A 72,089-nucleotide genomic window follows, 5' to 3' on the forward strand; every position below is an offset into this window, starting at 1 on the left:
GCCTACCATTTGCTGCTGTTCTTTGGAGTAGGGGTTAGGTAGCTGGCGCATCAGGATCAAGCCCCTTTGCAGGCTCCCAGTTGCTGTCTGCAGGAATTGGAGGTTGCTTGGATGGGGGACTTTCATACATTCAACCACAGAACGGTGCTGAGTGTGAGGAGAGAATGATGTGCTGCATTTCCCGCACCATAGCCCACAGGCTCATGAGTGTCTCCATCTTTCCACCATTCCTCATGTATTAGGACTTTGAGGGCCTGCCCACCTTGTGTTGCAATTATTTCCTTTTACTGCTCCCAGATGAACCCTTCTGGAGAAGACAGGAAGCCCGGGGTCTGGTGCAGAGCTCGTCCACCACTGCTACTTCCTCCCCCTATAAAAGCTGTCATAGAGACTTTTCTCGGGGAGAAATGCAGTATCACCAGTCAGGAGCCAGTGGCTCATGCCTGTGATCCTATCTACTCAAAAGGCTGAGACCAGAAGATCACAGTTCAAAGCCAGCCCAGGCAAGAAAGTCTGTGAGACTCTTACTGCCAGTGAAGTGGAGCTGTGTCTCAAGAGATCTACCATCCTTGGATCTGAAAGCCAAGGGGCAGTGCCAAGGCCTTGAGTTCAAGCCCAGTACTAGCACCAAAAAGCAAAAACAAAAAACCCAGCCCTACCTTTCTCTACTTGCATGTCACCTCCTGCAGAATCTTCTCCAGACTCCAGTCAGAAGCCCCCTCATCCTTTGCACATGCCTCCTCCTAACGTGGAAGACACTCAGATCAAACATCATGCAGTATGGTGCTAAAAGACTGGACTTGTGCAGGAGAGAAGGGTTCCCAGGAAGGGAGACAGTAAAGTCTGGAATAGTCTAGAACAGGCCTGCACTTAGGAACCAAGCTCTCAAGTTAGGGTAGAGGTCAGGCCAGGGCTGAGGACTGACGGGAAGACCCTATGGACTGGGGAAAGTTGGGACTTTATCCTCAAACTACAGTTTTAAGCCAGAGAATGACATGGTTAGACTTGCATTTCCTTTTATCCTTTCTTTGTTTACTTATAAAAGCTGTTATGGTTGGGGGGGGGGGCAGTATTGGGGCTCGAACTCAAGAGACCAAGTGCTGTTCCTGAGCCTTTTCACTAAAGGCTGGCCCACTACCACTTGAGTCACAACTCTCCTTATGGCTTTTCAGTAGTTAATTGAAAAGTCTCATTGACTTTCCTGCCTAGACTTTGAACCACAATCTTCATCCTGAGTAGCTAGGATCACAGCATGGGCCACTGGCACCCAGCTTGTAGGTTTGATTTTTGGATACAAACTGAGAGATTTGCACTTTTAAGAGAAATATTTAGGGAAGTGTCTTGAGTGATAAAGTATCAGACTAGAAACAGTCCACACCAAAATAGGAAAGGAGGGAAGGAGGGAAGGAAGGAAGGAAGGAAGGAAGGGAAGGAGGGAGGGAGGGAGGGAGGGAGTGAGTGAAGGAGGGAGGGAGGGAGGGAAGGGAAAGAGAGTGAGAGCAAGAGTGAGAGCAAGGGGGGTACTGATCCATCGTTTCTGGTGTAGTGTTGAGGCAGGATTGAAAGTAGGAAGCAACTGGATGACATCACCCTTGTATCCACCCAGCTCAGAATTAACCAAGGCAACAGATAACAGCTGCCATTCCCTAGGTTTCTTGCTTTTGAAAAGTTAAAAAAGAAACAAAGTGGACAGTGAAAAGGAGTCAGGGAGCTACCAGAAACCAAGACCACTGCAGGGAAAAGGAAGGATGGAGAGGAGAGGGTGGGTGAACCCCCAGCATCTGCAAGTGACAGCCTCAGGTAAGAAAGGTCAGGAGATGTGCACAACTGCCTACAGTGCCTAGCTCAGGAACACTGGCCCCAGGCTCATTTACTGATTATTGGCATGGGAGAAACAAGATAGCATTTGGAATTGAAAAGGAAAGGAACTTGCTTAAGTCCCTGCAGTTTTCATTTGAAAAAGCATAAATAACTAAGCAAACAACAAAAGCACCCAGGCTCTTGTCTTCCTGCTTTTAAGGTGGTTTAAATCTTTTCATTTAAAAAGCCAATCATCAGTGCTCTCACCTGTAATATAGCTACTCAGGATGCTGAGAACTGAGGATTGAGATTCGAAGCCAGCCCAAGCAGGAAAGTCGGTGAGACGCTTACAAACCACCCCCCAAAAAGCTGGTAGTGGAGCTGTGGCTCAAGTGGCAGAGCACCAGCCTTGAGAACAAAAGTTCAGGGAAGTGCCCAGGCCCAGAGTTCAAGCATGACTGGCAAAAAAAAAAAAAAAAAGATTTAACAAGATGAATAAAGGAAAGGGAAAGAAAAAGTCAGCATGGAGCTCTTAGTAATTATGCACATACAGACTGTGAGCACAGCAGGTGACTTTTAATCTCAGTCCAGTTCCCCTCCTGGCCCTCTTAATACTACTAGCCACTTCCTCTTGGGACCTGCCAGTATAAGCTCAGGAAACACTAAGCTTTAATTTTGTAATCAGTAAAGCATGTTAAGAAAGGAAATCCACAAAGAAAAAAAATCACATTATGAATTTCAAAGCCAAGGAAAAGGATCATAAATTAGATGGCAAAATTGCTGGGGACAGACTTTGTTAGGGACTCTCTTCAGTGACTGGCTATTATTCACCCTTGAAGATCACCCACCCAGTGTCCCATGTTTCACTCTTGTCTATTCCCAAAGCTTTGGCACAACCTTCAGCTGTGGCAGCCAGGGCTTTTTGTCTGACCTCTTCTGACAAGCAGGAAGGCCCAATGAAAAGGCTAGCACCTTGAGTGGGGTTTTACATTGGTCAGATGGTAGGATTTATTTGAAAAGCCTTTGTAAACTGATTGGCTATGGATCACCAGCCGTTTTTCATTCATTGTTCTAATTGGTGACTTAACTGACTTGCTCCACTGCATCTTAGAATATTCAAGCAGATTCACATTTTAAAACTGTTATGCCTTCAACAGAATGATGGTCCTTCTATGCTCTCCCAACAAGGCTGGGATAGGTTTTGTCCTGTGCCAACCCTTCCAGTTGGTTTCTAGTGTCTCCCACTATGGATGTTCTGCATTTCATTCATGTTAAATCCCATCCACGCAACAGAAAGTCACTCACACAAATGGGTCTACAAAAAATACTGTGTGGCTAAAATGAAACCCACCACTGTTCACTGCCCCTGAATGTAACATTTACAATTCAGATCTATATTCTTAGCTACTCCAGAGGCTGAGATCTGAGGAGCTTGGTTCAAAGCTAGACTGTGAAGAGTAGTCTGCTTATTAACCAGCAAAATAAGCTAAATTGGAGGTCTGAGTCAAATAGTAGAATGCTAGCTGAGTGGAAAAAGCTGAACAGAAGTATGAAAGTAGCAGATGAGCAAGACCACACACATACACAAACAAAAAAGAAGGAAAAATAAAAACTAGAATGTAAAAATGAAAAAGTGGAATGTAAGATGTTAGTGAAGGCATAGTCTTTTCTTCTCAAAGCTTAATGCCTGGGAGATGGGAGTAGTGGGACACATGCACTTCCAGCAATCAAGAGGCTGAGGCAGGACGGTCACAAATTCAAGGCCAGTCTGGGATACACAGAATTTTGAACCTTGGATTGAAACAAAGAAAGAAAAAAAAAAGCAAATCTTCCCCACCCCCTTTTTTCTATTATTTTATGGGCTCAGGATTGAACCCAGGACGTAATGCACTGAGTCCTGAATCAGCTGATCTCAGGCAGACACAGCTGCTCCAACCACAATCAGGGAGCTGTGTTAGCACTGACCCTCTGGCTTCCAGAGTTAAACATTCACCTGCAGCTGAAATGCTGGGAAGGGGAACCACAAGAATGCTGTCTCCATATACCCGGCTGCAGAAAGGAGGCACTGGCAGAGTGGCTGTGGCTCTATGCACCACAGCTTTGGTCCAGCACCAGGAGGATGACTGGACTCCGCTGTACTGTAGTTCCACACAGCCCTAATCCCACACTCCTGGTACCTCTGGCAACTCTTGGCGCAGAAAACAAAACTTTCATTTTCTTCAGAGACAACTGTTTTACCAGACGGCTTTCAGATTGAATGTTACTTTTTTTCTTTCTCGTAAACCAGTAGGATGTGAAGTACACTTTAAATTTTATTTTACTTAGGGACATACTTCAATGGTAGAGTTCTAACATGTTTAGGATCCTACATTGCTAAATAAGTCTGAAATTATCACAGTAAGGAAAGGAAAAATTTAGGAAGAAAAACCAAAGTCACTTTGCAGCTGGGCCCTAGTGGCTCATGCCTTTATTCCTACCTGTTGAGGAGGATAAGGTTTGGGGTTTGCAGACAGCCTGGACAGAAAGTCTGCAAGAGTCTGTCTTCAATTCACAAGCAAAATGTTGGGCTGGAGGTGTGGCTCAAGTGGTAGCACCAACCATGAGAGAAGTCAAGCAAGAGAAAAGAGTTCAAGCCCCAGTCGGAGCTTTGCTCAGGGTGTGTGACCTGAAGATAGAGTATGTTTGAGGCTCTGAGTTCAATGTGTAGTAACACACAAAAGTCACATCTCATCACTCAGAACATGTTAGCTGGTACTGCCCTATACTTCACATTGCCATTTACATAACAAGGACTTAATAACTATCATTTGAACTTCCTGACACACATTTAAAGTAACTGGTAACTTCAAAGACAGACAAACTTTCTTGAATTTTAAAATCTGGAATTTTTTTTAGGAAAGAAGAGGAAGTGTTTCATTGTACTTCTATCACAAAATGTTTTACCAACTTACTACTTACCCAACTGATAGTTTGTCATTTAAATCATGTCACTGATATATCAAGAAAAATACAAAAACTAATTCTCCAACCTTTCAATTGCCATTTTAAGATTCTGATAAAGACTGATTATATTTCTTCTTAAAAATGGAAGTATGGGGCAGAACAACTGATCGCCAGGAACAGAGAAACCTACCAGCCGGGAGTCTCCATGAGGATCCCACCCCCACCCCTCACTCTCCACCGGAGCAGAGAGGCTCCATCCCGCCAAAGCCGCCCGGCACCGGCAGTGCTCCTGCGGACCACCCTAGCAGAAGCTGCCTGAGGCACTAGACCCGCCCCATCGCGATCGCAATCGCAAAGACCTGGCAGGGGCCACCCGGGTCCCAGAGGCACAGGGGGCTGCCTCTGGGGGCCACCCGGGTCCCAGAGGCACAGGGGGCTGCCTGCAGATCACCCACGCAGAAGCCGCCTGAGGCACCAGCGTCAGACCCGCCCGATCTATACAACCCGCGAAGAAGCCACCTGAGCGTGGACACTGTGGACCCGACAGCTTCGATAGAGGCAGAGACAGAAAAGAATCACACAGAGCCACCACCGCCCACCCCAGCCCACAACCACCCCAACTGAACTCGGATTGCAACAACTGACGACCTACACCACACAGAAACAACCAGCTCCAGGGTGAGGACCGCACAAGGGACAGTGTATCCCTCAAGGGAGACCAGAGCTGGAGGGAATCCCCAGACCCTGACCTAGACTCCCTACCCCAACACCCAGACCACAGGACCCGCTAAAACTGGGAACTGTTCGAGAGCTCCACCAGCCCGTGGAGCACACTTCGCTGGCCAGGCCAGAGCAAGAGTGCCCCTGGAAGGGAGCTTAAATGCCCAAGCCAGGAACAGCGCCCCTGGGTCAAGACTACCAACAGTAGAAGAAATTTGAACGGTGTCCTCCAGGCTGCATAACCTAGGTGGTATACACATCAGCACAGGCCTAACGAGCACGCTCCAGGCTGGGGCCGGAACCAGGCCCAGGGATTCAGTGCCTGATCAACACAACCAACTCCTCCCAACTGAAGTAAAAAGCTGAGCATATGCCTCAACAGAGGGGAGAAAATCAGGAAACAGCACTCCCCGGGAAGCACGCCTGTGACAACAAAAGACCTGGAGGCTCAGGACAAGAGAAGCCCAAACCCCACCAAAACTCCACCCATCCTGGGCTGGGAATTGGGCAACACAGGCTGCCAGCACCTGATAGTAAGCAGGAGCTCAGGCTGATAAGGCGGCTCAGCAGTAGAGTGATAGTCTTGGATGTATGAGGTCCTGGATCTGATTCCTCAGCATCACAAAAGCAAAAAGGGTCAGAAGTGGTGCTGTGGCTCAAATGGTAGGGTGCCAGCCTTGAGCTGAAGAGCTGAGGGACAGCACCCAAACCTAGAGTTCAAGCCCACAACCGGCACAAAACAAACAAACAAAAACACATCAGGAGCCCATAGCAGACTCCAGTATTTGGGAGAGTGCATCCAGAGCATCTGATCTTCCCAAGAGCACCCGTAGGAGCAAACACAAGCAGTCTAGGATGCTCAACCCTTCCAAAGGCGGGAATTGCCAGCAATCTACAGCAGAGAGCTGAGAAGCCTAAGTAGGTCAGAATAGCAGCTGGAAATAGGCTCCCAACAGAACCCAGATCAGGCACAGACTCTCTCTACCAATACAGAATCAGCAACCAACCAAAGACAGACACACCAAAACAAAATTGCAGAGCAGTCTCCTGAACCCCCATGCGAAAATCACAGAGAAAAATCACAAGGTTTACCACCACCCAGGACAGCAAGCTCACCTCAAAAGCCAGCAGCCACGCAGGGGAGAGCCCCAATGGGAGCAAAGCAGGAATGGAAGACAAAAGCTACATCCAAGGGTTGCTGGAGGCAATGACTCAAGAAATAAAGTGAGAAATTGATCAGAAACTGAAAGAGCACAAGGATGACTATCAAAAGAGATACAGGATATCAAACAAGAGTTGGATGCAAAAATAGAAGCTGCACAAACCTCAGTAAGAAGTGAGATAAACGCCAAATTAGAGGTAATACATACTGAGATCAGTACTCTGAGAACCAACATTGAATCCATAAAGGGGTCCATTTCCTCCATGCAAACCACAATAGAAGCCATGGTCAACAGAGTGAATGAAATGGAAAGTAGAGTGTCAGATACAGAAGACAGAATACACCAACTGGACCAAAAAGTGACAGATAGGGAAAAATCACTCAAATTAAACCAAAGGGAAATTCAAATGCAAGCAGATAATGCCAAGAAATTTAACCTTCGTATAATCGGAGTGGACAAAGGTGAGGAATTCCAGAGCAAGGGAATGCAACACCTATTCAACAAGATAATCACTGAAAATTTTCCCCACCTCAAAAAAGAACATCTTACCTACATCACAGAAGCCTATAGAACACCCAACAAGCAAGATCCCAGGAGAAACACTTCTAGACACATTATAGTAAAAATGATAGATCTGAATAATAAAGAAACAATCCTGTCTGCAGCAAAAATGAAGAAGGAGCTATACTACAACGGGAAAAAAATTAGAATCACTGCAGATCTCTCCACACAAACAATGAATGCAAGAAAAGCCTGGGAAAGCACCATACGAGCCCTGAAATCCAATAACTGCCAACCCAGACTGATATATCCGGCAAAGCTAGCATTTACATTCGATGGAAAACTGAAAACTTTTAATAGCAAAGAAAAACTAAATGAATACATAAACATTAAGCCAGCATTACAAAGAATTCTAAGAGGGGGGATGCAACCTGAAGAAAGCAACCAGGAACTGGGACCTGCCCCAAACAGGCGTTACTCAAAGTCTAACTGAGCAAGCACAGGAGGAAAGGAAAGAAGAAAAACTTAGGAAAACGGAATGGCAGGGACAACAATGCATCTCTCTATACTTTCTCTTAATATAAATGGGCTGAATTCCCCAATTAAAAGAAAACGAACTGAGGACTGGATCAGAAAACAAGACCCATCCATCTGTTGCCGTCAGGAGACCCACCTCTCAGCCAAACATACAAACAAACTCAGAGTGAAGGGGTGGAAAAGGATCTACCAATCAAATGCCACCAGTAAGAAAGCAGGTGTAGCTATTCTGATATCTGACAAAATAAACTTTTCATTAAAATCAGTACAGAAAGACAAGGACGGACACTACATATTAATAAAGGGAACAATCCAAGAGGAGGATATAACCATCATCAACTTATATGCCCCAAATATTGGTGCACCCAGATATGTTAAACAAATGCTCTCAAACTTACAGAATAAAATAGATCCCAATACGATAATACTAGGAGACTTTAACACACCACTCTCACCAAAGGACAGGTCTACCAACCAGAGGATTGGCAAAGAAGCTACCAAATTAAGTGAGGCCATACTTCAAGTGGAATTAACTGACATCTACCGAGTATTTCACCCTAAAACAACACAGTACACATTTTTCTCAGCAGCTCATGGAACTTTCTCCAAAATAGACCATATCATAGTTCATGCAGGGAACTTAAGCAAATACAAAGGGATCAACATAATCCCCTGTATCCTATCTGACCACAGTGGAATCAAGCTAGCTCTCAATAACAAAGCATACTGCAGAAATTTCTCTAATACATGGAAATTGAACAGCACACTCCTTAACAATTCCTGGGTAACGGAAGAGATCAGAGAAGAAATAAAGCATTTCCTACAACTCAATGAAAATGAAAACACCTCGCAAAGAAACTTGTGGGACACAGCAAAAGCAGTCCTGAGGGGCAAATTTATTGCCCTCAGTGCCCACATCAAGAGAATGGAGACAGACCAAGTAAATAATCTCATGTTTCAATTAAAACAGCTAGAAAAACAAGAAAAAATGGGACCTAAAGTTACTAGATGAAGCCAGATAACCAAATTAAGAGCAGAAATTAACCAATTAGAAAATCAGAAAACCATAACCAAAATAAACCAAACAAAAAGCTGGTTCTTTGAAAAAATAAACAAAATTGATGGCCCTTTGGCAAGATTAATTAAAAAAAGAAGAGAGGAAACCCATATTAATAGGATTAGGGATGCCGTGGGAAACCTCACAAACTTACCCAAGATATCCAAACAATTCTAACAGACTACTTTCAAAAGCTATACTCTCTAAAGGAAGGAAATCTGGCAGAAATGGATGCATTTTTAGAGAAATACAAGTTGCCCAAACTGAGCAAAGAAGTTAACCAATTAAATAAGCCAATATCCTATACCGAGATACAGGAAGCTATCAAAAGTCTTCCAACAAAAAAAAGCCCAGGACTAGATGGATTCACAGCAGAATTCTATAAGACCTTTAAAGAAGAACTAATACCCATACTCCTCAAGCTCTTCAGAGAAACACAGAAGGAGGGAGCTATCCCAACCTCATTCTACGAAGCCAATATCACACTCATCCCCAAACCAGGCAAAGACCTAACCCAAAAGGAGAATTACAGGCCAATTTCCTTGATGAACACAGATGCAAAGATCCTTAACAAGATTCTAGCTAACAGAATCCAGAAACACACACAAAAAATCATACACTATGACCAGGTAGGCTTCATCCCAGAGATGCAGGGATGGTTTAACATACGTAAGTCAATAAATGTAATCCAACACATCAACAGAGCCAAGGTCAAGAATCACATGATTATCGCCACAGATGCAGAAAAGGCCTTTGATAAAATTCAACATTCATTCATGCTAAAAGCTCTGGAGAAAATAGGAATAGAAGGAACATTTCTTAAAACAATAAAAGCCATTTATGACAGACCAATAGCCAATATTATACTTAATGGGGAAAAGCTACAACCAATTCTCCTAAAATCAGGAACAAGGCAAGGATGCCCACTGTCTCCACTCCTCTTCAATATAGTTCTAGAACCCTTAGCCAGGGCATTAAGGCAAGAAAAAGACATTAAAGAGATCCGCATAGGGAAAGAAGAAGTTAAACTATCCCTTTTTGCAGACGACATGATACTATACCTCCACGATCCCAAAAACTCCATCCCCAAACTCTTAGAAATCATAAATCACTTCAGCAAAATAGCAGGATACAAAATAAACCCACAAAAATCAGTTGCCTTCCTGTACACTGACAATGTACAAGAAGAGAAGGAAATAAAGGGAGCAACCCCATTCACAATAACCTCCCAAAAAATAAAATATTTAGGAATTAACCTAACCAAAGATGTAAAAGAACTATTTAATGAGAACTATAAAAAGTTAAAGAAAGAAATTGCAGAAGACACTAGGAAATGGAAAGACCTCCCATGCTCCTGGATAGGACGACTTAATATAGTAAAGATGGTAATACTTCCAAAACTAATATACAAATTCAATGCAATTCCTATTAAAATCCCAATGACGTACATCACTGAAATACAGAAAACAGTCCAAAAATTCATATGGAACAACAAAAGACCTAGAATAGCCAAAACAATTCTAGGGGATAAAGACAATATGGGAGGGCTATCCATGCTGAACTTCAAACTCTACTACAGAGCCATAATAACAAAGACAGCATGGTACTGGCACAAAAACAGACCCGAAGACCAATGGAACAGAATAGAAGATCCAGAAATAAATCCACGGGCCTACAGCCAGCTGATATTTGACAAAGGAGCCAAAGACATACAATGGAAGAAACACAGCCTCTTTAACCGCTGGTGCTGGGGAAACTGGGCAGCCACATGCAGAAAACTAAAAGGGGACCCCAGCCTATCACCATGCACCAACATCAACTCAAAATGGATTAAAGACCTTAACATTAAACCTGAATCTCTGAAACTACTGCAGGACAGAGTAGGAGAGACACTTGAACTAATAGGCACAGGAAGGAACTTCCTGAACAGAGTCCCAGGGTCACAACAAGTTGGAGAGAGACTCGACAAATGGGACTACCTTAAAATAAAAAGCTTCTGCACAGCTAAATCTGTCACAACTAAGCTAGAAAGACAACCAACTAATTGGGAAAAAATATTTACCAGCAATATATCAGACAAGGGGTTAACATCCAGTATATACAGGGAACTCAAGAAACTAATCCCTCCCAAACCTAACAAACCAATTACTAAATGGGCAAGGGAACTAAAGAGGGACTTCTCAAATGAAGAAATAAAAATGGCAAAGAAACACATGAGGAAATATTCATCATCCCTGGTGGTGAAGGAAATGCAAATAAAGACAACCCTGAGATACCACCTTACCCCAGTCAGAATGTCCCACATCCACAAATCAGCCAACGACAAATGCTGGAGGGGATGTGGAGAAAGAGGAACCCTATTACACTGCTGGTGGGAATGTACACTTATACAACCACTTTGGAAAGCAGTCTGGAGGGTCCTTAGAAAGCTAAAGATTGACCTCCTCTACGACCCAGTCATACCACTTCTAGGCATCTACCCTGAACAACAACAAGAACCAATATACAAGGACACGTGCACCTCCATGTTTATTGCAGCACTGTTCACAATAGCTAGGATATGGAAACAACCCAGATGCCCCACCACAGATGAATGGATCCAAAAATTGTGGTATCTATACACAATGGAATATTATGCAGCCATTAGAAATGACAAAATAATGGCATTTGCAGGGAAATGGATGGAGCTAGAAGGAATCGTGTTGAGCGAGGTAAGCCAAGAACAAAGAGACAAACGGAACATGGTCTCCCTGATAAGTGGATGCTACATCCAAAATGTTAGGTGATAGGACAAAACTAACAGGACTTAAGAAACAAAGAACTCCCACTCATCTGGTTGAACCACTACTAAATATCCCCATGCTGCTGATCACATATATGGTATATAACATGTGAACACCATTATATGTTACAGACTGTGGTAGACAATTTGCTCCAGGAAAGTTAGAATGAACTTGTGACTTTAAATGAGCATCATTATTCCACAATACTGTGAATTTCCGGAAATTATGTAATCACTTAATCACAATCAAAAAAAAAAAAAAAAAAGAACCTGGGGAAGGGAGGGAGGGAGTGGATGGTAGGGGGAAAACAATGGAGGGGGTAACAATGTTCAAGAGGAAGTGTACTCATTACCTCACTCATGTAACTGTAACCCTCTGTATAGTATCTTTACAATAAAAAAAAAAAAAGTACTAAGGAAAAGCCTTTATACTCTGGGTGAAGAAACATGAAGAGGCAGAAATGCCATTTAAAAAAAAAATGGAAGTATGGGGGAAAGTTCAGCCTCTAGTAGGGCATCTCTTGAGAGCCAGGGCTTTGGGACTCAAATATACATCACTCGAGGAACAGACATGTTTCAACCAAGTACTAAGATGTTGGTTTCACCTAATCAACTACAAAAGGCAAAAAAAAAAAAGAGAGAGAGAATGTAATTTTTTTAAAAAACTGCTCATTTCTATTTGGAATATGTAGTATATGTATGAGTCAAACGGAAAAGGTCAGATAATGTGATGTTAGGAAAATGAACCCTTAGATATGTACTCTAATGTTTTTTTTCTTCCATGCATTTGTTTCTAATGCATTTATAAGATTATCTCTTTGTTGCTTTGTATGTCCCTCCCCCACAGTATAACCCCTGCTTTCACTATATTTGATGTCAGTATAACTTGTGGAGGAGATGGGAAAAAACAAGTCGTTTAAGGATACAGGTGGACCTGTTGCAACAATGAGAAGTACAAGTTGTCAAGTGGAAAACGAGCTTTACAACGTTGGTGCGGGGGAGGGGGGGATTGGGTGGGGGGGGTAGGAGGGGAGGCTGGGAAGGGATGTGAAGGGTAAACAAAGGAGGAGGCTGCAATGCTTGATAAGAAATGTAAGCATTATCCTGCCCATGTAATTGTAACCCCTCTGTACAGTATATTCACAAAAAAAATTAAATTTAAAAAAAAACTGCTCATTTCTGAGGATTATGGTTTGAAGTCAGCTGGGCAGAAAAACCCGTGAGACTCAAGAATGTACAGCCCTAAGTGCACGCCTCAGTGCAGGCATTAAAAAAATTGATCATTTTGTTGGGCACCAGTGGCTCATACCTATAAACCTAGCTACTCAGATGGCTGAAATCTGATGATCACAGTTCAAAGCCATCCTGGGCAGAAAAGTCTGTGAGACTCTTATTTCCAATAAGCTGCTTAGAAAAGGCCAGCAGTGGTGCGATAGATAGCAGCTCCAGTGATAGGAGTGCTAGCCTTGAGCACAAAAAGGCTCAGAGATAGCTCCCAGGCCCTGAGTTCAAGCCCTAGGACTGGCCAAAAGACAAAGCAACAACAAAAAACTGACCATTTAGCTAGTAGTCTTTAAAAGTCACAACAAGGCAGGCCAAGAAAGGTGGCATATCCCTGTTACCAGTTATGTAGAAGGGAAACCCCAGGCAAGATACCAAGACCCTATCTGAAAAACAAAGCAAAAAGGGGTGAGGGCATGGCTCAAGAGGTTGAGCCCCTGCCTGAAAACCGCAGGTTTGAACCCAATCTCCCATGCAAATAGTGTTCTTTGGGAACTGGGGAGCCTAGTGTAACCCCACATATTACCTTTTATTGTTACTTGGATGGCGAGATGTGAGTTATCAAGCTTTTGCTTATCACAGCAGCCTCATATCCACCCACCTTCACCACAATGCTAAGGATGGGAACTAATTATTAACAAGACCTCATGCTCAGCGCAGCCCCAAGGAGCTTGAGATCACTCATATAAGGTAAACCCATGGAGCTCATCTGGTCAATGAACCAGCAGCTGTGATTTTGCTAGTTATGGCCAAATTCTCTGGGCCAATTAGGGTAAAAACCAGCACAAAGTAAGTGCTCTTTACATTCAGAGAAACTGTCAAGCCTGGCATCGTGCCTCACACCTGTAACCTTAGCTATGCAGGCGACTGAGATCTGAGGATCACTATTCAAAGTTCTGTGAGAACCTCATCTCCAAAAAAAAAAAAAGGCCAGAAGTGGAGGTATGGCTCAATGGAAGAGCACCAGCCTTGAATGAAAAAGCCAATTGAGATCCTGCGTTCAAAGTCGTTAATATGTTTGTGTGCATGTGCCCAACCCCTCCCCACACACACACACACACACACACACACACTCAGACCCTTGCCACAGTTTCCAAGTGCTCAGAGGTAAACACAGTGGTCAGGCACAAATGTATTTCAGTGATGTCCTCGAACTCTCTCCTTCATCTCCACTGGCTGAGATGCTCTGAAAGCCTGAAGTGGCTTGCCTGATTGTACACATCTGAGCAAGCCAGGCCAGCTCAGGCTGTTATTTCCAGTAAAGGGCTGGGAGAGTGATCATAGTTAGCCAAGTCTATCATTAACTTCTTTCTTCATATCTTCTGGGCAAGTGTCTGGGCTTGATTATTAAAGCAAGTCATGTTGCAAGTGTGGTGGCAGGGGAGGGGCTGCATCTGCACTGACTGATTATTAAGTTCATTATACTTCACGCCATCTGGTAGGCAAGGCAAAACATAGATACTAAGGTTTTTCACACACACAGCCATCTAATACTCAGATTCAATACAATTGAATACACATGGACTCCTTTAGAAAATTGTTAGTATTCTCTCCTTTCCCCTTCCTCTTGCCTTATTTTCTTGTGTGGGTGCCAGCCAATCCTGGGGCTTGAATCCTGGGGCACTGCCTCTGGGCTTTTTTGCTCAATACTAGCACTTTACCACTGGAGCCACCGCGCCACTTCTGGCTTTTTGCTGGTTAGCTGGAGATAAGAGTCTCATGAACTTTTCTGCCTGGGCTAGCTTCAAACAATGATCCTCAGATCTCAGCTCCTGAGTAACTAGGATTATAGGCATGAGCCACCCGTGTCCAGCCATTTTGTTTCTGATATATACATCCATGATACAAATCACTAAATTTAGACAAGAATCAAAAGGAATACTCAGTATGACTAACTCTGAAACTTCAGTAATTTATTATCCTTTCCTGAATAATTAATGTGTTTGGCTAATTAAGATAATTAAATTTTAATAGACTTCACTATAACATAACATGATCTGATTTACAATGATCTTCCATAGTCCAACCTTATTGATTTCTTCAAATCATTTTCCCACTGTGACCTGGGAGACTGTTTCAGAATGTACTGAGTAGTTTCCTATCACAGACATCCACTTAGCAAAAAGGAAAGCAGGTCTGCATGCATACCTCTCTTCCCAAAGTTGCCACTAAAACCGTGTGAGAGGAAACAAAACTTCAAGTAAATAAACTCAGGGATAAGAGAAAAGATCAAAAAGCCCACTGATTTGCCATAAATGATTAGCCAATCACGAACAAGGAAGAGATGGCAGAAAGCTGCTATGTTGACTTTTTGTGCTGGCTGGTACTGAAACTGAGCTTGGTTTAAAACCCTTTGGGCTGAGGGTATGTAGTTTAGTGGTAGGGTCCTGAGTGCAATCCAAAGCCAAAATAATCTTAGTAAAAGTTTAGTTCTGGCAGCACACTGGTGGCTCAAATTTGTAATCTTAGCTACTCAGGAGGCTGAGATCTTCAAAGCCAGCCCAGGAAGAAAAGCTTGTGTGATTCTTACTCCAATAAGCCACCAAAAAGCCAGAAGTGGAGGTGTGGCCCAAGTGGTGGAGAGCTAGCTTTGAGGTAAAAACCCAAGCCACAGTGTGAAGTCCTAAGTCCAAGCTCTTCCCACAGTGCCCCCCTACCCCCAAAATCAATGACAACAAAACATCAGTTCCACAGCTGGGTGACATATATAATCCCAGCACTTGGGAAGCAGCTGAGGCAAGGACGGCTAATTCAATGTCAATCCAGATTAACAGCAAGACCCGGTCTTGAAAAAAGCTTACTTCCTTGGGGGACAGCGAAGGAAGGGGTGACTGTCCCACCAAAGCAATGCACTCATTACCTCATCTAGGACATGCTAACTCCTCTGTACAACACCTTAAAAACAATGAAAGTGTATAATAAAAACTTACTTCCGGCTTTGAGCCTTCTGAGTGACTCGTGAATCTGTACCTCCAAAGTTGGGACTCCTTAACCCAGTATGGATGGGGCAGGATCTGCTCTCATCTGAAGGCTGCAACAGCTGGAATGAGGAAAAATGGGCCTTACACTTACCTTCTTTGGAGGGAACGTTCTGGGATTTGAACTTAAGGCCTCACTCTTGTTAGGTATGTGCTCTTGCCTTGGTATTATTGCATTTCCATTACTTACATTCTCTCCCTAGTGGTAATCTTTATTTTTATAGAAAGGAAAATTTGTACACATAGGTTAGATGGCAGAACTCTGGTCTCCTGCCGGCTCCTCCTGCGTCTGTGTCTGCACCTGCACCCACACAGGGACCTGGTCCTGGTGTCGTCTGGCCCTGTTCTGGGTCTTTCAGGCACCCTTGCTTGTCTTAAAGCAAGGGGAATGGAGAAAAATCACACCAAAGTCACACAGAAAAACCTCAAGCATATCAACTGAATTGTGCTTAGCAGCTTGCTAATAAAAATGAAGGCATACACTATTTTCCTTTAAAAAAAAAACTGGAAAAAGAAGTATTTTCTAAAAATAAAATGTTTTATTTGGAAGAGAACCTCTTACAAAGTTTTTAATCTATTATTTGACCCTGTCAATTACAGTGGTATTTTAAACACATTGCATATAATTCACTGAATGTCATCTGTAGCATTCTGCTTCAAGTTAGAAGGTATCAGGTTAAAAATATTTACAGGTTGATTCTGGTCCATTCTCCCACCTTTCCTTTTACTAAATCCATTTTCCTGTATTCTGGGTAAATGAAAAGAATCTTAAAACTTAAGGTTTATGTGGAGAGTTTAGTACATATCAATAATTCTACGCATTACATGTTTGCTTTTGATCCTTTAAGGAAAAGGGGATGATGAAGAATTCTGTATGGAAAGGCAGTACACTTAGCACCTTTCCTCCCAATTTTATCTTTATTGGTTTGCCTAAGACCAAATTTTTCTGGCCCTCTGAATTTTAAAAAAAAGTATTAAAAAAAATCACACACATCAGTCTGCATGGAATATCGCACCTACAACTCTAAGCTTGAAGCAAATGTACATGGAACCACCAAACATCAAGAGGAAAAAGCTCTAGGGGTGTGGAGTGTGATATGGGTTATGGTGGGGGTTTCCAGAGGGCTGGCTGTGACTCGGTGGTTGAACACTTGCTTAGCATGCTTGAGGCTCTGGTTTCAATCCCCAACACCACTAAAAAAAAAAAAAAAAAACCACACACACACACACACACACACACACGTGCGCACACGCGCACAAACACTACAGTAGTTTCAGAATGTAGTTTTGGAAAATCCTAAGCTGAATTTCAGCTGTTCTTTGAAATATGTCTACATTAAATATAACAATTATAGATTTTAATACTAACTTCATAATGAGAAAAAAATAATACTGAGTGATTTCAAATTGGACAATAATCAGCAACCACTCAAAATGTCTCAGGAACAGGGAGGCTAAAGTAGAAATTTAAACACTGATCTAACATTTGGTTTCTAATAAGCAGCTCAAGAAAGGTACAGAGGTCCACAAATATAAAGTGGCTAGAATAGCCAAGATGTTTTGAGCTTTTTCTGCTTAAAACTTCCTAAATACATAGCTAGCAAGCACATACATTAGGCAGTTACCGATGCTAGAAAAATAGTTTAGTACTTTTAAAAATCTCAAACTTTAAACCAGTATTTCTATCCATAAATGTTCAAGTAACAATATCTGACAACACATTACACATGATGAATCATGATGAAATTTAAAGGGATACTTCAGTTAGTTCTTAGTTTACCTTTGAAGGGGACATTTAAAATATAGATGAATTCAGCAGAATGGCTTAAAAAGTTAAGGCTCTCTAAAGAGTTCTAAAGACTAAAACTTAAGGCACAGATTACAATCTTCATGACTCTACTAAGACAAAAACCAAACCAAAAAGGAAAAAGAAGACACCTGACTTTTCCCACAGCCATACTACCCCTTCCTCACCAGAGCACATAACCTCTCAAACTCAAGCGCTGGTAAGGAACAGAACAAAAGTCCACCAACACCACGGGTATGCATCCATGCAGGTGTCACTGTCTCGCTGAGCACCACTGGGATAGGCCAGCAGAATACTGTATGATGTCTTGGGTCATGACTGCTCCTCCCATGCATAGCCCATGGGATCAGACAGGACTCTCCTCCTCTGTGGGGTCTCCTGTGCTTTTCTGCTGGGGAGACTGTACTGCTTTAGTGACTTCTTTTGGCTTCTCATCAACATTTACATTGGTCTCCTCCTCTTTGCTTTCCTTTTTCTGCTTGTCCTGTGCTTTCTGTTCTTTTGCCATAAGTCGGTAATTAATGCCCATGCCAATGAAGAGATAAACCCCGGCAATAATTAAGATGACACCGCATGCCCAGTACGTGTACTTGTATTCTCCATATATGTCATTGAGACGACCTAGAGAGAGAAAGAGTACAGCTTTTGCCTGTGGAAGTGAACACAAGAACCCTTTCCCAAATAACAATGAAGGAACCCCAAAGAACAATGGCTACTGGAATTAGTATCAAAATGAATTGTTAAAACTATCTTCTGAGTATACATTTTCACCAATTTTGGGTAGCTTTGAGCTCTATTTTCAGCAACTTAAGAAAACAAAACAAACCAAATTAAAAAAAAAAATGGCCAGGTGCTGATAGCTTACTACTGTAATCCTAACTAATCAGGAGGCTGAGAGCTAAGGATTTCTGTTGGAAGTCCAAGCTGGAGATTCTTACCTCCAATTAAACACCAAAAGAGCCAGAAGTAGAGCTGGTAGAGGCTAGCTTTGAGCCAAAGAAACTCAGAGACAGAGCCCAGGCCCTGAGTTCAAGCACCAGGACTGGCACAAGGAAAGGGGAAAAAAAGCAGCTCTGGGGAAATTTGAATTAGGAGTCTTGGAGATCACCTACAATCAACTCTCAATACTTAACATTAAAATTTATAGCTCAAGAGAAGCTTAGATGGAAGTCTTGTCCAAAGCCACCGAAGTGCTCCAGATATTAATACTCTTTCCACCAGCATTTCACAGTGTTCCTATGAGTGCTTGCCCTGTGCTTAGATTTTAACAGTCAGTTTCCCACCATTCTAAGCACTTAATCTCTCTCAGAGCACACAGCTTGTATTGGGGTCTGTAAGAACTGAAGGACAGACATTCACAAAGCTGGTAAGTGAACTAGCTTGCTTTAACCCTAAGTCTGGCTCCAGGCCCATAGATAATGCTGGCGCTGAAGTCAAGTGAAACTTCACATCCTTCTCTTAGTCTTCATGAAGCTGTCAATAATGAAGCGTATTTAACCAGGGTACTTTGTTTTGTGTTTTGCCACGAAAGCTTTGTTACACAGGGCTTATTAGATCTCATCTTCCCGGTATCTCTAGGAATGACCTGGGAAACACTACTCTGCACTCCATTACCAGTGTGCAAGGAGCCACATGGCCCCTAACTTGGCATCACTCATCAAAGGGCTCAATGAACCTCTGCTGTCCACTGGCTCTGAGGAGAAGGTAAGCAAGGTATGCTACAGGCCAACATAAAGTTCTGAACACATGTGGATGAGGCTGGGAAGTGCAGTGAGCAAGCCTACTGTGCTGGGCATGGTGGGAGGACAGGTGTTATCTCACTAGAAGGGCTGGTAAGAGCAAGGGCAAAGGTACAGTGGTGGAGGAAGCATGCTGTGGGATGGGGAGGAAGGGCTGGGTTGCTGGAGCAGTGGCAAGAAATGAAGCTGGAGAGGCAGGTGGGGGACAGGTTCTGTAGAGCCCAGAAAGTCACATAAGGAATTTGATTTCTGCTCTGAGAACAATGAGCCAGCCGCTGGAGAGGTATAAGCCACTGGAAAACAGAAGGAGCCAATACAGGCAGAGCAGTTAGGAAGCTACTGTTCAGAGTAGCCTGTACAGCAGTTACAAGTTTGAATAAGGGTGGTAGTGCAATGGAGAAAATGGACACACTGGACATTTAGATGAAATCTCACAGGATGAGACTCATTAAGAGAGGGCTGGGAAGGCAGCAGTATCAGTTGCAGACCTTCTCTCTGTAATATACACTCACTTTCCAAATAGAATTGCTTTTTAGTATGTTATGTGGGGCTGTAAATTAATCTACCTTTTACTTAGAGAGGGTCTCACTGTAAGTGTCACTTGAACTCATAATCTTCCTGCCTCAGCCTACTGGCAGTACACGTGTGCACCACCATCCCCAGTCTTTTGATGTAAAAAAGTAGTATTTAATAACCTTACAGAATACGTTTCATATACTATATTCATTTACAAACTGCAGTCTTAGCCAAATTATTTCAACCTTTGAGGCCTGTAGGTCTTCACTTGTGAAACTGGGGTTAACTCAGTCCTACCCCAGAGGCTCATGAGATAAGATGCAAGATACACTGTGAGCTTACATTGCCACCAGTATTAAACACCTGTAAAGGTGGCATCATCTTCTCACCTCAGCCTCCTCACTCAGCTTGCTATTGTTCCAACTAACCCTGCTCTGTAAGCTGGGCAGTCACCTTGTGCCATGCACTGTGCAGCAGCAAATTACAGAAATGAGAAACTTGCAAGCAAGCTAGGTCCTGAAGGCTCAGGCCCATATAACCCTACTTGGAAGTCTGAGATCTGAGGATCAGGGGTCAAACCCAGCTTGGCAGTCCATGAGATTTGTATCTCTAATCACCAAAAAGCTAGAAGTGGAGCTGTGACTCAAGTGGTAGAGCACTAGCACTGAACAAAAAAACCCATGCACATTATCCAGGCTCTGAGTTGAAGCCCCAGGACTGCTCTGTGTGTGTGTGCACACACACACACACACACACACACACACACACACACACACACACACACAAACACAGAAAAGAAACAAACAAAAACAGCAATGAAAGACTTGCCCTTCCCACCAACCAGCAATATGTCACTGTGCTATTGTGTCCTCTTGTTTTAGAATAGTGATAGGAGTGAGGAATCATACTGTACCTAAAAGCGGTGGCCCCAGGAGCACAGGGCAGCATTCCACGATGGTCACCAAGCCCACAGCGCTGGAGAACCTCTGGGGTCCAACGAGGTCCATCAGTGTTTCAAACAATACAGAGCTGAGCCACCCAAAGGCAAAGCCAAAGAATCCCGCATAGATACAGAACCCAAGATAGCTGTTGGATAAAGGTGCTAACAAGTGACATACTCCATTGGCAACAACAGAAGCAGCGAAGAAATACTGGACTCGAGGTCTTATCCACTTTGTATTGGCCACAAGTCCCATGGAAGGCCTGGCAACCATGTCAACAAAAGCCAGGATGGAAAGAAGGAAAGCTGACTTCTCACTGGAATAATGCTGACTCTTCCCATAATTACTAAGAAATACCAATGGTGTAAAAAGTCCAAAAAACATGACCACATTTCCAGAAAGATAGAGCAAAAAGCCTCTGTGAGTGAACAGGGACAAGTCTAGGAATTTATTAATTGTTTGGAAGAAGGATCGTTTCTCCTGTTTGGGGTTTCCTCCTATAAGATCTGTATGTGCATCACCTGCACCTATTTTTGCACCAGATTTTCCAGCTTCCTGAAGAGATTCTTTGGACCTAACTTTCTCTACCTCCGCTGGTTTGGGCCCTATGGGTCGCATCAAGGATCCAGCTACACAGCAGTTTAGGAGGAGACTCCCAAGAATTAGGAAGCTTCCTCTCCAGCCAAAGATACCAAAGAAAGCCTGATTGAGAGGAGCCAAGGTAGAGAGGAACACAGGGCTGCCTGCCATGGCCAGTCCATTGGCCAATGGCCGTTTCTTGTAGAAATACTTGCCAATCATAGTCAAAGCCGGATTCAAGTTGAAGGCAAGCCCAAGTCCTAGGGAAAGAGGCAAAAAACAAATTTCTTAACAAAAACTAAAACAAGGGATAATACAAAGGAGATAAAATACTCACTCTTAGTTATTAACATTCTAGATATGTGGGTTCTAACCCAGCCTATGTAAGGTTCAAAGGTCAGTATGACTGCTAAGTGTAATCTCTGACTCATGAACCCACCAGTGATGGCTGTTAACCCTTCAGAGAGGTAAAAAGCACTGTGGAGAGCTTTGCGAACCATTTAACACTCAGTGAACTCCCAAGACATATTTTTGTTGTTTTTATTTCAGGGTAACTGTCAAATAATGCAATTACCAGGGCCGTTTTAACAATGCAACACTGTTAAGTAGATACTTACCAGTTAAGTAGACATTTATCAAGTATATGTAAAGACACAGATTTGCAACAAACTGACCCATTTCACCAAACTATTATTTGTCAGGCTCAAACTGAAATTTTTCTGAGGTCAAAGAACTAAACAACAAATGTTAAATTTGGGGCAAGTCAAGACCTCAAACTGTCAAGATGTCAAGTCCTCTCCCAAATGAATGCATTAATTCAATCCACGTCTACTAAATATGCCAGTTACTTCTGTGAAGTAAAATGACTTTCAAATATGGGTGTTTCCAAAGTTTTAATGATAGAGGGAAAGACAGGACCAATTACATCAGATATTTAAACAGCTTTATAAAAGCTGTTATTCAACAGTGTGGCCCTGCTTCAGAGACAGGTAAAAATGTCCAGGGAGTCCAAGAACAGATGTGAGGTATTCACAATTATCAAGATATACACAATTATTTAATATAAGATACAGTGGCATTCTAGATTAAAGGAGAAAATAGTTAATTTAATTACTCTATAAATAGTGTTAGAAAGAAATATGCAAAATGTTTCTTAGATGTTCTTCCTGACCACTGCTCAAAAATGCATTTAACCAGGCAAGGTTACATGCCTTTAATTCTAGGACTCAGGAAGTTGAGGTAGAAGAATGGCCAGATAAAGGCCAGCCTGTGCTACACAGCAATAAAAAGTTCAAACAATCAAAACTGCATCTTATTCCAACAAATAATAATAAATTACAATGTAAAACTGTTCTTTACATGTACATAGCCACAAACATGACAAACATTTAACTATTTACCTTCCCAGTAGTCAAAGAGCAAATTAAAAAAATACACGCAGATGTTACTTGTCATCTGTTCATTTGGCAATAATTAAAAAGTAAAAATTCAACCTGTTGTTGGCAATGATACCCTCCCATATATTACAGGAGGACAAATGAATACAACTTTTTTTTTTTGGAGGAAAATTTAGTATCACTTATTTAACACAGAGACACAAGAAGCTGGTACCAGGGGCTCATGCCTGTAATCTTAGCTATTCAGAAGGCTTAGTCTGAGGATTGCAGTTCAAAGCAGCCCAGGCAGGAAAAGTCTGTGAGACTCTTACCTCCAATTAAACACCAAAAAAAATTGGAAGTAGACCTGTGGCTTAAGTAGTGGAACACTAGTCGAGCACAAAAGCTCAGGGACAGTGCTTAGGCCCTGAGTTCAAGCCCCAGGACTGTCACAAAGCAACAAGAACATAAAGGCTAGGAATGTAGCTCAATATTAGAGCTCTTTCCAAGACCCTGAGATCCATTGCAAGCACGAACAAAAAAGGAAAAAAAAAACCATAGCAGTTCCCTAAACAGCCAATTAATCAAAATGAAATTATTTTATCAATAAACTTGACATTTGTTATGCATCAAAATACTCAATGATATGGAAAGATGTTCATAATACATTAACTATAAAATGGTAACATACATCAGAATGTAAACAGCAGTATTCCTGAGACTATGAAATAATGAGTTATATTTAGTTATAATACTCATTAGCAGTCCATCTCTTTGATTTGGTAATTAAAAACAAAGAGCAGGAGCTGGGTACCAGTGGCTCATACCTATAATACTAGCTACTCAACAGGCTGAGATCTGAGGATCACAGTTCAAAGCCAGCCTGAACAGGAAAGTCTGTGAGACTCTTATCTCCAATGAACGACTCAGAAAAAGCTGGAAGTAGTGCTGTGGCTCAAGTGGTAGAGTGCTAGATTTGAGCAAATTAAGTTCAGGGATAGCACCCAATTCCAGAGTTCAAGCCCCAGGACCACCACAAAACAAGGAGTAGAGAGGATTATCAATGGGGCTGGGAAGGTGGCTCAGTGGTAGAGCACTTGCCTTGCATGCATGAGGCCCTGGGTTCGATTCCTCACCACCACAAAAGCAGAAAAAAAAAGCCGGAAGTGGCGCTGTGGCTCAAGTGGTAGAGCGCTAGCCTTGAGCTGAAGAGCCGAGGGACAGCACCCAGGCCCAGAGTTCAGGCCCCATGACCAGACCCACCCCCCAAAAAAAGAGAGGATTATCAATAATATCCTTTGTCTCTCAAAAGTTTTAATGAAAGTATTATATAAAATCCTGGTTTCTGTTTAATGTACTATTCTATTCCTACTTTCATTCTTGGGAGGAAAAGGTAAGGAGAAAGAAGATAACCAATGACCACCTTTCAACAAGTTGTCACAGAAATTTTTGTCTACCAGCACTATCTAAGGTAGGGAAGGGAAGAGAGAGATGTGAGGGGTAGGGGTGTGAACTTAAGTCAGGAGCTCTACCACCTGAGCCACATCCCCTGCCAATGTCCATTCTTCAGACAAAGGATACAATCAACTTTTCTTTCAATTCATTCAACAATAAAATGGTATTTACTAAATGAGAGTTCTTTCCAAGTTTGCCTTTCTAGTAGTTCTGATTGTCAACAGCTCTTCAAATGATTATCGTATCATTCCATAAGGAAAATATCTGAAAGCTTAATGTAGGTGAATCCAAACAGCCAGCAATAAAGTGAATGCATCAAAATGAACTAGTAGCAACTTACCTCCAATGACTCCAATACACAAGTAAAGCTCCTGCACAGTGTTACAGAAAGAAGCAGCAATCAAACCACAGCCAGACAAGCAGCCACCAGCAATCATGACTGGGCGGCTGCCGTATTTATTCACTAGGACACTGCTGACAGGACCTAGGAGAGAGTGAACAATTTAGTAACATAAAGGAACCTCAATATTATGTTTGTATAAGGTATGAATGATTAAATGACAAGTTTTCTAAAATAAATGAAAGGTAATAGCAAAAACATTGCCTTGACGGGTGCCAGTGGTTTACGCCTGTAATCCTAGCTACTCAGGAGGCTGAGATCTGAAGATCTCGGTTCAAAGCCAGCCCAGGCAGGAAAGTCTGGGAGATTCTTATCTCCAATAAACCATCAGAAAACCAGAAGTGGCACTGTGGCTCAAGCAGTAGAGCAGGGACAGCGCCTAAGCCCAGAGTTCAAACCGAAAACCGATCCCCCCCCCCCCCTAAAAAAAAAATTGCCTTTTTTTTTTTCCTGGTCGGTCATAGGGCTTTAACTCAGGGCCTGGGCACTGTGCCTGATCTCTTTAGCTCAATGCTAGCACTCTACCACTTTGAGTCACAGCACCACTTATGGTTTTCTGTTGGATAATTGGAGATAACAATCTCACAGACTTTCTTGCACAGCCCTCCCCCACCTCGCTGGCTGGCTTTGAACTGTGATCCTCAGATCTAAGCAGCTTGGGTTACAGGCATGAGACACCAGCACCCAGCTAAAAAAAATTGTATTTGTCAATCGTGGGTCTTGAACTCTCAGGGCCTGGGTGCTGTCCCCAAGTCTTTTTGCTCAAGGCTAGTGCTAGTACCACTTTGAGCCACAGCTCCACTTCCAAAAACATTGCTTTTTGTATAGTTGTGATGTTTCAAACTTAAATGTACATGTCCCAAATCTCCAAATACTGAATAGAATGTTATGTTCACCTCTAAGGCAAGACAGCATGGCAAGAGGATGTTCATAGGTCACATCACCTAGCTTGGATATGACTAATACCTTAATCCTCTACCAAAGTCTACCAAGTAGCTGGGACTGTAAGACTACATACTTGGCTGTTTTAGTTTCTGAACAGACCTACAGCTATAATTAAATGTATGAATACTTCTGAATAAGTATTACAGTATTTCATGATATAAGTATTACTGTGTTTCCTGATAGCAGTACTGTGAAAAATGCTTGCAAAAGGCTAAGTCAGATAATAATCAATATATATTTGGTTCTAACTCAATAGGAAATGAAATAATAGGTTATCCAAATAACCAGATTAAATTTCCTCAGCTAGATGAATATGTACTATAGAACAAAACAAAGAAATCCATCTTCTACTTTTTCTTTCTTTTTTGGTCAGTCGTGGGGCTTGAACTCTAGGGTTGGGCACTGTCCCTGTGCTGCTCCAGGCGAACGTTCTACCGCTTGAACCATAGCACCACTTCTGGTTTTCTAGTGGTTTATTGGAGATAAGAGTCTCATGGACTTTCCTGCCCGGGCTGGCTTTGAACCAAGATCCTCAGATCTCAGCCTCCAGAGTAGCTAGGATTACAGGCATGAACCACCAGCATCTGCCTTACTACTTTTTCTTGAATGTGAAAAAAAACAAATGGAAAAATATCATAAAAGCCATGAAAAGATCTTATAGATCCATTTTCTACTACAAAAATTGTTAGGCAAGTGTTCTACAACTGAACTAAGTTCCTAGGTCTGTAATACAACTCTAATATAAATAATATTATCCTTATGTGGTCCATAAGCAAGTTTGCTGAATTTCAACACCATTATGTGAAATGTCTCTCTAACCTTCCCATGGTTTTGACAGATTCCTTGTCCTAAGTGAAGAAAAAATCTCGAAAAACAATTTATTTGGCTACCTGCAAATTGAGTTACACTAACTGCATTTCACTCATCCATATTTATAAAAATGTTTCATAAAAAAATGTTTCATAGCTCATGGACATGATCTTGTGGAAATGATACTTTGTAATCTAACTGCTTGGGAAAAAAGATACAAAGAAAGACTGATGGTGGAATTTGTGAAGTCACAAAGCTTATAAGAGCTGCATTCACATCCAACTTATTTTCCATCACTATACATCCTGCATATTTTTAGAATCAAGTTATAAAGTACAAGATACACTTTTCTCTTTTATTAACACTGTACATTCTTCCTTCCTGTTTATTTCTGTACTTACTTCCCTCGAACACAGTAAGTCTACCCTTTAAAACATACATTAAATGCACTTATTTAGAATATACTAATAATCATATGATGATATATTTCATTCTCATAAATTCTCATAAACACTGAAAACAATTCCACTCAAAATGTATGCATTGAGTGCTTGCCTGGCATGGGCAAGCTTTGGGCTCAATCCTAAGTACAAACCGCAGCGCCCCTCCCCCATACTTCTGTATATTCAAACCTAGCCCCCAAAGAAAAATATTAAGAGCTAAGGCCTCTGCCTCGAAAACTGGTGTCTTTACAAGAAGGTCAGGTCAGGGAGCCTCTTGCCTCTCCTGCTGTGTGAAGCAGCAGCTAGGAGCCACCTAATAAAAAACAAGCTCTCACCAGATGCCAACAGACTGTTACAGTCACTTCATGAAAGCAAGAACTGCAAATAATTTGAAAATCTTGAGTTTACAGCTTATAAGATCAAGGAACATTGAAATAGGTCAATTTTTTCATATAGTTGTGAATTTTTTTTTTTTGGGGGGGGGGGGGTCCGGTCAAGGGGCCTGAACTTTGGGCCTGAGCGCTGTCCCTCAGCTCTTCAGCTCAAGGCTAGCACTCTACCACTTGAGCCACAGCACCACTTCCGGCTTTTTTCTTTTTGCTTATGTGGTGCTGAGGAATGGAACCCAAGGCCTCCTGTGTGCAAGGGAAGCGCTCTACCACTGAGCCATCTTCCCAGCCCCTGAAATTTTATATAGCTAGAACAAAGATCAATGCTATTACTGTTGACTCTGTGAAGTTTAAGTTAGTGAAATAAACTTACAAATATTTGAAATTCCAAACTAGGAATATAGAAACAGTCTGGAACTGAAATATGTAACTGTATACTTCCAAGTTACAAAAACATAAACAGCAACATTAAAATGCATTGTACATATAAACTGATAATTGAATTAAAACCCCTAGGTATAATTACTTAAAAATAAAAGAAAACCAGGCATCTAAAATCTTCCCCACCCCCCTAGGTATAATTACTTAAAAATAAAAGAAAACCAGGCATCTAAAATCTTCCCCACCCCAATAATCTATTATATTCTAACAAATATGCAGTATGACTCAAGAAAAATGTAACCTAACCATTCATACTTCAAAATACACTACTGTTCAGAGTGCAGTCTAGGTGCACAAGTTAAACCATTAGGAAAGCTGTAAAGTAATGAAAATTGTTAGAATTTAGAAAGCAATCAAAACAAAATAACCCATGTAATAAAAATTCTTCCACAAAGCTCATGATAGGCAATCTGTCCCTCAGTTATTTCAGGAAGGTTGGCCTTAATTAGCTTTCACTAGAAATAGAAAGAGGCAAGTTTAGAGGTCTATTATTTAGAAATGTGTTAATTATCTCATTAACTGGGTGAGGACAAAGAATTGTTTCCCCAAAGGAGGGTATCATGAACATTTAGCACAACTGACTTTTAATGCAAAATCCAGGGGGCTCCCAAGCACTTTAGCAACTTAGAATTTTTCTGGTTTGTAGTTGCTCTGAACACCTGGGCTACATCCAGATAATGTTTATACCAACTTTTCAAGCCACCCGTGTCAAAATCTAACTAGAAATCCTAACAGGTTGGAGCTTAAAAACTGCTACCTCTCCAAAGTCTCTCTTGATTTCTTTGAATTTATTTTAAAATAATTAATGCAATTCAGTACCTATATTCTTTTAAAATGTGTTTAGTACACAAAATAGGGCTTTGTTCAAAATGTAAAAGGCACAGAAAGATATCCAATTGAAAATTAGTCTTAAAGCCGGGCGCCAATGACTCACGCCTATAATCCTAGCTACTCAGGAGCCTGAGATCTGAGAATCGCAGTTCAAAGCCAGCCTGGGCACGAACATCTGTGAGACTCTTACCTCCAATATTAAACCCCAGAAAATGGCAAGTGGCATTGTGGCTCAAGTGGTAGAGCACTTGCCTTGAGCTGAAGAGGTGAGGGACAGCACCTAGACTCAGAGTTCAAGCCCCAGGACCGACCAAAAAAAAGAAAAAGTCTTCAAACTGCTGTTGCTACACAGTTCGTGATTCTCATTACCTGTTTTTCTCTAATGTATCATTTGCTTACTTCAATAATGATTTCAACTATGTATTTCTCAAAAGTTTCTCAAAGTCAGAATTTATGTTCTCTATGATTTACGACATGTATACCCATGGGCTCAGTACATAACAGTTGAATATGCTACCAGTTTAGCAGCCTAAGGCTAGGCAATTCACGCCAAAATGTAGAATATTTATATTGGCTATTAAAGAGCTACATGTAGGTGTAATATGAGACATTAAATAAACACCAAAACAAGATTAACAGAAGAGAAAGTTTGCCTAATAAGACAACGAGACACTGTCAACTCCAGTTAACAAAAACACTTTAGAATTCCTGTTACCTAAGCAAATATGTACTTGCTTAGTATTACTGCAGATTTAACTTTTACATGTTTGCTGTGATTTCATGTCAAGGTGAAATAACTATTTTAAGAGATGATACAACAAATTTAAAATGCAGTTCATGTGCTTTCAATATTCAACAATATCACAAGGAACAAGTGCAGGTTTTATTTAGTGCTTTCATTTCTGAGAAATGCCATTAAAAGATTTTTCCCAGGATACTGAACTCTTTAGGATGTCTGATTGACTTTAATGTTTCCAACTTCAAAATTTAATCTACATTTATGGTTCCATTTAAAGGTTCTTATCAGAGAGCAAGAAAAAGCAGCTGTGCTTGCATCACTTTTATGAATGCTTCAGTTGGTCCAATCAGGACTTCAACGCTTCACAGTCTAACAAAGGGAGTTGCCATTGTTATCAGGAATAAAAACCAGTTTGTATCAGGAATACACACAAAAAAACTTCAAGAAGTAACATTTTAAAACATTAAAGAACCTTAAAAGAGAAGTTATCTGAACTTAAAGAGCAAGCCTTAGTGAGCACTTACCTCCAGCATACATAACAGCTAGCATGATGGAGGAGATCCAGGACACTTCACTGGTGGTAGCACTGAATATACCTTCAATTTCTTTGAAGAAGACAGTGATGGATTTGGGAAATGCATATGAGAAGCCAATGGAAATGAATGCTCCAACTACTACTGCCCATCCCCAGCCTCCATCTGGGGGGGTATATCCAACGGGTCCTCCAATTGCAGGTGGCATTTTAAGTGTAGATAGATTCCAAAATACTGCTCAAATGCAAGTATCTGAAAGACATAAAAATGACACAGGATTAGCCGGGCACTATAGTGGTTCATGCCTATAATCTTAGCTACTCACGAGGCTGAGATCTGAGGATCGCAGTTTGAAACCAGCCTGGGCAGGAAAAGTCTGTGAGACTATCTCCAATCAACCACCAGAAAAGCCAGAAGTGAAGCTGTGACTCAGCACAGAGCCCAGACTTTGCGTTCAAGCCCATGATTGGGGGGTAAGTATGGGACAGCAGCATAGTATGTCAACAATGAAAACAACCCCATCAAACCATTTTGTAAAATACTTGTATTTTACCCTTTACCCTTGGTTCTTGGCATAGAGCTCCTAAAGTTCTTGTAATTTCCTGAGTGATAAAGCAAATAGGATTATCTTCCTTGTTTTGTCTTGTCTTGTCTTGAGAACTTCCCTCAATAGCCCAAGCTAGCTCTGAACTTGCCATATGGCCCAGGCTGGCCGCCTCCTGCTTTAACCTTGGACAGGGACTAGGATTACAACACCTAAGCCACTACACTGGGTTAATCTCTTTTTGTCATGGGGCTTGAACTCGGGGCCTTGGAGCTGTCCCTGAGCTCTTCTTTGCTCAAGGCCAGTGCTCTACCACTCTGAGCCACATCACTTTCAGATTTCTGGTGGCTAGTTGGAGGTGAGTCTCACAGACTCTCCTGCCCCAGCTGGCTTTGAACTGAGATCCTCAGATCTAAGCCTCCTAACTAGCCAGGATTACAGGCATGAGACACCAGCACCTGGCTCATCTTTTTAATAATACAGTAGATGTGGGTTTTATAAAGAGCTCCTAAATCTGTTTTCTAACAAATTTTTTGTTAGCCCTAACAAGTCTGTTCATCTTACCTGAGCCTTTTATTATTATTTTTACCTCATTTTTGCAATACTAGGCATAGAACCCAGAACCCAGAACCACCAAGCAAGTTTATGCTAATATGGTACCTTAGATTGGAGATATAGAGACCTTCCAGATGGGGCAATTACCAGAATCACCAAGTGACTTCATCCTCACCCCTCAACCTCCAAGAAAAAGGTAGAAAGGTGATGGTGGCTGGAAACAAATCTCCATAAACTTTTGAACCTCAGGTGAGGTCCACACATGTACAAGTACATTTCAGAATTTGGAAGATGGAAAGGTAATGAAAGCAGGGTAACAGCCTAGCTCCATAGGGAGTCACAAAAAGACAACTAACCAACAAACATCCTCTTCACAAGAGATCTGATGAGCTCCCTTGGCTGGAGCCAAGGGAGACTTGTGGAATAGAATGTAGAATCTGAATTTAACTACAGGTACACTGAATGGATAGTCAGGCACTGTGGCTTGTAACTGTAATCCTAGCTACTCAGGAGGATGAGATCTGAGGATCCCAGTTCCAAGCTAGCCAGGGTAGACAAATCCAATTATCTTAGCTCCAGTTAACCAGCCAAAAGCCAGAAATAGCATAGGTATGGCTCAAGTGGTAGAGTGCCACAAACTAAGAGCAAGTGTGAGAGCTTGCGTCAAAGCCTCAATACCAGCACCAAAAAAAAAAAAAAAGAAAAAATTAAAATGGATACCCAGCTGGTGCCTTCTTGGTGTATTATGGCTTCAGAAGTGTTCTGTGCTGTGTGAAGTGTAAGAAAGAGATATCTTAGCCGGGCGCTGGTGGCTCACGCCTGTAATCCTAGCTACTCAGGAGGCTGAGATCTGAGGATGGCGGTTCAAAGCCAGACCGGGCAGGAGAGACCGTGAGACTCCTATCTCCAATAAACCACCAGAAAACCGGAAGTGGCGCTGTAGCTCAAGTGGTAGAGCGCTCGCCTTGAGCTGAAGAGCTGAGGGACAGCGCCCAGGCCTAGAGTTCAAGCCCCACAACCGACAAAAAAAAAAAAAAAAAAAGAAAGAGAATATCTTCTAAGAAGATCTGACATGTAGCTCTCAAGTAAAGGAATTATTATTTTGATGCTAGTCCTGGGGCTTGAACTCAGGACTTGGGTGCTGTCCCTGAGGTTTTTGCTCAGTTGGTGCTCCACCACTTGAGCCACAGCTTGACTTATGGCTTTTCTGATGCTTGATTGGAGATAAGAGTCTCACAACTTTCCTGCCTGTGCTGGCTTCAAACAGAAATCTTCAGGTCTCAGCCTCCTGAGCAGCCAGGATTACAGGTATGAGCCACCAGCATTCAACAATATTTTTTTAAGTTACTTGTCCAATAGAGATTATCTTCTACAGATAATATCAGAAAGTCTCAGTTATGGTATTACACATAATTATTTAACAACATCTGGTTTAAACTCAGAGTTTTTTGTTTACTACTTAAGCACTCTATTACTTGAGCCACTCACTTAGTGCTGCACATAATTTTTATAGCTTAAAACAGCTTTGGGGGAAACTAAGAGACCTCCAACTGAAATAACAAATGAAGCTTTTCAATACATATTCCTTTAAATATAGTATTTCTGCTTCAGATAAGCCTGATTTGAGCAGTAATTCCTCAAATAATTACAGTATAGATGTGAGAGTCTCACTATGGAAACCCAAGCTAGCCTTAAACACAATCCTCATGCTTCACTCACTTGAGAGTTAGGGTCACAGGCATGTGCCACCACAGACGCAAGCTTTCTTCTAGTTCTCTCTTCAGCTGTGCTTTGCATTAAAGCCAATTCAAGTTATAGAAAATGTCCATCATATACCTAATTTAAATGACTAGTTCTCATTTTCAAACCAATCAAGTAAAACAGAACTTTGTCAAGTAAGATCTCACTTCAATGTAAGTTAAATAAATCCCCTTTCATGACATCTAACTTTCCTACTACTAATTCAAACTTAGGAAACACAAGGCTAGAGGCTTCTGACCATATGAAACAAGGTCATGCCCCTCTAGTATTTTTTTTTTTTTTGGTCAGTCGTGGAACTTGAACTCTGAGCCTGGGTGCTGTCCCTAAGCAATTCAGCTCAAGGCTAGCACTCTACCACTTGAGCCACAGAGCCACTTCCGGTTTTGAGTGGTTTATTGGAGATAGAGTCTCATGGACTTTCTTGCCCTGGCTGACTTTGAACCGCGATCCTCATATCTCAGCCTCCTAAGTAGCTAGTATTACAGGCATGAGCTACCAGCGCCCAACCCCCTCTAGTATTTCTAACCTAAGCCTCTCATTGAACCTCTGCCCCATGTCACTCTCTAGGACTGGATATTCTGGAATTTTTCCTTCCTCTGGGCCTCAGATTTTACTGTCTGGACCAGTGAACCAAAGTCATAAATAGGATAAGAGTTACACCTTTCTTTTGTGGTGGGAGGAAGGACCTTTGGATAAAGCAAGATGGAGAAGAATTGGAAAGCCTCAAGTACTTATTGTTAGAAAAGAAAAGATGATTTTTAGTTTCAAGTCCCACCTGAACCTAAGGATGTGAGCAATAATTCCTGTGAAAATTTAACCTTATTTAAAGATTGAAAGTATTTGTCATAGGGCATTTTGTCTATGATTCAGGCAGGGTAAAAATATTTACTATCTACTGTTTTCTTAAATTTCTACTTCAGTAAATGTAAGAAGTTATTATAAAATCGCAGTTCTGCTCATGGAAGTAGCCTGGATTCTTAACGTGTTAAATAAAGGCACTTCAGGCATTAATTTCACCAGTTTTCTTTCATCTCATGGAAGTAGCCTGGATTCTTAACATGTTAAATAAAATCACTCCAGGCATTAATTTCACCAGTTTTCTTTCATTAAGTATGAAAAAAAAAACCACTGAACTTTTTCAAAGAACTACTAAAAAATGAATTTGTCTCAGAATATTTACATACATAGAATAACACCCACACAGAGACAGCAGAGCTGTTTAATAGATCAAGCCCTGACTGGAACGACTAATGCGTGCTGGACGTGATTTAACTTTGAGCATAGCTGCCAGCTATGATTTGTCCCAATTAAAGCAGTTCTACATTTTAGTCACTAAGACTTGACTCAATCAAGTGAGAAGAAGATTGAAAATGTCAAATACCTTTAAGAAGATTCAAAAGTAAATAAGGAGGGCTAGGACGTACTTTTGTGGCAAAACACTTACCTAGCAAGTGCAACATCCTGGGTTGGATCCCCAGTACCAAAAAAGAAAAGACAAAATAATAGTTTTTAAAAAGCAAATAAGAAGAAATGAGTATCTAATATGATTTCTAAAAAAGAATATTCAAGAATCCAGAGATAGGTTCAGCACTGTTCTGCTACCATCTGACAGGTAGTCCGGCCTGTTAAAGTTAAAACTGTACACAGAAACTTGACAATATAAAAAAAAAAAAACAAACCTGTATACAGAACACCAACGGTTCACAAAGCATGGTGGTGAAAGCCTATAACCCTACTGGGGAGGCTGAAACAGGAAAATACTGAGTGTGAGATCATAACTGTAGAGAGACACCAACTCAAAAAACAATTATTATTATACATAGTAGAAAAAGTGCCAGTAGTATCTCTAGCAAACTATTTCTTATAAACAAAGGGCTCATTCAAAAGGTAAGTTGTGAGAGCAGGCCAGGCTCCCAAGCCCAAAACGAAGACCCCTATTGAGCAAAGGGAGAACACACATTCTCTGTATGCTAAAGGTCAGAGTCTGAAAGGGAACTAATACTCAAGATTTAAATCCTTAAAGTGTGTACAGCTTAACTATTAGCTTCCTATCAGCTTAGCTACTTACTTAGTGGTGGTGTGGGGAGAGGGAGTTAAAGTATTCTATGTTCATCAGTTTGCCTCATAAAAGGGCAGACATAGGCAAGGCATGGTAAAACACAACTGTAATTCCACCACTAGGAAAGGCAGAGGACAGAGGCAGGAGGATTATGAATTAGAGGCCAGCCTGGACTACAGTCAGATAGATCCTGTCTCTAACCAACAAAAAGAATGGTAAGAAAATAACTCCTAAGCCAGGTAATCCTAGCTATTTAGGAGGCTGAGATTGAGGACTGTGGTTCAAAACCAGCCCAGGCAGGAAAGTCCACTAGACTCATCTCCAAAAAACTCAAGAAGAAAAAAAAGTGGTAGAGTACTGGCCTAACCTTGAGCACAAAGAGGCTCAGGGAGAGTGCATAGGCCCTCAGTTCAAGCCCTAGGACCAGCAAAAAAGAAAGTAACTCTTAACTCTTCTTAAAATGATAGCAAGGACAAAAGCCACTTTTTAGTTTTCTGAGATGTCTCCTTCTCTAACAGCACCCAGGAATTACACTCATAAACAAATCTATAAAGTCAAAAGTTGTACCTCCAGGGCTAGAGGAGTGGCTCAGGTGATAAAGCACCAGGCAATGAACAAAAGGTTCAGATACCAAGTTTGAGTCTCAGACAAAAAAAGTTGTGTTTCAATTTCCCTCACTACTCCAGAAGAGAAGAGCTGCAACAGTTCTTGGAAACAGTGTAGTTTCCTACGTGTTCCCCGTCAACATGTAAAATAAAGCCACTATTACTTCCTAAAGTAATCAATGGCCAGCTTATGAATGTGAAAGAGGCAGGTACCTAAAAAAATCACTAATTTAAAAAAAAGCATAGCTAGATGCCAGTGGGTTGCACTTGTAATTCTAGTTAATAAGGAGATTGAGCTGAAGGATGGCAGTTCAAAGTCAGGAAGGTCGCTAAAGTCTGTGAGACTCCTTATCTCCAATTAAGCATCAAAATACTAGAGGCTTGGCTCAGATGTAAAGAAAGAAAGCTGAACAGGTTCCAGAGACCCTCAGTTCAAGCCCCAGGTCCCCCCCCCCCAAAAAAAATCATTACTAAGAGTAAATTTGAGGTTTCAAATTTACATGGAAATATTTAAATCCAAAATGCTGATTCATTGAAGCTAATGCTCTTTATAACAAATCTAGCTTCCTGGATTACAGACGTACTCTTGGGATTCAAAAACTTGCAAATCTTACCTTCTTTTCCACTGTTAAACTGAATAGGTGAATAAAGGGGGAAAAAGACTGTAAAAGAAAAAAATCAGGCTGGGACTATGTGCCTAACTGGGCCTAGTTTCCAGCAGCACCTCTACTCCTTCTGAATTCCCCCCCAGTGAAAGTAGAAATATAGCTATTGGATCTAACCATAAACATGAAATGTATAATGAGAGCCAAACTGCATATGAAAAACCAGAAATGAGACAGGCACTGGTGGTAGCTATTTTCTATAATCCTAGTTACTCAGGAGGCCAAGATCTGAGGCTTGCAGTTCAAAGCCAGCCTGGGTAGCAAAGTCCATGAGACTTTTATCTCCAATTAATCACCAGAAAACTAGAACTGGCTCTGTGGCTCAAAGCAATAGAGATAGCTTGAAGCTCTAGAAAAACTCAGGGACAGCACCCAGACCCTGAGTTTAAGCCCCACAATGCCCACGTCCCCTCCCCCCCCCAAAAAATAAAGAATCATAAATGCTAGGTGGTGCTGGTAGCTCACACCTGTAATCCTAGCTACTCAGGAGGCTGAGATCTAAGGATCCAGATTTGAAGCCAACCTGGGCAGGAAAGTATATGAGGATCTTATCTCTAATTAAACAGCAAAAAGCTGGAAGTGTGACTCAAGTAGCAGAGTGCCAGCCTTGAGTAAACAAAAGAAAACAAAACAACAACAACAAAAACACTCAGGAACAGTGTCCAGGCCATGAGTTCCCCAGAATTGAACCATAAAAATGTGTACATCTGTCTCTGAAAAGCAATTACCAGTATCAGTACCTCCCTGATCATTCAGAGAATCTACCTACAAGAAAAATGCATTATGCTAACATTAACAACCTATTAACACTTAAATTTTAACTCTCTTTCAGAATACATGAAAAATGAGTTTAGATCTTGCTCTTCTTTCATTTTTTTACTCACCTCAAGACCAATATTTAGTCTCTATGTCTTAAAAATATGTTTAGATCATTTTACCACAATAGAAATCACATGGGTTTTTGTTGTTGTCTTTTGTTTTTAAGATAGCAGCTCTCCAAAGGAACAGTACAAGATATGGAAAATGGAAATTTTAACATTGTTGATGAGAACTGTTTTGGCTGACATGGAAATTTCTTCCAAATAACAGTAACACCTCTGGATATTTTCCTCAAGGAAATGAAATGTGGTTTGTAGTTAAAACCTTAGCTCTGTTTGAGCAATTAATTCCTATTGCCTATAATCTTGGTGCAACAAAATGAATCAGAGAATGTTTGTATGTTAGGCAGATTTTTTCCAGTGGTATAGGATATACAATAGGAATGTATTACTTTTAGAAAAAAAAAAGTTGATGCATTTTTAATGTGCTTGGGGAAAGGTGGTAGGAAATGGTGCAGAATGGACTCCTATATTTCACTATAAATTATTTAAGTTCCATCTATATATCTTATACTTTGATAAAAATGTGTTCAAAAAGTAATTTTAATTAAGGATATCAAATTTACTACTTTTAGTAGTTAAAATATGTAATAATAGCATGATAATAACAATTTGAGGTTTTTTGGTTTTGTTTTTTTGTGGGGCTTGAACTCAGAGCATGGGTGCTATGTCTCTGAGCTCTTTTGCTCGACTAGTACCCTAGCACTTTGAGCCACGGGGCTACTTTTTGTTTTCTGGGGTTAATTAGAGAAAAGAGTCTCACAAACTTTCCTACCTGGGCTGGGATCCTGATCTGAACCAGGATCCTCAGATCTCAGCCTCCTGTATAGCTAGGATTACAGGATTGAGCCACCAGTGCCAGGCTTTGAAGATGTTTTGTTTTGTTTACATGTCTTGTTCTTGTACCCTTTTAAAAAAAATTGAAGCCAGTTTTCATTATGTGTTTAATTTTTAATCTTCAAATGGCAGTAGGGGAGGCCCAATTTAACATACCCATTTATCCATTTTTGTGTTTGGTGACTCTTAATCAGTCTTCCCTTCCATCATCCTCCCCCATCCTCTCTCTCTCCCTCCCCACCTGTCACATTTCCCATTTCCTTTATCTCTCCCTCCCCACCTGTCACATTTCGTATTTCCTTTATCTGTCCCTCCCCACCCATCACATTTCCCATTTCCTTCACCACATATGCATACAATGAGTATTACCACCCATGCATACATGGAGTATCACAACTCACAAGAATGCACACTATTACTACCTTGTGCCACCCCGCTCCCCCGCCCCCAAGGCTTTGTCCCAAGCCTCTTTGTGCTCAAGGCTAATGTTCTACCACTTGAGCCACAGTACCACTTCCAGATTTTTCTGATTAGTTTACTTACTGGAGGTAGTAAAGAGTCTCACAGACTTTCTTGCCTGGGCTGGCTTCCAACTGAGATCCTCAGCTCTGAGCCTCCGGAGTAGCTAGGATTACAGGTGTGAGTCACCAGCTCCCAGCTTTTTTTTTTTTTTTTTTTGAGACAGTCTCACTTTGTAGCTCAAGCTAGTCTGGGACTTGCAATCCTCTGACTCTGCCTCACAACTGCTAAAATTACAGGCACGCAAATACCTGGACACTAAGTAGAAAAAAAAGTCTGAGGAGGGGGAGGGGGGAGGCTGGGAAGGGAGGTGAAGGGTAAACAAAGGAGGAGGCTGCAATGCTTGGTAAGAAATGTATGCATTATCCTGCCCATGTAATTGTAACCCCTCTGTACAGTATGTTCTCAAATAAAATAAAATAAAATTCAAAAAAAAAAAAAAGTCTGAGGAAGTGGAGGTAGGGCTCAAACGTTAGAGCTGCCAGCCTTGAGTGAAAAACCCAAACGAGAGCTCTAAGCTCTGAGTTCAAGCCCCAGACACACACAACACCTCTCACTTCTCCTCTCTTATCCTCCCCTTCCCCCCTGTCTCTTTTCTCTCTTTCTGACTAGTAAACTCTTAACACAAATTCCAATAAAATATTTCTCCTTTTAACAATTCATCTGAAGCACAAGCCTGCATAAAAAAAACTGTTGAGACAAGCTGGGTGCTGGAGGCTCATGCTTGTAACCCTAACTACTCAGGAAGCTGGAATCTTGAGGATTGTGATTCAAATCCACCCTGGGCAGGAAAGTCCATGAGACTCTTATCTCTGGGTAACCACCAAAAAGCCAGAAGTAGATCGTGAACAAAAAAGCTCAGAGACAGCATTCAGGCCCTGAGTTCAAGCCCCAGGACCAACATGCACGCACATACAAGTGCGTGCACACACATAGCTAAAGGACAGGAGCCGGGAATGTGGCCTAGTGGTAGAGTGCTTGCCTAGCATTCATGAAGCACTGCATTTGATTCCTCAGTACCACATACTCAAAAAGGCTGAAGTGGTCCTATGGCTCAAGTGGTAGAGTGCAAGCCTTGAAGAAATAAGCTCAAGGATAGTGCCCAGGCTACGAGTTCAAACCTTAGTACTGATACAAAAAGAAAAAGAAAAAACAAACAGTAGAGGAAAATACCAAATAAGTATATCATCCAAGGAAGGAAGAGATAGTGTAGACAGTAGATTAGAAATGTTCTCTCTGGCTGGGCACTGGTGGCTCACACCTGTAATCCTAGCTACTCAGGAGGCTAAGATCTGAGGATCACTGTTCAAAGCCAATCCAGGCACGAAAAGCCGTGAGACTCTTATCTCCAATAAAACACCAGAAAATCGGAAGTGGTGCTGTAGCTCAAGTGGTATAGTGCTTGCCTTGAGCTGAAGAGCTGAGGGATAGCACCCAGGCCCAGAGTTCAAGCCCCAGGACCAACAAAAAAAAAAGGAAGAAATGTTCTGAGATTCAGATAATGAGAAGTCAGAGTAACAAAGGAAAGGCTTACAAGCGAAGAAAGAGTATGAAAAGAACAAAAGACAACTTAAAAGCATAGAGATGACAAAGAGGGCTGGGGATGTGGTTCAAGAAACAGCAATAACTGCCTAACACGCACAAGGCCCTGAGTTCAACCTCAGTGATGCAAAAAAGAGAAGGGAAGAAAGGAGAGACCTGACAGCCAAATCTAGTCATAGTATAAACCCACACTTTCCGCAGAACAAGAATTTGCTGTGTCTATTCTTGTGTGGTAGGCTAAGACTGAAGAAAGACATTGTTGCCACTCCCTCTATATGAATAGAGCACCATTTTGAGAGTGGGCTTACTGTTTGAGACCTAGATACGCTAAGCACATGAAAAGAAACAATTATGGCTCAGGAAACTGGGGACAGCGTGCCATAGTGTCTAGAAGGGAGACAGCCTCTAGGGGCTGTGGGGAGAAAATCTGATGTAGGCCAGCTGAGAAGTTTAAGCAGGCTCTGGGGTTGGTGATGCCACCTGTTGAGTAGACAGTTTTCAGTGTCTGAGGATCACTGAGAAAACAGCTCTGAGACTAGAGCTAGCAGAGTACTCAACCTTTGATTCCCAGCTGCCTTGGGGTGGAACTGAGAGCTGAGCATGGTTCCTGTAGACTACTACTCTCCACAGCCTCCTCGGATGGGCAGTCTTAAAACGCTGAGACCAGGAGGCCCAGTGCCAAGTCCCTGAGTTTCCCCCTTCCAACCCTGCATCAGTGGCCTGCTTGTACTCCTCACTTTCTTGTGTAGTCAGGGGACACCCTTAGGCTTGGATGCTCATTGCTTCTAGGGTGGTAAGCTGAAGGCGCCCCATCCAGCATGGCTCCCAGACCACAAAGGCAAGCTTCTCAAGTGGTAGCAGTCTTTTAGTAGACAATTCCTGCTTGCCAAGGTGGGCACTAACTACTTAGTCCCATCCTACATGACTTTTTTATAGACTCACTTATACTAGGCAAGAACTCTTACCACTGAGCTACACTCTAAGTAAAATTCTTTGTTTCATTTTTGCCTTGTCTAACTAAAAACCCATTGTTTATACTGAGTCTTATATATCTTTTCACATGTGAATTTCTTAGTTTGCTAAGTTTTCAACTATAAATCCATTTCACATTTTATAAACCATAACAATGTGAGTTGCACTCACAAAAAACAAGACAGAGGTTATTCATTAATGGTGCTTTGTTTTGCAGATTTTAGATTATATTCTGCAATAAAAATCCACATATAGGCTGACACCAGTGGCTCAAGCTATAACCCTAGATACTCAAGAGGCTAAAACCTGGGGGATTGTGTTTAAAGCCATTGCAAGCTGAAAAGTCCAGGAAGACTCCATCTGCAATTAACAAACAAAAAAAGCAGCTCAAGTGGTAGCATCAGGCAAGCTCAATACTCTGAATTCAAATTCCAGTACTGAAAAAGAAACAAAACACCGTTACCAAAAACCTCTGCTGGCTAGACAAGGACTTAAGAAGTCAAGGTAGGAGGATCATGAGGTTGAAACCAGCCAGGGCTAGTGCATTTCAGTCTAACCTGAGTTACATTTCACACCCTGTCTAAAAAAACAAAAAAAACAAAAAAACCCTTCTCAAAATCCCATTCATGTATTCCAGGCTGGCCTCCACTCCTCAATCCTCCTGCTCAGCCTCAGTGCTGAAATGACAGGAGTGCATTGCTACAACCAGATATAAGAATGTCTATTTCAAATCTACAATCTTCCAAATGAACTGTTAAAAACAAGGTCTGAAGTAATTTCAAATAAAACCGCTGATACATGGACTGTACTCAAAACAATACAAGAAAATCTCAATCCAATGAACATATCTAACTTATGGCCCTTAAAATAGAACCTAGCCAGGATGGTGGCTCAGGCCAATAATCTTAGCTATTCAGATCTGGGCCAGCCCAGGCAGGGAAATCCATAAGGCTCATCTCCAATTAATCACCAAAAAGCCAGAAGTGGACCTGTGGCTCAAGTGGCAAAGCCCTAGCCTTGGGCAGAAAAGCTCAGAGACAGTGCCAACTCTGAGTTCAAGCCCCAGGACCCCCACACCTGGACACATCCACACACAGGCACAGGTGTGGGAGTGTGTACACACACAAAATACAACTCCTAAAGAAACACAAGCATTTTGTTCTCCCTCATTTGTGAAGTCAGAACTTACGATAATTAGCAAAGACGGTGAGCCTAACTTAGGGGACATCTCGGTTACACAATCCTGGGATATTATGCTCTATCTGATGTATTGCATTGCAGGTTGGCAATGCAGTTCTGCAATACATCACAGAGGAGCACAAGTTGGGCAGAGATTTTTTAGCCTTTCTGATGCCAGATTCATCTGATAGTTTGGTAAAACCTATAGAACTTTTATCACAATGTTTTCAGCACTTTTTTTGTTTTGTATTACTGGGTCTGAACTCAGCACCTTGTGCTTGCTAGACATGTGCGTCTTACCATTTTGAGCAAGGGCTCCAGTACAGTAAATGCTTTTAAATGTATAAGCTAAAAGTAAATGTCAAAATATTTTTATTGGCTATTGTGAGTTCTAAAAATGTCAATTAAGATCTAGTCATGGCTACAATAATAACCACAGTAGTTTGAAACAAACTGATTTTGTTGGAGAGTGGGGGGATATATAAGAAGTGTGCTCCCATACTGATATTGGGGCTTAAAACACGGGGCCTGGGTGCTATCCCTAAGCATTATCACGCAAGGTTGGTAGTCTACCATTTGAGCCACAGCTCCACTTCCAGCTTATTTTTTTTGGTTGTTAATTGGAGATAGGAGTCTAATGGACTTTGCTGCCCACACTGGCTTTACACAGCGATCCTCAGAGGTTTCAGTCTCCTGAGTAGCTAGGATTTCAGGTGTGAGCTTCATTTCTATTGGTAACAAAATTACAGGTACTGCTAACACAAGTACAGTTTTCTGCCTACATTCATAGTTGAAGAAAATTCCAAACTGCATTTAGAGTCATGGTATTCAGTATACACTGTGGAAAATGAAACCCTGAAACTTATGGGCAGGGATGGGAGGAGGAAACTGGGGGAAAGGAAGGGGTGACATTGCCCAAAAAAGGAATGTACTCATTACCCAACTTACCAAATGATAACTCCTCTGTAAGACACCTTAATAACAATAAAATTGTATTAAAAAAAGAATTTATAAATGCCTTGCTATTCTCCAAAATAACTCATACCAACAAAACAGAATAGTTTAATTAGGCTTTCATTCATTCATTAATTTGCAGAATATCTGCGCTGTGAAAAGTACTGGGTTAGATCCTCAGCACACTGGGAAAAAATTCAGAAGGCTTATACTGAGAGAACAAAAATCACAATAGAGAGGACTGATTTTCAAACAATGACCAAACATGACATTTAGAATACCAGAACATTTTAAAGAATTTCTCCTTTTTACAATCACTTACTTAAATCACACTCAATAATATTGAGTTTGATTTGTATCAAGAGGGTATTAGGAACAACTGAAAGAGCACAAATCATCAGAGGTACCTTCAAAGACAGTCCTGCAGCCAATCTCACTGTTGTTTATTTATAAGTACTGTAACTCCACAAGATTAGTGACCTTTCCATAAGACTGTCATTTGCTGATTTAACCTGCTCAAACATGTCTTCTAAAGTACTCTGCCATTCAGATCCATTGTAAAATCTCTCATGACCCTCCACTGCCCAAAAAAGAAAAAAAAAAAAATACAAGGAAGAAGAGGATAAAGGGAAATGATACTTTATTGGGGCAAAAAAAAAGAATGAATAACATACAGAATTGGTCACTTAGAACAATATACTTAAGAAATATTACCTGTATCCAAACAAATAATTTGGTCAACATTGGAAGTGAGAACTTTCTGATTATAAAATAGAGCTGGCCACTGTTCACACCTACTATCCTAGCTACTCTGAGAATCATGGTTTGTAGCTTGCTTGGGCAGATAAATCTCTAATTATCCAGCAAAAACCCAAAAGTAGAGGCATGGTTCAAGTGTTTAAAGAGCCAACAGAGTAAGCTCAACAATCTGAGTTCAAGACCCATTATTAACAAAAAAAAAAAAATTTTTTAAGCAAAAGGAAAAAAGAAAAAGAAAAATAGAGCAATTACATGATAAGGACTTGCTTGCACACCTAAGTAGAAAAGGTTGACCAGTAATATTCACCAGGGGCATCGGTCACAGCAATGGAGAGAAAAATGGTGATTTAAGAGTCACTTACCAGGGGCTAGGAAGGTGGTCAGTGGTGGAGTGCTTGCCTTGCATGCTTGAAGCCCTGAGTTCAATTCCTCAGCACCACATAAGCAGAAAAGGCTGGACGTGGTGCTGTGGCTCAAGTGGTAGAGTGCTTGTGTTGAGCTAAAGAGCTGAGGGACAGGGCCCAGGCCCAGAGTTCAGGCCCCATGACTGGCAAAAAAAAGTCAGTTACCAGATTGGTACAGCAGTGAGCCCACCATGTGGGGAAGTGTTAAAATGACTCAGAGATTTAAAGCCAAGTTACTGAAAGAATGACTGAATCATAGCTGGGTGCCTGCGGCTACATTTGTAATCCTAGCTACTCAGCAGGCTGAGATCTGAGGATCGCAGTTCAAAGCCAGCCTGGGCAGCAATGTCCGTGAGACACTTATCTCCAAATAACCACCAGAAAACTGGAAGTGGTGCTATGGCTCAAGTGGTAGAGAGCTAGCCTTCAGCTGAAGAGCTGGGAAACAGCACCCAGGCCCAGAGTTTAGGCCCCACAGTCGCCCCCCCAAAAAAAATTAGATTCAAGTATTAGCTTTTGAAGATGTACCTGGATACATTTACATACATTCCTCCAGAAAAGTTGTGTCTCAACCATACCACACTATATCCCTGGAGCTTGTGGCCAGCCTGAGCTACAGAGAGATTCTGTCTTTAAAACACAGAAACAAAAGTAACTCATAGCCTTTTATCTCTCCTTCCTATTAAACTGTCCTTAGACTGTACTTATCTTTATAGAAGTATTCTAGTTAACAGAAACTGGCAAAACTAAAGGTAAAGTAAAATCATTCCTATTTACAAGACACTAGTGAAATGATGAAACAGGCTGTGACTAAAGCTGAAAGAAGAAAAGGCAGATGGCATGCCTCCTGAGGAAAGCACTCACCCTTTCTTGGGTTCCTATCCAGAAATCAAGCCTGAACTGATTTCGTTTGTCCCACATCTTCCATTTAGCTACCAATTTACAAGAAATACTAGAGATAGAAAGGGTGTGCCAAATTAGGACATGCAAAGGGCATATTCATCAAAATCCAGAAGAGGGAAACTAGAAGCAAAAAATGACTTGTTTCCTTTAACAAAGTAGAGAAAAATAAGGGCAATTTGGAGATTAAAATATTGCAGAGACACACCAACCAAATGTAATGTGTAACCCTGTCTGGATGCCAAATCCAATCAATCAATTATTTTTAAAAATAGTTAACAATTTCTAAATAAAAACAGCTTAAGGACAGAAACAAATAAAAACCACTTAGGAAAAATCTGAATCTGGATATCTGGTCAAGTTATTTTATAGAAGTGGGATGATACTGTGATTATGATTTCAGGAATCCTATCTTTCAGATACATATGCCAAAATACTTGTATATGAAACAATTTATGTAAGTTTTGCTCCACAATAATCCAGGAGGTACCTGGGGAGTAAGTAGGAGTAGAATTGAAACAGTAGTGACTCAATTGTGTTTTGAAATTTTCCACACTGAGGCTGGGCACAGGTGGTTCCAGCTTGTAATCCTAGCTACTCAGGAGGCTGAGATTTTAGAATCACAACTGGAAGGCAGCCCAGAAGCCAAATTTGTAAGAGAAGCTCACTTACTGCAATTAGCTAGAGGGGAAAGAAAAAACAAAAAGCTAAGAATACAGCAGTGAGGCTCAAGTGGTACAATAGCCTTGAGGAGAAAAAAGCTAAGGGAGGAGAACACCCTGGTGCTGAGTTCAAGTCCGCGTCCTGGCACATGTGCACACACATAAGTTTCCACATTAAATCATTTAGAAGGTAAATGAGATGAAAGAGAATGGGAATATAGCACAAAGGCAGAGTGACCACCAGCCACAAGGTACCATGTTGGATCTCTAGCAACCACCAAAAAACAGTTTCCTCACTGGTTTAATGGAGAATAAACTCAAGCTAGGAAAACCTGGGTCATATCTTTAATTCTTCTGCCCTCTCAGTTTCCTACATATGGTCCACCATCAAAACCTGTTTCCCCTTCTTTTATGTTCCCGCTGGTGCCCTGCTTGTCTATTCACTTGGTCTCTCCCACTCTAAGGGAATATGCACTATCCAGAATGATGTCCCTAAAATGGAAAACCTCACTCAGTCTCACCTAAAATCTGTAAACTGCCTTCAGTCAACTTTAAGAGTAGTCCTTAAGTTTCTCATTATCTGGCACTCTTGTCTGCTTCTACTCTGACCTGTTTCTGTATGTTACCTTTAGCTCTGATGTTTAAGAACTCCTGTGTGAACTGCTCCTGCCCTAGCCTACCTAGCTCCTTCATTCATCCAGTAGGAAATACGCATTTTCTCCTAGAGGCCTACCCAGATAGCTTCTCAACTGGGTGTCTTCTCCACCTACACAACACAGTATTTGTTCACACAGGGAGTTTGTACTTCCCTAACACTCAACAGTTTGTAAATAATGCTAGCTGTGGGTAATTACATGTTTTCCAGGTGGATTATAAATTCCAAGAAGGCAAGAGAATCTTCTCTGCTGAATCCTAAATTTCTCATAGTGGCTGTTTGTCAAAAACAAACCGCTGAATATACAAAATTTCCACCTTTCTGTTTTCCTCAGATTCCAGTTCCATCCCCTTATGTCCTCATTTGCAACAAAAACAGCCATGTAGGCATTCATGTAGAGATCTGACTCCTGCAGAGGAACGCAGGAAGTGAACCAAAACCCAACGGGAATAAAGGACATTAGAAGTTGGGGAGTTTATGATTTTAGAGAAAACTCAATTTTGTCAATCTGACAAAATGGGGTTAAGAGACACAGACACAGTTCCTGCCCAACCATTAGCCAAGTGTTCAGAGACAACGTATTAATTTAACCTCCAGACTTGTTTCCCCATCTGTAAAGTAACCACTTGTTCTAAGATCTTTCCAAAAGATAATATATCTATGCCTTGCCAGTTAAAAGGTTAGAGGATATCTAAACTACTTAACACTAACCAGTTTCATTGTTGGCATGAAACCAATTTCTTTTCTGTTGGCATATTTTTTCCTTTCTTAATCTGGGAGTCTACTACTCAGCAACAAAAATTACACCTTACCAAATGCTTTCAAAACATGAAATAGAAAATTCCAAAGGTCACTGTATAATCTGATGCAACAGAGTCCAAAATGAATAACTAAGATATATTTACTTTTAAAGCTGTTTTGCAGCCGAACACCGGTGGCTCGGACGTGTAATCCTGCTTAGGAGGCTGAGATCTGAGAATTGTGGTTCGAAGCCAGCCAGGGAAAAAAAGTCCTTGAGATGCTTCACTCCAATGAAGCACCTGAGAACCGGAAGTGGCGCTGTGGCTCCAGCGGTAGAGCGCTCCTCATGGGCTGAAGAGCTGAGGGACAGCGCCCAGGCCAAGAGTTCAAGCCCCATGACAAAGAAGAAAAAGGAAAACTTTAAGAAAACACAACTGTTGTGAGAACTAGACGTGGGGGAGGGGAGCGCTGTTACCCGCACTGCGGCAGGCCCGCGGTCACGTCTGAAGCCGGCCAGCAGGACCATCCTCCAGACTGGAGCGGGCGGCTCAGGAGAGACAGCAGAGCACCCCAGTCTCGCCCGCGGGCGGGACGCGCGCACGCGCACATACCCACACGCGCGCGCGCGCGTACACACACCCCTTCCTAGATGCCTTTGATTCTTGGCCATTTCCGTGGTCATCCGAAGGAAGCCTCGCCACCCCATGGACGGACTGCAGACTCCTAGGGTCGGGGCGGCGCGGGTCCGAGGCCTCCCCCGGCACTGTTTCAACCGACCGCCAGGGCGCGTTTCTCCAGACCCGAGATGCCGTCTCCGCGCCCCGGTAGGACCCGGCCGCACGTGTGCGCAGAAGCGCGGCGCGGGTCGCGCTCCCGGAGTCCCCGCGACGGGAGAGGCCGGGCCGCCCCGTCCGTCGCCACGGGGCCGAGAGTCTGGAGGCCCTCGGCGAGGATGCGCGGGGCTCCGGCCGGCCCGCGCCGCGCTCGAGTCGGGCTGCGGGGGCCGCGGGTCGCAGCGGCCACAGGTGGGCCGACAGGGCACGGGCAGCGCGGCCCCGCAGTGGCTCACGGGGCTCCAGCCAGCCCGCGCCGCGCTCCGCCGCGGGTCGGACGACTCCGCCCGGCCCGGCGCGCCACGTGAGCGGCGGCTGCGTCCCTCCGGCCCACAGCATCCTCTCCCCGGACCCCGGCGGCCGGGGCCGCACCTGGCCGCGGCTCGGCCGGAGACGCCGTCCTGGGACCTCGGGGTCCCCCCCCCCTCCGCCGGCGCCACGCGCGGGGCCACGCGGCCGCCGCGGCCGCGCCGCCCTCCCCGCCCGCCTCCCGAGGAGGTCTCCAAGCCCCGCGGTGTCTCGGACCCGCGACGAGGGCGCGCTGGGCCCGGTGGGGCGCGCGGACCGAGCCCCCACTAACCGTTAGGTGTGCGGCTGACGGCGCCGTGCGCGCGGCTGAGGCGGCGGCTCCCGCGGGCACGGCTGGCGTCCTCCGCTGCGCTCCCGGCGCCGCTCCCGGGGCCCCACACGGACGCCCCGTCACGTCCAGCTCACCACTGGGTCCGCGAAGCAGACGCGGCCGCCTTATAACCGCGGGCCGGAGCATGCGCGCCGGGGGCGGAGCCGGCGCTCGCGGCCGCCGCCCCCTCTCGGCGGAGCGCCTCGCGGTCCGCGCGTCGCGCGCCCGGCGCCCTCTCCTCTGCGCGCGCCCGCCCGCGCCCCCTCCTCTGTGCGCCTCTTCCCCTGCTAGCCCTCTCTGCGCGCGCCCGCGCCCCCTTCTCTGTGCGCCCCCTCCCCTGCGCACCACGTGACCCGAGGCCCTCGTGGCGCCCGGGCGGGAAGCCGGGGTCGCGCGTCCGGGACGCGCCGCCGGCCTCACTTCCCGAGCCGCGGAGAGGACCCTGAGGGCGTGGAGCCCGTGGACGGACCCGGGAAGACGCGGAGGGCCGCGTCGAGGAGCCGGCTCACGGCCCGGGAGGCGCTCGGCCCGGCGGCAGGACGGCGCGGCCTCCGGAGGCCCCGGAGAACGAAGGGAGGCGGCCAGGCTGCGGGCGTAGGGCGCGCGGGCGCGGGATGCCGCGGCGGGCCCGCCGGGGGCCTCGTCCGCCGCACCCCGAGCCGGGGCGGGGGGCCAGGAGGCGGCGGATCCGTTACGCGGAAAGCGTGTCCCGAGCTCCCACCGCGAGGCGGCCCGGCCCGCGAGCCGTGACTTCCCGGAAGTCCCCGAGCGGCGGGCAGCCCGCGCCCAAGGCTGAGCGTAGTGCGGGTGCGGGGACGCCACGCGCCTCCTTCGCGTGATCCCCGCCGGCAGCGGCGGTGTCCCGACGGCCCGGAGGCTTTCCGGGGGCCGGCGCCCGGGCCCCCGAGACCCAGCCCCTCCGGAGGCCAAGCTGGCGCCCGGGGCTCCCCGAGACCCAGCCCCTCCGGAGGACGAGGGCGGAGGCCGGCGACTGGAGGCCTGGGAGCCTCGCCCGCCCGGGGTCTCACTGCCCGCGCTGAGCCCGAATCGCCGGCATCATGGGCTCAGGCCTTTAGGTGGAGGTCCGCTGGGACGGCCTCACGCGGACCAGCGCTGTGCGGGTGTGTAAGGGCGGGTGCTGGTAAGGACCGCTGCTGTGCGGGTATGTACGGACCGGTGCGGGTGTGTAAGGACCGGTGTGGGTGTGGACGGACCGGGCGGGTGTGTAGGGACCGCCGCTGTGGACCGCAGTGATGGATACGCAGTGCTTGCAGCTCTGGGCCGATCTGCCTGGCTTCAGGGCGATCTCGGCTTCAGGGCACTGCCGGCACATAGCTGGGAGGCCACCGGCCCGCGTCCTCCACAGGTAATGGCGGCCCACGCAGCCCTATCACCAGTTCTGAGCTCACCCCACCCGGGTTCTGAGCGTTCTGCACCCCGGTTCTGAGGTGAAGCTCTCCCCAGTTCCAACCCCGGAGCAGGCACTGTGTCTAACATGAGAGTACACGTGGAGCTTCAACTCCGGGCCTTGTGTTTCTCTTTCTCTGGCAGTTAACTTAGGCCTCTCTCTCCCTCCGCTGGGCCTCTACATCTGCAGCCACAAAGCCCTGCTTTCCCTGGGCTTTTTGAAGAGCCAGTCTCAGGGACCCTTCATGCCAGGCTAGCTGCAAACTGTGATCTTCCAGATCTCCATGTTTATTTAGTAAGATTACAGGAATGCTTGGCTTGTTTGTTTTTTAAATCTTGAATGTCCACCTTTGGAGCTACAAAAGTAGTTCCATGAGACACTTCTTGTCTAGCAAGCCCTAAATTTGATCTCTTAGCACCAAGCAAAAAACAAAAAGTAAACCAGATTATAACCCTAAAAGCCTTCTCACTTAAACAGGAGGATTCTAAGCCCCACCTCTGAGCAGGGGCCTGACCGTGTATTTACAAGTATCCTCTTTTATTCCTGTTGTTGTTGGGCATGGGGCTTGAACACAGGGCCTGAGTGCTATCCCTGAGCTCTTTTGCTCAAGACTACGCTCTACCACTTTGAGCCACAGCACCACTTCTCATTTTTGAGTGGTTAGTTGGAGGTAAGAGTCTTATGGGGACTCTTCTGCCCAGGCTGGCCTTAAACAGATCTTAGCCTCCTGGGTAGCTAGGATTACAGGTGTGAGCCACCAGGACCCAGCTGCATCTTTTTTTTTTTTTTTTTTTTGGAAGACAGCTACCAAAATTATAGCCACCTCAGACCCAACAAAATCTACCCCTGATAGGCTCTGAGATCAGAAGACCTAGTGCTCACCTATAATCCCAGCAACTTGGTTTGAAAGTTCAGAACCAGCCAACCTGATCTGCATAATAAGGTCATAATAAAACTTGGTTTCAGAGCTAATACCTGAGCAATTTGCTGAATTTCCCTCTCAAAGTAAACTAAAGATAAATTGACAAGCCTGAGCTGTTGTAATAATCAAATGAAATAGTATTTGCTTGGTAATTCCTGGACAATGCTCTAATATGTCCTCTCTACAGTAGAGGCTGAGATCTGATTATTGAAGTTCGAAGTCAGCCCAAGCAGAAAAGTCCAATTAGCCAGCAAAAAGCCAGAAATGGAGCTGTGGCTCAATTGATAAAACACCAGTCTTAAGTGCATGAGGCTCTTAGTTCAAGTTCCAGTACCAGCACACACACACACACACACACACACACAATCTACCTCATAGGAATATTATAGTAATAAAATTGATATTTCAGATCTCAATTTCTTTATTGCCCTGGAATGGAACTAGAGCCTGCGATTACAGGTAAAAATCCTTGTTGTTCTGCCAAATTTTCTTTGTGATGTGAGCTATGAGACATTGAAGAAATAAACTAAAAGGCATAGGACCAGCAACTTAAGACTGAGAAGAGGATAGAGACACCCTCCATATTTTACACAATTGGAAACCAAGCCCAGAGAAGCTAAAAGAATTTCTGAAAGGCAGGAGTGGCACTGTGGCTCAAGTGGTAGAGCACTAGCCTTGAGCAGAAGTAGTTCAAAGACAGAGCCCAGAACTAGAGTTCAAGCCCCATGACCAAAGAAAAATAACAGTTTGGGGTTTTTTTTTTTTTGGTCTGGAACTCCAATTCATTCGGTTGCCAAAATGGAACCCCACCTTTATATGCTAATAAAAACATTCTTGAAATAAAACAAACACTGGGAGCAGTGGCTCATACTTGTAATCCTAGTACTTGGCAGACAGATCAGGAGGATTGGGTTTGAGTTCAACCTAGGCAGAAGACTCCCACGTCAACCAATAAAAACCTGCACATGATGGTATGCATCTGCCATCCCAGCTACTCAGGAAGCTGCTGGGACAAAAGAAACTTCAAAAAAATAACCAAGAGCAAAAAGATTCAGAAGTGTACCTCAAGTGGTAGTACACCTGCCTTAACAAGCCCTGAGTTCAAGCCCCGTGCTGCCAAATGGAAGGGATGCAAGGGGAAAGATTAGTGGCAAGATAAAAGTTCAAAATTGAAAATTCCAATAACAATAAGTAGTCTTCAAGTTGAGTAAGTTGCTTCATTGCTTTATCTGGAAAGAACAAAAATCAAATAACTGGGTGCTGGTAGTTCATACCTGTAATGCTAGCTGCTCAGGAGTCAGATCTGAGGATCAAGGTTTGAAGCCAGCACAGACAGGAAAGCTCATGAAAATCTTATCTCCAGTTAGCCACCAAAAAAAGCCAGACATGGAGGTGTGGCTTAAGTGAGAGATCTCTAACCTTGAGCAGAAAAGCTCAGAGACAGCTCACAAACCCTAAATTCAAGCTCTGTCTAGTACACACACAAGATTACAGTGTGTTTTCTTCAGCTAGTTGGAACCACTTAACATATATTTCCTCAGTTCCCTCATTTTTTATGTAATATAGGAAATTGTTATTCCCATTTCACTTAATATAATGAATCTTTTTAGTCATAATTAAGTGAAAATACTACTTGAAATTTATAATAAGCAAGGAATATTTTTACAAAAGTTATGAAAAAAATTCTTGCTAAGCAGACACCTAGAGTAAAGGAAATAATGTCAACCCTGAAAACATTTTTTCTGTTTGAGTGGGGTGATGGTGATTCACACCTGCAATTGAGATAGGAAGACTGTTTGAGGTCAGCCTGGACTGCACAGACTTCTACTGCCTCAGAAGAAAATAACATTAAGAACCCTCCCATTTAGAGCATCATCTAATTTTCATCTTATACATCAACTATAGTCCGTCTACTTCCCAGAGTCTAAATCTGGATCTGCAGAGAACTCATCATTTTTTTAAAAAAAGATTAATCGAGATGTGAGATGCAACTAGGCCCCTCCCTGACCTCTCCCAGTCTCTCCTCAGCTCTTCCTGCTGTATCTGGCCCTGCTTTTATCTCTAGCATACACCACTTCAGCACCCTAATCAGTTTCCTTACTAGCACCCTGTTAGCATGACATAATTTGGCCCAGACAGTTTGATAGAAAACAAATTGATTGCAATAAAAATTTCTTCAGGTGAGGAATTTTACTCTTTGTAGCTATGTTTTTTGTATCAATGTGTTTAATGATTTGGGTTGCCAAAAACTTGTTTTCCTGCTTCTCTGAGTCTTATAGGAGGTTTTGTTTTGCTTTTAGATTTTTGTTTGATGTATATATAAACATGTTTCTTCAAGGAATTATATTACATATACTATGAATTTTAAATAGCATGGGAAATTTATGTTTGTTTACTGATAGTCCAAAAATGACTTTATTATTTATTTGCCAGTCCTGGGGCTGTTTGTTTTGTTTTGTTTTTGGTGTTTTGTTTTGTTTTGTTTGTTTTTTTGTTTTGTTTTGTTTTTTGCTACAGTCTAGCATTCTACCACATGAGCCACTTTCTAGCTTGTTGATGGTTAATTAGAGTTAAGAGTTTCACTGGCTTTTCTGCCCAGGCTGGCTTCCAACCATGATTCTCAGATCGTAGGCTCTGGAGTAGCTAGGAGCACCTGCTCCTCCTGTCTTACCTTTTGCACAAATTCTAGGGCCAAATGTTAAGCCAGTTATTGTACTCTGATACGATTACCTTCTTGTGAGCATGTAATAAGGTCATTCACCTGTAGAGATAAGGTGAAAAGATTTCCCTATAAAATAAGTAGATGTCATTATCTGTCCTTTCAAAGAGATTCTTCCCACAGAAAAACTTGACACAGGGCTGGGAAGGTGGTTCAGTGGTAGAGCGCTTGCCTTGCATGCCTGAGGCCCTGGGTTCAATTCCTCAGCACTACATAAGCAAAAAGAAAAAAGCCGGAAGTGGCGCTGTGGCTCAAGTGGTAGAGCGCTAGCCTTGAGCTGAAGAGCTGAGGGACAGCACCCAGGCCCAGAGTTCAGGCCCCATGACCGGACCCCAAAAAAAAGAAAAACTTGACACAGAATGGTTGGGAGATAGCACTTCTGGATATGCCTCTGTGTGTGTGTGTGTGTGCGCGCACGCACGCGAGCGCATGTGTGCACATGCGTGCTCACACATGCACACACACATTTACACTGGTCCTGGACCTTGAACTTAGGGCCTAGGTGCTGTACCTAAGCTGTTTTTGCACAAGGCTAGCACTCTACTATTTGAGCCAGAGCTCCACTTACGGCTTTTTTTTTTTCTTTTTTTTTTTGTCGGTCTTCGGCCTTGAACTCTGGGCCTGGGCACTGTCCCTGAGCTCTTCAGCTCAAGGAAAACATTCTACCACATGAGCCAGAGCCACTTCCAGTTTTCTGGTGTTTTGGGGTTTTTTTTTCTTTTTTTTTTTTGGTTAGTTGGAGGTAAGAGTACTTTATCTTGGATTTGTCTTCCTGGCCTGGCTTCAAATCTTAATCTTCCATTTCAGCTTGCTGAAAGGCTAGGATTACAGACCTGAGCCACAGCACCCAGCTCTCATCCTTGGATTTTAACCAATAAAGGAGACACAGACAATAACAGAAAATTGTGTTGGAGTTAGAAAGTGAGGAATGGAGCCAGGCACAGATGGCTCACACCTATAATTCTAGGCACTCAGGGGGCTGAGATCTGAGGATTACAATCTGAAGCCAGACCAAGTAGGAAAATCTGTGAGACTCAATATCCATTGAACCACTCAAAAGCTAGAAATGGAGCTGTGGCTCAAGTAGTAGAGTGCTAGTGTTGAGCAAAAGTGCTCAGGGACAGTGCTCGAGTTTAAGCCCCAAGACCGGCACCATAAAACAAAAAGTGAGGAATGCCAGGCTGGTAGAGGAAGGAGGCAGCAGGCTAATCTCTTGTAGCCTTGTCTCTGCTGCAGTGTTTGAAAGAGGTGAGGCCCAGTGCTTGCCCCCTAAGTCCTCCTGATGCTTATGGTGACTGGTGAATGGCCAAGGGAAAGCTCAGACCTCAGAGCAAGAATTATAGAAGTTTTGTGTTGGACAGCCTCCTCACTGGCAGATCAAGACCCGAGTTTAAGTATAACTTCCTTACAATTTCATCCACAGTTTTCTCTATCCTAGACCCAGGGTTCCGTTCGTCAACAAGGTCATGGTGGCTGAAATGGCCACTGTGAAACTTCTGAACTAGATAGCCTTCAGCCCCAGACCTCACAGCCAAAATGAATGAGTTCTTTTCTGTCCATTTATTAAGACATGGTTTCAGCCCAACCAATGGTTCTTTTTTTTTGTTTTGGTCCGATCGTGGGGCCTGAACTCTAGGCCTGGGCGCTGTCCCTCAGCCCTTCAGCTCAAGGCTAGCACTCTACCACTTGAGACACAGTACCACTTCCAGCTTTTTTTTTTTCTGCTTATGTGGTGCTGAGGAATCGAACCCAGGGCCTCATGCATGCAAAGGCAAGCACTCTACCACTGAGCCACCTTTCCAGCCCAACCAATGGTTCTTGTCTGTAATCCCAGCTACTCAGGGGATTGAGATCTGAGGATCACAATTTGAAGCCAGCCTTGAGTTCAAGCCCCGGCAACTGCACACCACACACACACACACACACACACAATGTATTGCTATAAATTTTGTACAAACTGGGCTGCTTCATCTCCTGGTAAAGACACACACTGATTTCTATTGAAATTAGGTCTGTTATTGCTAGTAAATATTTGTTGATTACTACAGAGTGTTCAGTGCCAGCATTATGATGGTGATGCTTAGTGTATCCTCTCTCAGGCACTCTAGACAGTTTATATGGGCTTGCTCTTCATTTTTCTGGCCATCTCTAAAGGATCTGCAGCAATAAATTCCACAATTCCATCCTCACCTCCCCAACAAAAATAACTCAAATTCCAAGATTTTCTCATCATTATTTTGACTCCAGAAAGCTGTCAAGTTTTAGATCCCTGCTAGTCCCCACAGCTTGAACTGAGTACACAGCAGGTAGCTGTGTAGTTTGCCTTAATCCCTAAAGGAAGCCTAAAGGGACTTTGTACTTGGTGTAAGCTAAGAGAAAAGCACCCTAAAGGAATTTTGCACTTTGTGTAAGCTTTTGATTGTAGCTTTACAGAAGTAAGAGGAACAGAGGGGGAAGGGAGGTGTTCATTTGAAATCTGCTTTTTGTTTCCTTCTCTCCTTCCTTGTTCTCAGCCTTTCTCCCTCTCCTCTGCCCTCTCCCCTCCCTTTTCCCCTCTTTCCCTCTCTCCTCTCCCTTTTCCCCCTCCCCCTTTTTGTACCTCTCCCCCTCCCTCTTCTTATTGTAGCCTAGGCTGACTGGAAACTCTAGATCCTCCTGCCCCAGCCTCCAGAATGCTGGGATTACAGGCAAATGCCACATACCTCCTTTTATCAACTTTCAAACAAATATTTGCCAATACCAGCTTACCTAGAAAATGTAGTTACGTAGATTAAACTGCCTTCTTCATCACAATGTAATAAAGTGTAATAGGTTGGTTTCATGGGAAGAGTAGAGGAGGAGCGAGTCTGATCAGGTATACTGCATACATATTTGCACACATCAAAATAAAACTCCCCTACACTGCTAACTAATACTAATTTTAAAATGTGTGAAGGGAGAATAAATAAAAGCCTAACAAAGTAACAAATAGGTTTTCCTCTGACTCAGACGTTACTTCTCCCCAGACCTCTCCCTCTTTTTGTTGATGCTGGTACATGAAATTAATGGCAATGACATAACAACACTAAAATATAAAATGCTAATCAAGAAATAAGAAAGGAAGTAAAAAAGTAAGGAAAGGAAGGCTGGTTCCCATTAAAAACCCTAAAAATATTTATATAAAGTCAGAAAGGACATTGATAATTTCATAATCAAAGGGTTACAGAGGTTTTGACCTTGCTGAGCATGGTGTACATCTCCCTAATCTTAGCAGAGGCAGGAGGATGGAGAGAAGAGTTGGAGGCCCACCTCTGCTCCATAGCAAGACCATGAAAATAGGGATGTGTATATAGCAACTATGAAAATAGGGATGTGTGGGCTGGGAAGGTGGCTCAGTGGTAGAGCGCTTGCCTTGCATGCATGAGGCCCTGGATTCAATTCCTCAGCACCACATAAGCAAAAAAGAAAAAAGCCAGAAGTGGTGCTGTAGCTCAAGTGGTAGAGCGCTAGCCTTGAGCTGAAGAGCTGAGAGACAGCGCCCAGGCCCAGAGTTCACGCCCCAAGACTGGATCCAAAAAAGAAAATAGGGATATGTATAGGACCAGGGCATAGCCAGCGGTATAACACTTGCATACCATGCACACAAAGTCCTGGGTTTGATCCTCAGCACCAAAATAAAATAAGACAAAGGAAAAGAATTGGCACCCTTCCCCCTCAAAACACAAATGATCAATATAGGCAACAAACATTTGCTATAACTAAACATGTGTGAACTGAGGCAGATCAGCTTAGGCTACAGGACAGAAACCTGTCTCGATAAGAAAGCATGCATATTGACAAGCATGTGTCTAAATTATGAGGTACCTTACCTCAAGGGTTTTGTTTTGTTTGGTTGTGTTAGGTCAATCCTGGGGCTTGAACCTGGGCACTGTCCTTGAGCTTTTCTGCTCAAGGCTGGTGTTCTACCTCTTGGGACAAAGCTCTATTTCTGGCTTGTTAGTTAGTTGGACATAAGAGTCTCATGGACTTTTCTGCCTGAGTTTTCTTCGAATCACAATCCTCAGATCTCAGGCTCCTGAGTAGCTAGTATTACAAGTGTGAGTGCACATCTTTAGTTTGCTTTTTCTCTCTCTCTCTCTCTCTCTCTCTGTGTGTGTGTGTGTGTGTGTGTGTGTGGGTGTGGTGTGGTGTGGTGTGGTGTGCTGGTCCTAGGGCTTGAACTCAGGGACTACACACTGTCCCTGAGCTTTTTCACTCAAGGCTGGTACTCTGCTATTTAGACATAGCTCTACTTCTGGCTTTTTGCCAGTTAATTTGAGATAAGTCTCATGGACTTTTCTGCTTGGTTTGTCTTCAAACTGCAGTTCTCAAATCTCAGCCTCCTGAGTACCTAGTATTACAGGCATCAGTGCTCCCAGCTTGTGATTTAAAAAAATAAAATTTGGAAAATATTAAGCATTCTACCCACAACAAAGATGAAAAGGAGGACAATTTGTCAGTCAAATCATAGAACATTTAAGCTGGAGGGTGGGTTTGAAATACTTCAATGCAGCTCTCTTTACAGATAAGACAGTTCAAATTGATCAAAGGCCACCTAGATAGTGTTTTGAATCCAAATAACAATTGAAATTTTTAATTCTTATTAAAATGCTCATCTTTCTTCCTCTTTATAATTCAGTGACTGGCAACTGTTCTAACTCTAAAAAGAGCTTAAAATTGTAATAAAGAGAAAAGCAGTATTTCAAATAGCATATCAGTATAGCATTTCTTCCTATTTTTTTTTTTTTTGGGTCCGGTCGTGGGGCCTGAACTCTGGGTCTGGGCGCTGTCCCTCAGCTTTTCAGCTCAAGGCTAGCGCTCTACCACTTGAGCCACAGTGCCACTTGCGGCTTTTTGTTTTTTCCTTTATGTGGTGCTGAGGAATCGAACCCAGGGCCTCAGGCCTGCAAGGCAAGCGCTCTACCACTGAGCCACCTTCCCAGCCCTTCTTCCTATTTTTGACTTAACAGTCACCATGAGAAAAAAAATTAAGCTATCCATATCCTGTGGAATTATCTTCAAAACAGCTCATTTGAAATAAAACCTCTAAATACAATTTTACAATGCTGACTTTAAGAATCCCTTTCTCTTTAACATACTCCCCTTTTTACTTAATGCTATTATCTTTCCTGGTGTCCATAGACTAAATACAAGAAGTAAAAATTAAAATTGACTTTCTATAGGCTTGGCTAGAGTCTGTGGAGCTTTTGGTTGTTTGATTGACATTTCAGCTTTGTTGTTTTATGATTTTGTCAGACAAGGCTTTTCTGTGTAGCCCAGACTGGTCTTTAGTGGGTTTTTTCAGGGGAGAGGAGTGTTTGTGGGGATATCTTGTTTTTTTGTTTGTTTTGTGCCAGTACTGGGGCTGGAACTTGGCCTGGGCACTGTCCATGCAAGGCTGGGTGCTCCACCATCTGAGCCACACTTCACCCCTGGCTTTTTTGCTTTTTCAAATAATTGGATATAAAAGTCTCACTTTTCTGCCCCAGCTGGCTTTGAACTGGAATCCTCACATCTTCAGAGTAACTAGGATTATAGTGTGAGTCACCAGTACCTGGCTTAAAGTAATATATTTTAAATGACTAGCATGTAAGGAATTACAGAAGTTTGACGCCATGTCCTTTCATTTCCTAACATCTCTGTCAAATAGAGATCTGTGTTCTTGAGTCAAAGAAGGAAAACCTAAGGGCTTTCATCTGTTGTTGCCCTATAAATAATACATTTTCTACTTTAACTGAGGAAGTAAACACAGCATTAGAAGGTAAAGATTAGGCCCTCCCTACACCTCAGCCACTTGGCTGGTAGCATGAGGTGCTTTCCTGTGGTCTCTAAGAGTTAGCTTATAGTATCTTCCAAAGGAAAGGGAATACAAGCTGGTAAGGTCATGGCCAGCGGTGACCTTTTATTTCTGACGTGGTTCTGGAAACGACAGGCCCTTTCTGGTATACTGTACTTTATCACTCTATCAAACAAAGAGACCAGCCACCTTGCATCTGCTTCAATGGGGTCTCAATATTGTCACTGCCAGTTAATGAACAGCATCACACCACTCCTCAAAGGAGATCATGAGCCACAAGATCTGATGTGTGTCTCATACACAAGGAGGGAGGTGGCTGACCGAAATGTCACAGGCAGCTGCTTTTAGCAGCTTGGCTATTAGAGACAAAGCTCCTCCTCCACAACGTTCCACCCTCCTCCTGCCTGAGTCGTTTATGGGGCTGGATGCTTTGAAACGGCTGTGAACTGACAGTTGCTACCTCAGTGTTCCTCTGTGGATGGACTGTTACTGACTGGCTTGGCTACCAGTTTGTTTTGCTTTGTGTGTGGGTGTGGTGTACCCAATAGTACAGAGGCTTAAACTTAAGACCTACACCCCTACCCTTACCTTTCTCCACTTAAGGCTGGTGCTCTACAACTTGAACAATAACTTCAAGTGTGTCTCTTTGCTGTGTAATTGGAGATTAAAGACTCACAGACTTTCCTGTCCTGATGCTTCAAATTGTGAGCCTCAGATCTCAGACTCCTTAGCTAGGATTACTGGCCTACTGTTTTAATTAGGAAAGAATTCTCTTAATTACTTATCTTAGTGAGAATTGTGTGCTGTGCTATATCAGTAATAAGCCTCAGGTTCCTGGCTAAACTCTTTGTCAAACAATGTCCCTTGAATAAGCTGAACAAGCCCACTGCTTTTCCAGCTCTAAAATTAAGCACTTAACCCTAAATCAACTCAAGATGGGATTGTAAGAATAAGCCATTTCCTCCATCTGATATTCTCTTCCCTTCCCTTTTCCATTACCAAATACTCCTTTATCCTTTGGATTTAAGTTAAAGTGTTAAGATCTTTGCTGACTGTTTCCTTACTGCTTAAAACCAAGGTAATACCTTACTTTGTCACTAGTATTGGCCATTTTGCAGCCAGTGTCTTGTTTATATTTATAATTGTTTGGTGTTCATCTTCCTTATGGGACTATAGTTTATGTAGGCTACTACTGTATCTACTTCTTCATCTTCCAACTTATGTATCGGATGTTGTACTTCACCAAATTAGTTTGGTGAGTGAATGAATGAACAAATGATTGATGAATCTCATAATGACTTAGAGATTCTGTGTGTGTGTGCACACTCACCACACACCCACATACATGGTACTGGGGCTTAAACTCAAGGCCTTGAGCTCTTGCCAAGCCTCTTCGCTCAAGGCTGATGCTCTACCACTTGAGCCATACTTCCACTTTGTGGCTTTTTGCTTGTTAATTGGAGATAAGAATCTCATGGACTTTCCTAGTTGGGCTGGTTTCAGACCTCAATTCTCAGTTTTTAACCTCCAGAATAGCTAAGATTACAGGCCTGAACCACTGGTGCCTGGCCCAAGTACTGCACTTTTTGTGCCTTTAGTAATCATTCAGGTAAAACTGAGAACAACGTAGAAATAGTCATATTTATTGAGTGGTTCTGAAACTCCAGGCCCAAAGTCCAAGGGTCCCAAATTAGGTCCCACCACTTGCTCCCATATGCCAAATATAGGTACCTGGTGAAGGGCAGAGAACTGAGATTCATTCATGGTAGTCATGGAAAGACAGCACTTCAGGACATCTTCAGGCACCTTCTGAGGTACAGACATGGGCCTCAGGTTGAGTAGGGAGCTTGAGGGCAAGGGTGAGAGAGGAAAGCACAGTTAAAACAGCTCCATGGCACAGTTGTGGCTGGCTCTAGAGACCTTGGGCGGTCAGTAAGCATTGAGTGTTCTCTTCAAGATGATAAGATGGCATTGCCTGTTCAAGGGGCAGTTTACCTCTTGTCATAGATGCTTTATGGGTGAGTCCTTCCTGGAGACCATTGCCAAGTGACTACAAAAGAGAATAGCTCAGATTAAAAGACACACATGCAACGTGGAGGCTGGGAAGCTGGCACTCAGATTTTGGTTAATTCACGGGCCTGTAAACGCCTTTTAACTTGCCTCTAACAGTGAGCCCTGCCTTTTTCTATAGCCACATCTAAGTTATACTCATGGAAAGGACCCTATTTCCCTAAGCTATTGTTTCTCAGAGCTAAGCAGTTCACTTACATGAGGACACACAGCCCCTTCTCCACAGCCTTGGCTTTCTCAGAGCTCAGCAGTCCACTTACATGAGGACACAGCCCCTTCTCCATGGCCTTGCTTGTCAACATGCTTCTGTCTCTGAAGTGGGAATTGTGCACCTGGGCCTCACTCAGTCTGATGCCTCTGTGGTGAGGACACGACTCTACTTTATTGCTCTCTAAGCACTGCTCTTTCAGGTGTTCTATGCAGTGGTCTTTCTTTTTAGAGTTGAGCATTATATTTTTTCATATTTTAGTCAACTAAAAAAAAAAAAGAGCAAAACAGCCAATCCAGGCACCAGTGCTTCACATCTGTGATCCTAGCTTCTCAGTGGGTTGAGATCTGAGGATCAAGGTTCAAAGCCAGCTCAGGAAGAAAAATCCATGAGACTTATCTCCAACTTACCATCAAAATACCCAAAAGAATAGAGAAAGAAAGAAAGAGAGAAGGAAGGGAGGAAGGAAGGAAGGAGGGAAAGGAGGGAAGGAGAGAAGGGAAGAAGATTATCCCTCTCAAAAAATTAGGTATCCAGGGCTGGGAAGGTGGCTCAGTGGTCGAGCGTTTGCCTTGCATGCTTGAGGCCCTGGGTTCACTTCCTCAGCACCATATAAGCAAAAAGAAAAAAGCCGGAAGTGGTGCTGTGGCTCAAGTGGTAGAGCGCTAACCTTGAGCTGAAGAGCTGAGGGACAGCGCCCAGGCCCGGAGTTCAGGCCCCACGACCAGACCCCCCCCCCCCCAAAAAAAAAAATTAGGTATCCAGAGAAGATATTTTATGTAATCTGAAACTACGTTTGAGAATAAGTACATCAACTTGAATATTCTTATCAAGATATCTTGTAAAAGGGTAAAAAAGTGCAGCAGTGGACCGTACTGGACATTGAAGAAAATGAACTACACAGCTGAAGGGTGGAGATGGGAGAGAATGAGGAAACAGATGACTCTGTATGAAAGGAAATGTATTTATTACCTGATTCATGTATATGTAACCCCTCTATACATCACCTCTAACAACAATAAAGTAAATTGAAAAAAACACCTTCTTGTTACTCTAGTTGCTACTGAAATCACAACCTGAATATCTAATTCTGTCTAGAATCCTCAGAATAGACTCATAGTCGAAAGATAAACCAAAGTCAGATGCAATCTGCCAATTCATTCAATGTTTGATTGACAATGAATAAAGAGCAAGACATGCCAGGACCAGGCACCTTTCTAGATGTTTAGAAATATTAATGACTAAGACATTTGTGCCCTCAGGAAGTAGTTATAGAACTTCCGGGGCACAGGAATTCTTACAGATAATTCCATGTGTTCTGGCCCCCTTGCCTTAGATTGGATCAGGGATTGCAGTGATGGTTACCATTTTCAGGCTGAGCAAGGTAAAAGTTAGTGTACTCCACCTAAGCTTCTTTTCCCCCAATCACAACAACCTGAAAATAAATGTTCCACAGGCTATAAGATGCAACCTGTGTCATTTGGTTACTTGACTCTAGTCTGCTGCTATAACAGATAACAGAGTCTATAACTCAGCTATAACTAAGACTCCAGTCTGCTGCTATAACAAATTATCCGATCCCCAACGCTGGGTAATTTACAAGCACTATACACTTATATTTCAAAGCTGTGGAGGCTGGCAACTCCTAGATGCAGTTGAAGTAAACTCCAGGACAGCTGAGGTTGGCCCCCTGCTTCTAAAGACACTGTCTTTGCACCTGGAGGAGGTGTGCAATTCTATGGCCTTATATGCAAAAGGAACCAAAGGAGCAAACCTGCCTCCACAAGCCCTTTATTAAGCACTGATCCCTAGTGGTTCAGAGTCATGGCCTAGTCAGCCCCTAAAACTCCCCCTTCCTAATATTGTTGCATTAGGGATTAAATTGTGACGTGAGTTTTGGAAGAGACAAAGATTTCAACCACAGCATTCCACCCCAGATCCTCCAAAATTCAAGTCCTTCAACTGTAGCATATATTAATTCCATACCACTTGTTCCAGCACAAGCTTTAAACTCATTTATCATCTAAAATAGATCATCTATGTCCAGCACAGATGGCTCACCCTTGTAACCCTAGCTACTCAGGAGTCTGAGATAGGAGGATCCAGGCAGACTAAAGACTTCCCCAATTAAAAACCTGGAATTAGATGTGTGGTTCAAGTGGAAGAATGTCAGATTTGAGCAAACAAGCCAAATAAGAGCTGGAGGTCCTGAGTTCACACCCTGGTATTGCCATAAATAAAATAATATAATAAAAGATGCCATCTAAATCAGATAATAGTCAAGATACAATTCATCCTAACAGATCACTTCTCTATGAGTCTGAGAAACCAACTAAGTTGGGCTGGGAAGGTGGCTCAGTGGTAGAGTGCTTGCCTTGCATGCATGAGGCCCTGGGTTCGATTCTTCAGCACCACATAAGCAGAAAAAGCCGGAAGTGGTGCTGTGGTTCAAGTGGTAGAGGGCTAACCTTGAACTGAAGAGCTGAGGGACAGTGCCCAGGCCCAGAGTTCAGGCCCACAACCGACAAAAATAAAATAATAAAGGAGCTGAGGGGGGGGGGGGGGGAAATAGATTAAAAAAATTAAAAAATAGACCGTGATAGAAAATTTGCTCCAGGAAAGTTAGAATGAGCTTGTGACTTTAAATGAACATCAGTATTCCACAATACTGTGAAATTTGGGAAATTATGTAATCACTTAATCACAATTAAAAAAAAAAAAAAAGCACCAGAAAACTAGAAGTGGCGCGATGGCTCAAGTAATAGAGCATGAGCCTTGAGCTGAATTGTTCAGGGACAGCTCCCAGGCCTAGAGCTCAAGCCCCACAACTGACAAAAAAAAAAGAAAGAGGGAGATCTTTCATATGATTGTTTCTAACATATTTATAAGATTATGTCTTTGTTGTCTTGTATGTCCCTCCCCCATGGTACAACCCCTGCTTTCACTATATATGATGTTGGTATATGTGGAGGGGAAGGGAAAAAACAAATTGTTAAAACAGGGATACAGGAGGACCTATTGCAACGATGAGATGTACAAGTCATTATGTCGAAAAGCGAACTTTACAACTTTGGTAGGGGGGATGGAGGGAGGGAGGGGGAAGGGGGAGAATACGAAGGGACGGGAAGGGGAAACAAAGCAGGAGGCTACAATGCTTGATAAGGGAATGTGCTCATTATCTTACCCACGTAATTGTAACCCTCTGTATAGTATTTCCACAATAAAAATATATTTAAAAATAAATAAAAATTAAAAAGAAACCAACTAAGTTGTTATTGTTAAGTGATCAGTCTTCCTTCCTTCTCCCCCATGTTTCCCCTCCTGGCCTTACAAGTCACATTGTTCATTTTTTACATAAATAGCAGGCACTTCTGAAAGACAGGCAGAGCAGGGCTATTGCCACTTCACAAAGCAGCGGTACACAACCCGGTCTCTGTAGGTCTAAATGCAAACCATTTTGAATCTTGATGCTCCTGGGCTTCTCTTCCCAATGTCCAGGCCCTGGGACAGAGGTTGGCCCATGGAGCTGAGCAGCCCACACCACATCCTTACTGTGCAGCCCACATGTGGCAGTCCCTGGGCTGCCCGGCTGGCGCAGCTCCAGCCTCTAGCCATAGCCCTTGCTCAGACAGGCTCTCTGCAGGTCTTGAACTTGCTGTTGTGCTGTGCTTGCCAACGTAGACCTCCAGTGCCACCCTGGCCCTCTGGAATCCGGTCCTGAGAGCTTTCTGGTGTCCTCAGATCTCTGATGGCCAGGGTGGCCAAGAGTGCTGCCCTGGCACACGGGGGGAGAGCGGGCAGGGGTGGGTCGCAAACCCTGAGGTTCACAGGCCCATGATCCCTAAGCATTCTGCCCTCTGGGCAGGCCCAGCACCCTGCTCCTGAGAGAGGCTGGCCGGCAGCCTCAAAGATCTCTGAAATGCCTCAGAGTTACTCTTCCATTGTCCTGCTGCAGAGCTCTGCTTATTCCTGTCCAGCTAATCTTATCGAATGGCTGCTGGGGCCACTTTGGTATTCTTTCCCAGTTTGTTTTTACAACTTGGTCAGTCTGAGATTTTTTCCAAGCCCTTACATTCTGGCGCCTGCCTCATTATAGCATCCACCTTTGATTTGTTTCTGCTCTCTCATCTTTTGGTTAAGCAGTTAAAAGAAGCCATTCATGGCCTCAGCACTCTACTAAGGGATTTCTTCTGTCCCACACACTTCGTATTGCTCTGCCTTTTATGAGGCATTAGGACTTGACCACGGTTCCTCTAGTTTTAGTAACTTGGTCTTAATTTCCATCTGAGACCTTATCACCTTCCTCCAGCATTCCAACCAAAAATAAAGCTCTAAGCAGATCTGGGCTCTGAGTGACTCCCCCAGCCCCACAGCCGACTGCAACATGCCCTGCAACATACCCTATAACACGCCTGGCACAGCCACCCAGGCTTTTCCTAGCATGTATCTAAAACTCTTCCAGCCTCTACCACTGCCAACTGCCAACAACTAAAGCTGCTTCCACATTTTCTTTTCTTTCTTTCTTTCTTTCTTTCTTTCTTTCTTTCTTTCTTTCTTTCTTTTTTTTTTTTTTGTCTGTTGTGGGGCCTGAACTCTGGGCCTAGGTGCTGTCCCTCAGCTTTTCAGCTCAAGGCCAACGCTCTACCACTTGAGCCACAACACCACCTCCAGCTTTTTCTGCTTATGTGGTGATGAGGAATCAAACCCAGGGCCTCATGCATACAAGGCAAGCACTCTACCACTGAGCCACCTTCCCAGATCCTGCTTCCACCTTTTCAAGCATTTGTTAGAATACCTTGTTCTCAATATCAACTTCTCAGTCTGTTTGTCTTGCTATTAAAAGAAAATAATAACACCAGGAAACAGTGGCTCACATCTGTAATCCTAGCTTCTCAGGAAGCTGAGATCTGAGGATTGCAGTTTATCTGCCCAGCTTGGGGAGACAAATCAGAGAGACTTGCATCTCCAATTAATCAGCAAAAAACTGAAAATGAAGCTGTGGCTAAAGTGGTAGAGCACCAGCCTTGAGAGGAAAAAGCTAAAGGATGGCACTCAGGCCTGAGTTCAAGCCCCAGTACTGGCACAAAGGGAGAGAGAAAGAGGGGGGGAGAGAGAGAGAAAGAGAGAAAGGACAGCACCCTTCAGCCTGCTGGAGGGCACAGACATCTGTCTCAGCTTTGGACACGCAGGGAGGCTCCCTGGAGTGGCCTCCTGGGTGACCTAGGCTTTGTCTCCAGAGAGGAGCAACATGTCAGCAGGGCTCTGCTCTTCTTCAGAAGATGCACTGCTGTCTGAAGGGCGGTCTGCTCTGTGACCTGTGCTCTGGTGGGGACTTCTGTCCTCCTGGAGGTGAGGTGCCACACATGCACTATGGGAGAACACTGCTCAGATCAAAGGGCTCAGACGAAGTCAGGGAAGCCAGAACTGGTACGCCTGCCCAGCTATTCTGATTTTAGTCAATCTGTGGGCCAGTAGAGCCGCATATACATTGCTCCTCACATTAAAACCATTGCATTCCAGGTTAGATTCCAACACAGACTTTGGAGAGAACCTAGACCCCGTGAAGTGGGAGAAGCACTCAGCCCTCACTGCCCAGCCCTGCTAACATGGCTTCTGTGAGGCACACATCTTTTGGTGTCTGGTTTTTTTGTTTTGATTCGTTGTGCATTTTGTGCCAGTATTAGAGCTTGAACTCAAGGCCCGAGCTCTGTCCTTTGGTTTTTTTGCTCAAGGCTGGAACTCTCTTGAGCCACAGCTCAAGTTCAGTTTTTTGTGCTTAATTGGAGATAGACTGTCATGGACTTTCTGCCTGGGCTGGCTTTGAACCATAATCCTCAGATCCAGCCTCCTGAGTAGCTAGGACTATGGGCATGAGGCACCGGTGCCCTGCTTCCAATCACATCTCAATGGTGCAAAATAGCTACAGACCAAGCCTTCAAGATATGAGCCTTTTGGGGACGTGTCATATCTGAACAGAAACCGAGCTCATTAGCAATGCTGTGATGTTTAATTTGTAACACAACGCACAATTCATATCAGTCTCTGATTATTTTAGGTATAGGCACATTGACTCCCCATTGAGATTTTAAGCTTGAGGACAGTAATACCATCTTACGTTTTAAATATATATAATTGTTATTATTAAAGTATTGTACGGCCGGGTGCCGGTGGTTCACACCTGTAATCCTAGCTATTCAGGAGGTTGAGATCTGAGGATTGCGGTTCACAGCCAGCCCAGGAAGGAAAGTCCGTGAGACTCTTATCTCTAATAAAACCACTAGAAAATTGGAAGTGGCACTGTGGCTCAAGCGGTAGAGCGCTTGCTTTGAGCTGAAGAGCGCAAGCACAGTGCCCAAGCCCAGAGTTCAAGCCCCACGACTGACCAAAAAAAAAAAATTATTGTACAGAAGGGTTACCGTTTTCTAAGTCAGGTAGGAAGTACGCTTCTTTCTGGACAATGTCACCCTTCCTTCGTTTTTCCCCCTCCTCCCTTCCATCCCTGCCCAGCATCATGTAGCTCATTTTCCAAGTAGGGCACCTTACTTTTTAAAGTATTTTGCAATACAGTTCCTAACACCATGCCAAGTAAAACGTAAAGAATTTACTAACATCACCTTTTCCCATTTAAGTATGGAAGAGATTGTATTTGGCATGATGTACATAAAGGTAAGGACTCAGATTACATTTTGCCATTAAACACATATTTTTCAAAGAACCCAGCTACTCCGGAAAATCTATTTTATGTGCAGAACTATTGCACAATCTGACACTCCTATCCACTTCACTGGAATTGTCATTGCCAAATGTTTCCTGGCCTCGTGGAAATTCTTGGCCAGACCTATGGATCGCCAGAATGCACAGCTGTTCACCCTTGAAATCCAATTCTATAATGTCACTCAAATAACATTTCTTAATAATGGAGCTGGTTGCCAGAGGAGGTACAAAGACGCAATTGCTACTCACAGTAGTATAGAGTTTATATAAAAGCCAACATACGTTAGTACCATGACAGTAATAGAACTTTGCTGTTTCCTGGGTTTTTTTTAACTTTCTTTCTTTCTCTTTTTCTTTCTTTCTTTCTTTATGTGCGTGTGCTCTCGTGTGGGCATGTACGTACGCGCGTGCGCACACACACAAACACACACACACACACACACACCTTCTACTCTCACTTGGCTTTTTCCCTCAAGGCTGTACTATTTAGGCCACACCTCCACTTCCAGCTTTTTGCTAGTTAATTGGAAATAAGAGTTTCTAGGATTTGTCTGTCCCAGCTGGCTTCAAACTATGATCCTCAGATTTCAATCTCCTGAGTAGCTAGGATTCCAGGAGTGAACCACCAGCTCCTAGCTTTGTTTTATTTTACATAGAGTGTGCTTATCTCCAGCATTGTGCTCAGAAGGCTGTAGAACCTGGAAACGCTGTAACTGCTATTGATGCAAAACATACTACTACTCTTCATTAATATCTGTAGATACATTACATATTATATATTATTATGTAATTTGAATTATATTTATATATTTTGAATTATATAATTCTAATCAAATATTTATATATAGTTTGAATTTTTGAAAACTTAAGCTGTCAACTTTGGAAAAATAAGTCTACAAGTTTACCTTGCTGAGTTGATATCATACAAAATTAATGGCCATATTAATTTAGAAATGACTGTAAGGGCTTGGTGTCAGTGGCTCACACCTCTAATTCTAGCTACTCAGGAGGCTGAGATCTGAGAATCACAGTTCAAAGCCAGCCCAGACAGGAAAGGTTGTGAGACCCTTATCTCCAATAAACAACCAGAAAACCGGAAGTGGTGCTGTGGCTCAAGTGGTAGAGCACTCACCTTGAGCTGAATAGCTGAGGGACAGTACTCAGGCCCAGAATTCAAGCCCCACGACCAACAATGATGATTATGACAACAACAACAAAGAAATGTCTGTAAGAACTTATTGGAGAAAGATAGCAAGAGCTAAGAGTCCAGCGCTGGTAGTGGTAGCTTTCACCCTTAATCTTAGCTTCTCAGGAGGTTGAGATGTGAGGATCAGTTTGAAGCAAACAATGCGGAAGAGCCTATGAAACTCCTATCTCCAATTAATGAGCAAAAAGCCAGAAGTCAAGTTGTGGCACAAGTGGTAGAGCATCAGAATTGAGTGGAAAAAGCTAAGGACTGAGTTCATGCCTCAGTACCAGCCCTCCTCCCTGCTGCCCCAAATGAAGGAGCCAAGAGTCCAGTGCAGAAGCCCGCCATGCTCTTTTCTCCCCTTCCATCACAATGTTGAAGTACACTTATGGGAAGGAGATGAACTCTTTTTTGTGTGGACTATCTCTCATCTCATATGCTGACCTCAGGCCACTCAGCAGCATCACTGAGATTCCTGTTAGGGAAAGGTACTCTTCTCCCTCTCTTCACTGCTAATTCTAAGTGTTAGATATGTATGACTTCTACATGTCCTCCTCTCTCTTCCAGGATTATCACAGAACTGTCTTTCTTCAGAAAGGAAGAAGCTTTGTCAAAATAACTGCAATCATCAGCCATCAGGGGCTCATGCTTGTAATCCCAGCTATCTAAGAGGCTGAGAGCTGAGGAGCCCTGCACCAAGCCAGCCCTGCCAGACAAACCCAAAAGCCTCTTAGCTCCAGAAAAAAGAAAGAAAGAAAGAAAGAAACCAGAACACATCCAAGAAGTGAAGCTGTGGCCCAAGTGGCGGAGGGCTAGCTTTAAGTGAGAAAACTGAGCTTGAGTGAGATGCCCCCAGTTCATACCCCAGTGGCATATGAACAAAAGAACAACCAGAAACCACTGCCTCTTACTTCACATCCCGTTCCCTGTTCCTTCCCCAGCCCCACTCCCTCAGCCACTCTCCTTCATCTGTTTCTGGATGGAAACAAGCCATCCCATTTCAAGCCTGCAATCAATGCATTCTAAAAGGAGAGAAAGCCTAGGAGTATGAGTCAGCTTTATTCCTGGTACTGGAACCTGTTTGTTCTTGTGTCAGTTGCCCTGAGGAACAGGGAAGAGAAATGCAGCTACTGCTTCTCTATTAAAGGAAGTCACTGGCAGTCAACCCAGGCCACTAATTTAAAAGAAAGGGATTATACACTGGCTCCTGTTGCAGGCACATAGGGCCTTACGATGTATTTACTTGATGGTACTTAACATGCAACCCTCACCTTTTTAACCTTGATGTTGGCTTCTTAGGCAACAATAGGGTCAGGCCTCCCCAGGGGATCAACTCGCATTCGTCTAACAGCCTGGTAAGTGAACATGGTCTCCTTTATTACTGCCAGGTACTGTGACTGTAACTGTGGCCTACCCTTTTCCTGGCACCACTTTATATTAACTATTTATATTACAGTGATGGGTGTCCTGGTTAGAAGGTAGCCATCTGGGCTGGAGATGTGGCTCAGGGTAGATCACCCTAGTAAGGCCCTGGGCTCCATCCCCAGCACCACCAAACCAGATAAAACCAGCAAAACCCAATATCCACCTTCTCAAGGGAGAGAACCAAGCATCTATTTTCCTGTTCATCTTTAAGTGACACACAAGTGCTCAACAATTGTGCATTTGCATGTGTGCATGTGCATGCATATGTGTGCACATGTGTGTGTACCTGTATTGGGGCCTGAAGGAGGCCCTCTCCATCTCACTTGGCTTTTTTGCTTAAGGCTGGCACGTAAGCCACACCTCCACCTTTGTGTCTTTGCTGGTAAAGCAGAGATAAGAATGTCACAGATGAGAATCTCTTGGGGCAGGCTGGCTGTGATCCTCAGGATTACAGGTTTGAGCCACAGGTGCTCAGCTCAACAAATGTTGGTGCTTTGTTTTGCAGTATTGGGGTCTGAACTGAGGGCCTTTTGCTTGCCAAGCAGGCGCTTACCACTGGAGCCACACCTCAAACAACAAATGCTATTCATCAGCCAATCAACCATATCTTGCTGAAGTGATGCCCTATCCACCACTCTTCCCAGGATTTGTGGAAGTCTTTTCATCTCTCTACACCAGTTCTCTACATGTTCAAAACAGTGACAACAGCAGTCACCCATAGCAACCATGTGCAGCAAAATCTGGAGATCCAATGACAGCCAGAGAGAGGGATTGTGGGTTGTAAGATCTCGCACTGTCATCTGATGCCCATTGGCTCTGAGGAAGGACGTGTGGAAGGGGGCCTGTGGAAACCTCACCTTTGAGAGTGGTATCACTTGCTTTCAGCACTCCACAAACAGCCTCTGAGGACCTTGCTCTGGCGGCACTCTGGTTCCCCAGTCTGCAAGGAAGGGAGCTCTGTCTGGCCCCAGCCCATGACCCAGAGTGGCTCCCTCACATGAGAACTGCTGAGACTGAGCAGATGCAGTAGGAATGCTGGTGCTCTGCCCTGACTGCCTATTTTGGCCATCTCCCTGCTTTTTAGACTCCACAGTGAAGAGGCCTGAGGGTTGAACCACGCCAAAGACACCGGAGAAAGGTCAGGAATCTACCTCAATGAGTGGGAACTTGGGGAAGGAAGAGCAGGGCACTGTAGGGAACAGTGGAAAACAAATCTTCTGCAAGAATCTGGCATGGTAAAGGGACAGCATTCCTGTCCAGTTAACCTGTG

At 43.4% G+C, this 72,089-nt stretch overlaps 1 protein-coding gene across 1 annotated transcript; it reads right to left on the reverse strand.

The window, feature by feature from the left end:
• Positions 1-16,281: 16,281 nt before the first annotated feature.
• On the reverse strand, positions 16,282-48,413 carry LOC122118346 (monocarboxylate transporter 1). Its single transcript, XM_042692301.1, has 5 exons — positions 48,311-48,413; positions 29,698-29,958; positions 24,516-24,659; positions 20,738-21,604; positions 16,282-18,190 (listed from the first exon to the last, which is right to left on the reverse strand). The coding sequence occupies exons 2-5, from the start codon at positions 29,912-29,914 to the stop codon at positions 17,916-17,918; spliced, it is 1,503 nt and encodes a 500-aa protein (XP_042548235.1). The 5' UTR covers positions 29,915-29,958; positions 48,311-48,413; the 3' UTR covers positions 16,282-17,915.
• Between the last annotated feature and the right edge of the window lie 23,676 nt (positions 48,414-72,089).

Source organism: Dipodomys spectabilis, unplaced genomic scaffold (genome assembly GCF_019054845.1).
Source record: "Dipodomys spectabilis isolate Male_0828 unplaced genomic scaffold, ASM1905484v1 ptg000148l, whole genome shotgun sequence".
NCBI classification, from domain to species: Eukaryota; Metazoa; Chordata; class Mammalia; order Rodentia; family Heteromyidae; genus Dipodomys; species Dipodomys spectabilis.

Coding starts and splice junctions, on each gene's coding strand:
- LOC122118346 (XM_042692301.1), bottom strand. CDS start 29,914: ATGCCACCTGCAATTGGAGGACCCGTTGGATATACCCCCCCAGATGGA. Junction 24,660..29,697: donor AGCTGTTATGTATGCTGGAG/GTAAGTGCTCAC, acceptor ACTCTCTCCTAG/GTCCTGTCAGCAGTGTCCTA. Junction 18,191..20,737: donor CCTGGGGCCACCGCTTTTAG/GTACAGTATGAT, acceptor TTCTCTCTCTAG/GTCGTCTCAATGACATATAT.